Raw genomic sequence first — 61,587 nt, forward strand, 5'->3', positions numbered from 1 at the left:
GGATCATATGTGTAACAACTAAAAATATTGAAAGGAATTTCATTGAAAGGAATTTCACCGTAAATATCCCTCCCTTCAACTAAATGAATTTGGGGTGATCATTTTAAACATATTGCCACAAATATTAAACCTATTGCAATTCAAAATTACTGTCATTTGCTTGAATTTGGGACCAAAAGAAAAGTGTCATACTCAATTACCACCAAAACAATAACAAATAACAATCCCCCCCCCAAAAAAAAAAAAAAAATTGATCCTAATTGTACGTAATAACTTAAAATTCTAAAAAAAATCATTTTTATCATTTTAGTTGTGGTATACTAACAAGTTTGATTAAGTAGCCCATCTTTTGCATATTGGGTTACAGAATCAGAAATGTTGGATCAGGTCATGAACTTGTCTGTTGGGCCTTGTGTCCAATTCGTATCTCTAATTAAGCCCACAGTATACTCTCCATCTTGTTTCTGCTTTTTCTTGTTTGTTGTGTTATATAATTTCCTTCCTGTGGTATGTTATATGAAAATCATCTAAATATATATATATTCAAATATTCAAATCATCTATATATTTGAAGATGATCAAATATTCAATCCCAATAGAAAGTCCTTTGAAAAAAATCCCAATAAAAAGTGAAAACTGGTGATGATAATTAATCTATATTTCAATCTACTAACAATTAAAACATGTTGGAATTTACCTTTATTATTAAAACTCGGTCTAAAAATTTATTATATATAAGATCTATAATTTTATTAACCCAATATATATAAATGTCATACAAAAAATAAACATACGAGTAATTAAGTACATAATAATCCACACACTCATCATTTTATTCTAGATATATAATAGCAAAAATTTTACCCAAATGCATTGAGACATAAAGTCTAAAGGAAAAACTGAAATAGTAACAAACAATTAATAATAAGGAAAAATATATATAATAGTGAATTTAGAGAAGTATATCTCATAAAATATATTTATGCAATATATATTTTTTTGTGTATTTCAAAATATAATGAAATTTGTCGAGAACGTACGTCCTACGATCATGGCCCATGCAACGTGCACATGCATATTTATGTATATATTAGTGCCCTATGGATTGGCTTTGGGCCGGCCCATTGATTTCCGTTGGTGGCATCCCCAAATCCAACAATGTCCATCATTATTTCCACCTCCTCCCCAACCCCACCCACCACCTTGTCCTCCTCCACCACCGCCGCCGCCACCACCGCCACTTCCGCCACCTCCACCACCTCCACCACCACCACTTCCTCCTCCACCACCGCCACCACCTCCCCCTCCGCTCCCTTTTCCACCTCCAAACCCCTTTCCATTTCCTCCACCGCCACCACCACCTCCACCGCCGCCGCCGCCGCCGCCGCCGCCACCTCCTCTTCCTTTCTCATGTCTTCTTCCATGACCTTTATTTCCCCCATTACCACTTCCTCCACCCCTTCCCCCACCATTACCATTACCACTTCCACCGCCTCCTCCTCCACCACCACCGCTGCCACCACCACCGCCACCGCCATTTCCACCACCTTTACCTCCGTTGTTGTGGGGTATATTGTCATTATTTTTGACCAATTTAAAGCCATCTTCCTTAGAAGATGTCACATTTCTTATTTCATGTGGATTTTCAACAATTTCATGATGATCTTCGGCAACAAAAATTCTAATCCCATCAACAAAATTTGAAGGGCTCAGAACAACCGAAAGAAGAAGCAAAACATTCCAAACAAAAACAAACAACTTCATTTTTGATTTTGTTCTTAATTTGAACCAAAAATTGATTAATATAATAAGACAATGCATATAAACTCAGCTATGAAAACCCTTTTTATACACTTGGCAATGTGCCCACCTAAACAAACTTCATTCCATAAGGCTGCAAAAAGAGAAGGAAAGACAGTGAGTGAGGTGCAATGTGTCCCCATACCTTTGTAGGGCCACCTAATATAACCATAAGCACTATAACCAATTACTGAGTTTAAAATAACCAATTACATGTGCACAAATAAAAATAAGGCATGTGGACGCAAAAATTTTAACTTTTAGTTATAACAAAATAAGTGATTAAAAGTAAAAAAATTGTGACTAATTATAAATTATCATTCGTATATTGTGATTAAAAAGTCTGTGACTACAAGTAAATGTGTGTTTAGTCACAATACTTGTTGTGACTAAAACTAAATTAGTGACAACTTGTATTTGAATTCTATATTTTAATCATAAATAATTTTTTGTTGTAACTAAAGTCATGTTTGATAAAAAAAAAATTATTTTATTATTAAAAAATTGTCACTAAAAAATTATCTGAAGGTGATGTTTTTTTATAGTGTGTACAATTAAATTTTTAAATAAAATTATTTTTAGTACTGTAAAATTGTTTAATATTATTGTACATATTATAACTATAATATGAGATTTGTGATATAAAAAAATTGAGTTATAATTAAAAACAGAAAAAGGCATGTTGGGCAAATATATGATATGGTTTAATGGTCCAATATTAAACAAGTTGAAAAGAATTGGCTTGTTTTTAAATTGTTCTTCTTCCACCTATGGCAACTTGGTTTTGATTATATGATTAAGTAACGCACGCTTTCATGTGGGCTTTGTCTCTCTTACTAGCTAATTCCCTTTTTGAGCTTTATTATATTTTTTTTTATTTATATATAAGAATCATATATAATAATGATAAGAAGCAAATTGTGGTAGTAGTAGTGTTAGAATACATAATGGGCTAAGCATTATCCCTTTTGTTTCTTGGACTTTTAAGGAAAGTTAGATCTAGTCTTTGCTTTAGGGCCACTCTCCCAAGTCTCAACTATACAAAATGGGCCATTTTCCTAATCTTTACAAAAGTTCTCTTATATCATATTTTTCATGTGTAAATTAGTATATATGATGTTGATTACTAAATGATCTATTACAATCTTTGTACTAGCTACGAATTTACTATAAGTAATTAATTATATATTTGATCAAACATGGGCTAATTGAGTTGGTTGTTATGGGTCCCTTGTAAGTGTGTCACAACTTGCGTATAGATTAGATATAAAAAATGAATATATATATATAAATATATATATAAAAAAAGAGAGAGATATACATACCAAATTAAAAGGAAAACTGTTACTATAGCCCTAGATGATGCCATATGAGTCATGAGTGGGGGAAGGATATGTCTTTCTCTTTAAGAAAGAAACTAATTAAAGAAGTGAAATTTTCAAGGGCAACCCATGTGACAGACACAAATGGAGGAAAAAAGAGCATAGTTTATATTATTTATATATGTGTACACAAACATACATAAATGATACATATATACTTTACTTTTATTAAGATGGGACGTGTGATTGTGGCCTAATGTGGTTGTCATGAATATGCATATGATTCCCTAATTGTAATTGGTGACTTAGTACTAATTTTAGGTGTTTTAGGTTTGTTTGTATTGTTAATTATAAAATATAAATTGTGTTTGTACGTGTAATCCAGGTATAACGATGTTTTGTACATCAATGTTAGTAGCTAGGTTAGTCATTTCTATATGATATATTTTTTCTTGCTATTATATTTGTTTATAATTTAGAGTATTTTGTTAAAAAAAAAAAATTTTATAGAGTATTATAAGTCATATTCTTAATATGTGCGTTAGAGACTCTAATTTTGATAAATTATGTGAGGTTATATTTGGTACTTTGATTATAAAAAATAATATTTATTAATTAAAATTAATTTACAATTATATTTAGTTAATATGTAATAAAAATGGTAGTTCTCAACTTATTTCAAAAAAGAAAAGATAAGGGCTGATTAGTTTAATACCCGAATTCAATTTTATGATTTTGAAAATTGAGAAATTTTATTTATTTAAATATTACAAATATAATAATTTACAGCTTAATTCGTATAAAATTTGAAAATAATTTTATGTTTTTGAAAATTTACAAATGTTGACGCCCACATCAAATACTTAATTGGTAGAGTATTTTCAAAAATTAAATCCAAATAAGAATTTGAGTTTTAAGCTAAAAAATAAAAAACAATAATTTTATATTTTCAAATATTGAATTTAAATACTCTTCAATTAGCCGTCTCAAGGTGTTGAGAGGCCTAAGGCAAAATTTGAAACGGGGCTTTTTTTTTTTTACAAAAAATTAAAATAAATATTATTTAATTTTTTTTTATTTTTGCTTTGAGATATTATTTATTATTAAAATTTTAACACAATATAATTAACTCTTTTATCTCCATATAATAAAGAATTTTTCTCACATATAACCTAACTTAGCGTAATATTTGATTATAATTAATAACATCTTTATTGAAGTGTTATATATTTTAGAACTTTTATAAGAAAAAAAAAATTCAATAGTATGTCAAAAATTATATTAATTTTTTTTTAATATATGTTATAAGTTTTTATAAATTTAAGATGATAAATAATAATTAATAAATATACTTTTTATTTAAGTTATAATATTCTTGGTAGTTATTTTTTAAAAATATTTGATTTATTTATTAGTATTACAATAAATATTTTTATCTGTTTGATTACGCCAAGAATAATTTTTAAAATATTGTTTACCAAATATAATCTTTGCTCCTTACCAAAAATATTTATAACATATTATTATTATTATTTTAAATAATGTACTTTTTTTTTTAAAAAAAAAAAAAAAACCTAACAATTTTAGGTAATGCATTGAAACCTTACATAATCTTTACAAATTTTAATCAATACCTTTAAAAATCCCACCACACTTCAACATAAAATCCCACTCTTATCAATTGTGCTATAAGTACTTTTATGAAAAATATTGAACCAAAATTTATATATATACATCTATTATATTTTTATTTTTATATATAATATTAATTTTAATTTTTTAGGGCCTCTAAAATTGTGGGGCCTGGGGCCTAAGCCCTGGCTGCCCCAGGCCGGCCATCTCTTCAAATATTCTCTTACTCAATTATAAATTTAACTTTTTAAGACTCAAAAATACTAAATAACACTACACAATTAATCACATTTTTATAAACAAATTTTTACATACAATTTTTTTTTTGACGTAATTCCCATACGAAATTTGAGTGCTATATAAACATAATAATGCGAAAAATAACTTAAATACAATAATTTAGTTACTATATATTGCTTCAACTATTCTTTCTTTTATAGAAAAAGTACATAAAACACTATATCTTGTAAAAATTTTATTTTTTTACGTTCATTTTTTTTTTTTATATATTTTTACGGTATTCTATAAAAATAGAATAAAACAACATTAAAACAATAATAAAATAACAACAAAACAACATAAAAAATAATATCCAAATAACAAAAAATTAACAACAAAATAACAAGAGTACAACATAAAAATACACTAAAAAATCGTATTTTATATAAATAAAATTTAAAAAACCATAAAATATTAAAAATTTCGTACAACACTGTATTTTTGTAATTTTTTTTTTTTTTTTTTTTAAATTATCGCTTCTTTACATATTGTCATGCCTAGTCCTCTTTTTAATTTTTTTTTTTTTAAAAAAAGATCCTGATTCATTAAAGTAGAAAAATACAAAAGTCAGGATATGGCCAGTAAGGCAAAGAACCATTCCAAATAACTTCATTGTCTAATCCTAGTCCCGTTCCAACACATACATGAGCAATTTTGTTTTGCTCCCTAAGAATAAACATGACAGAAAGACTAGGACTGAACGACAACAAATCACAAATCGATATCACCCAAAACCGAACAATTACAACAATTACTAAAGATCTTATTTACAACACTTTTACAATCCGTCTGAAGGATGCTAACAGGAAGCTTTATTGCTTGGCCCATTGTATTTGTAAGGCTAAGAGGATAGCTTTAGATAAATGTTAATCTTCTTAATTATGATAATGAGATAATTTTTCAAGAGTTATACTATATAGTACAGTCAAACATTAATCCGAAGTGAAATGCCACCAAATTTTATAATGTGTTTTGTCTGTGGGGTTAGGAATTTGCATAGGTACTTTATTAAGTGACCATTGTGTGTGAATATATATTATATATTATGGAAGAGGTTTCAATGGTTACATTTTTATTGTAACTATCATGGTTACATTTTTTTTAAGCCATTGAATTACTATTAAATGGTTGTGATTAATTTGGAAATTAAATAAAAATAAATAATATATAACTTGTAACCTGAAAGTAACCTAATCATTTATTTCCTTATAAAACTTTAATTAAGATTAATTATATTTTAGAATTAAATTAATTATAATTTTTAATTAATTTTTTGCAATTTATTACTATATAAGGATCTTTTAGCAATTTATTTTTTTATACTTAAATTATTTAAAATTTTATAGCAAAACTTTTTATAATTTAAAATTATACACATATAATTTCATAATTTAAATTTTATTATATTTGTAATCTTAATTTTAAATTATTTCACTTAATTATTTATTTTTTTATTTAAATAAGTTGAAGGATTTTTTAGAAAAAAAAATGGCTGCACTTGTTATCGATTGATTAGCTTCAGGCCTCATACTTAGTTCATATAATTGTAACAAAATAATTAAATATCATTTAAAAATAATTAATCATTTGAAAATTTATAATAAGAAGAGCATTTTAATTTATGTTAAAAGAAGTTTAATTTTTGTAAAAAAAAAAATTATTGTAAATATTATAATTAAATAACTTAATTATTAAAATAATTCAAGTAAGGATTTAAATATAAATATAAATTGCTAAAAGAGGTCTTGTTGAATATTTAATTAATTATTTTAAGAAAATAGTTAATTATAATTAATTAATTCTAAAAAAGGAATGTCTACTATATAATTAATTATTTTAAGAAAATAGTTAATTATAATTAATTAATTCTAAAAAAGGAAAGTCTACCTATTAGTAACCTGCTATTACAGGTCAAAGAAAAATGTAACCATATGGTTACAATAAAAATGTAACCATTGAATAGTCACCCTATATATTATATATAATTCACTAATTTAGGTAGATATTTTTATAATGTTAATTATGTTCCATGCAACGAATTTTAACATACAGAGTTAGGTGTATAGAATAATAATAACAATAAAAATACTAGGTGGTTAAATAGATAGAACAGATCAAGATAAAGTAAATTTTAATAAAGTACTAAATCATGTTGACAACTTGAAAAATATATTATTTCATTTTTTGATCATCTCATCTCATGACAAGAAGATCTTAAACTATTTTCATAATAATATTCTGGGAGTAAACTACTTTTAATTAATCATTTTAATTTTTAATTAATATCATTATTCTGCTTATACCTATAATATATTGTTCTGCATATATTATAGATTGTTCAGTATATATATGGTTGATGTAAAATTCAAAAATCATAATGTTAAAATAACCTACTTAAAAGTTACATATATATGTATATTTTTTTTACACATTAAAAGTTTTTAAGAAAACATTGTAATTATAAGCTTAGAAATTTTTAAATAAAACATAAAAAAAGTACTAAAATTTGACTCAAATGGGCATTTACTCAATATGGGCTAGTGGGCTAAGTCTCAAGTCTATAAAATTTGGGCTTAGTAAATAAAGGCAGCCCAATACATATTATTACATATATTTTTTTTTAAAGAAATATATTATTACATTTACAAGCATTAAAAAAAAGAGTAATTTGCGGCAAAAACTCCCAACTATCAATTTACTTGCAAAAAACCATCCAACCTCATATTTTGGTAGGAAAACCCTTCAAAGTACTGTTCCGTTTATATTTTTAAGGTGTCGTCTATCCAGTCTCGTTAAGTCCTAATTTTGCCTACGTGACAATGACAGGTCACTAAAAATTTATCCTATGTGGCCATATTTACAAAATAAAAATAAAAACTTTAAGAGTAATTTGCGGCAAAACCCCCCAACTATCAATTTACTTGCAAAAAACTATCCAAAAAACGTTAAGGTTGGATGGTTTTTTGCAAGTAAATTGATAGTTGGGGGAGTTTTGCCGCAAATTACTCTTAAATTTTTTATTTTTATTTTAAATTTATTTTGTAAAATATGGCCACGTAGGATAATTTTTTAGTGATCTGTCATTGCCACGTGGGCAAAATTAGGATTTAACTAGGCCGGACAGACGACACCTTAAAAATGTAAACGAAACAGTACTTTGGAGGGTTTTCCCACCAAAATATGAGGTTGGATTATTTTTTACAAATAAATTGATAGTTGAGGGGATTTTACCGCAAATTACTCTAAAAAAAAATGTATATGTGTCCTTACTGATTTTTTTTTTTTTTTTTTGGAAATTTATTTATTTTTTTTTTTTTTTGAGAAATTTCACTGTTATTAAAACTGCATATCGTTTACAACAACAGAGAAAATAGGATTTGGGATTTCACCCATCCAACTGACATCTTCATCCAACTCAAGAGCATACTTAGCTAAACCATGAGCAGCTTGGTTAGCATTTCTCTTAACATGAGAAATAGTTACTCCTGAGAAAAAGGATAAAAGACAATTAACATCCATAATCAAATCATTAAAACTAGAGAGGTTCGGAGATGGGGAATTTAGAGCTGATGAAACACGTAATGCATCTGTCTCAACATGTGTAATATGTAATTGCAATTGCATAGCCCAATTGAGACAATGAAATAATGCTTTGGCCTCCATCTCATCCGACCTAAAACAACCTTGGACTGGCTTGGAAATAGCAGCAATAACACTGCCATGGTGGTCTCGAATAATAGCACCTACCCCTAATATTTTTTTCTCTTGGTTAACAGCGGCATCAACATTTATTTTCAGACCTGAAATGCCAGGAGGTGACCAAGAGGTATCAGAATTAGAACGTTGTAGTGGAGTTGATGCAGAAGTATGGCCTGGTGCAGAAGCACTGCTGCTGGTGTGGGCATTGCAGTTGTTAAACTGCTGCTGGTTTTTAGTTCGAGCCCGTTGATATTGATGCAGATGTGTACTAGCAAAGGATGCAATATCATGACTAGATTTGGACACACCACCATGAATAACCTTATTCCTTTCATGCCATATAGCCCACATTGTACATATAATTAATTCAAGATCTTGCTTAGAATGTAGAGAGGATAGATGTATCAAATAATCACCATTGTACATATTATGAGTATGTGTGTGATCAATGGTGAATTTAGTGTCTCTCCACACCTTTCTTGCTGTAGTACAGTTAAACAAGGAATGACCAACCGATTCCCAAGCATTATTACACAATGAGCAAGTTGCAGAATCTATTACCTTTCTTCGGACTAGACCAGTAGCTACAGGAAGTGCATTTTGCATCACTCTCCAAGCAAATATTTTTACCTTAGATGGTAGTTCCAAATTCCAAAACGTTTTCCACCAGGTGCTATGAGAAGAGGAGGCATGTGTTTGCTGGTTTTCTGCCAAGTTCTCAGCAAGATGAAATCCTGAATTTACAGTATAACAACCTGTAGTAGTATGGTGCCAAATCAACCGATCATTGGTTGGAAAAAAACTAAGAGGAATGGTAACAATTTTGTCAACATCTATGGATTGAAAATATTGATTAAGAAGGGAGATGTTCCATTCTCTTTGGTCTGTTATAAAGTGTGACACTGTCATTGTATCTGCCCCATTGAAGCTAACCGGTTTAAAATCTGTGAAACCTGGAATCCATCTGTCAAAACCAGCAGATACAGTAACTCCATTACCAATCTTGTATCGCAAACCTTCAATAAGTAATTCCCTTCCCCAATGTATGCCTTGCCAAGTGAGTGAGGGTGAATGACCAAGTCGTGCTTCCAAGAAATTGTTATTTGAAAAATATCGATGTTTAAGCAAGCGGCTGAGTAGTGAATTAGGCATCTCAAAGATTCTCCAAGCTTGCTTAGCTAGGAGAGCCTTGTTGAAATTAACAAAAGAGCGAAAACCCATGCCACCTTCAAATTTCGACTTGCATAACAATTTCCAACTACGCCAATGAATCTTAGATCCATCCTTAGTTGAACCCCACCAAAAGTTAGCCATCATGGACTCCAATTGGCTACAAAAAGTAGAAGGCAAACGAAAACAACTCATAGCATATGTAGGGATTGATTGTACCACTGCTTTTAAAAGAACCTCTTTCCCTCCAACTGAGAAGAGTTTGTCATTCCAAGCATGTAGTTTTTGCCATACTCGTTCTTTGACATCACTAAACATTTCTTTCTTATCACGCTCTGAATAAGCGGGAAGGCCAAGATAACGTTCATGACAATCACTAATGGGCATCCCTAGAGTATGGTGGAAAAAGTCCTTGGCAGATTGTGAAGTGTTAGGCGAGAAAGACATAACAGACTTTGTAGTATTCAGCAATTGACCAGAGGCGCTGTGATAAGTTTCCAAAACTCTTTTAAGTGCCACGGCTGTGCTGTTACTAGCTTCACAAAACAGAAGACTATCATCCGCAAAGAGAAGGTGAGAAACTGATGGCGCATGACGTGTTAAACGCAGGCCTTTTAAATGCTGGACCGATTCCTCATACTGTAAGAGTCGTGATAATCCTTCAGAGCAGATTAAAAATAAATAAGGTGACAAAGGGTCACCTTGCCGAAGACCTCGAGTAGGTTTGACATAACCAACCTCTTCACCATTTAGCATGAATGAGAAGCTTGTGGAACTTAAGCAACTCATGATCATAGCTATCCATTTAACATGAAATCCCATCTTACGCATGACTTCTTGAATGTAAAGCCACTCTACTCTGTCAAAAGCTTTACTCATATCCAATTTTAGTGCTGAGAAGCCTTTATTTCCCCTTGTCTTATGTTTCAAGTGGTGTACCAATTCGAAGGCCACAAGTATATTGTCCGTAATTAGTCGATTTGAGAGAAAAGCACTTTGCGTTTCAGAGATTACCGCTGGAAGGACATCTTTAAATCGCATAGCCAAAGCCTTAGAAACAATTTTATAAATGACATTACACAGGCTTATTGGTCTGAAGTCTCCCATACCTTGAGGAGCATTGATCTTTGGAATGAGAGTAATGAGTGAATGATTAAGTGTGTCCAAGCAGTCGCCATCATTCAAAACCCCCAATACAACTCTTGAAACTACATTCCCCACAATAGACCAATATTTATGGTAAAACATTGCTGACATACCATCACTTCCTGGGCTTTTATCCGGATTAATTGTTTTGAGAGCATTGAAAACATCATCATTGGTAAAAGGGCGGATCAAAGACTCATTCATTTCAGCTGTTACTGTTGTTGGAATGGTTGAGAGAGTGTGACTTAAAGCTTCGTGATTGATATCAGATGCAGTAAACAAGTCCCCAAAAAAAGTTGTGATTACATCTGTCATACCATTTTTTGAGGTGATCACAGACCCATTGCTGTCAAGTAGAGATTTGATTGTGTTATGCTTTTTGCGAGTTGACGCATAGGCATGAAAAAACTTGGTATTTTGATCTCCATTTTGCAACCAATCGACTCTCGAACGCTGCTGCCAATATGTTTCTTCTTGAGCTAACAAATCATCAAGAATATTTTCACTTCGTTTCAACTCTGCCATGGCTGTTAAGCTTCGATCATCACCATTATTTAAGTCAGCAACTTGCTTTTGAGCTTTAGAAATTTTCTTCTTAATGTTGCCGAACTTCTGTCTATGCCATTGTTGTAAAGAATCGGAGCACCTTTGGAGATTATGTTTGAAAAGTGCAGCAGCAGTTTCTACTGAATCTTGCTGCCAGTTTTGCTGAATTAAACTTGTAGCTTCATCTTCTTGTAACCAAATCTTCTCAAAGCGAAATCTGGTGCGTCTTATGGGCTGCTGGTTTGGTGCATTGTGTGGCAGAATGTGTACTGCAAGGGCACGATGGTCTGATCGATAATAGTCAAGGTGGTGAGTAGTGATATCTTGAAAGGTCTCATGCCATAAGGTATTAACAAAGCACCAATCTAACCGTTCCTTGATTGTATCGGGTGTGATTCTACCTTTAATCCATGTGAATGGATCTCCAACAAAAGCTTGCTCATGTAAATGACAACGATCAAGAACATTACGAAAAGCATCCATTTGAGCTTCATTACGTAAGGCTCCACCAGATTTATGGCGATTTGACAAGATTTCGTTAAAATCCCCAATTATCAACCATGGCATCAAAGGTGCAACGTCTTTCAATCTCTCTAAAAGGGTCCATGATTGGTGACGATTTTGAGCAGAAGGTGCTCCATAAAAAGCTGTAAAATGCCAAGTTGGGCCATGTCCACAAGCCATGTAACAATCGAAAATGTTTATATTATAATTTAAAAGTGTTACATCAACATCATCTTTCCATAACAACATCAAACCACCACTAAGACCAACACGTGGGACTTCAAGTCCATTATTAAAATGTAAAATACTACGTAAACGAGTAATAGAATTAGAACCTAACTTAGTCTCCATAATAAATAACACACTTGGAGAATGCTCTTTGACAAGCAACTTGAGATGACGGAGAGCTCTCGGGTTCCCCAAACCCCGAGAGTTCCAACTTATGATTTTCATGGTTGATGGCGGAGCTGAATATCAGACTCCGCATTGCTGTCATGATCACCAACAGAATCCATTTCATCAATAGAAACATGAGGGTGAGGTTCAATTTCACCAGACAAAGGTGGAACGAACACTGCTGAGGGAGAACCTCTACATCTTTTGAGTGTTTGCCTTAAGTTTGGTCCATCCGAAAGCCTTTTGCTGAAGCGATTTGGTGATAAGTTTTCTTTCCCAGTTTGCTGATTTGCATATGGTGTGACAATAGGCATTGGTATGTGACTATGTGAGGATGGTAATGGAGTGTGGAGTTGGTATGAACTTGCTGGTGGAAACGTAGGGCCTTGTGGTGGATATGTAGCATAAGTATTTGGTGCTTTATTTATGACAGCAAAAGGTGTAAATACCCCAGATAAGTCAGTAACCAATTCACTTTGTGATGGCCGTGGTATGGAGAGGTTTTTAGCACTAGACAGTGGGAGATTTGTGTTATTAGTAGCAGTAGAAACAGTTGCTGGTGTGAGAGAAATCGCTGGTGTAGAATTTAGTGCCGCTGGGACAGACCTTCCTAGACCACTACCAGTACCAATATGTTGCATTCCAATGACCATGTTGCGTTGAGTTGTAACTTCAGCAAGAACTGAGGTCGGTGATATAGTAACAGCAGGGGATAAATCAGTGGCAATAGAGGACTCTCCTATAGTGAGAGGAGTTGGATGAGGAAGTTCACGGTTCTTAAGATTTGGTATGGCCGAGATGAAAGAGTTTTTGGCCAATCGGGTGAGTAATGGCCAAGCATTACCCTTAGAGAAATCCGTTCTATAGCGATCATAGTTGGAAAGTGGTAATGAGGAACCCTTCATTGTAGGCCGGTACTCGAGATCTGGCTCAATGCCATTATCAATTTTCTCAAGGTAAGTAACACATTTGTCAAAAGGATGTCCTAATCTCCCACACTCCATACAATACTCGGGCAACCTTTCATACCGAAATTCAACCCAGAATTTCTCTCTTGCTTGCTGAAGCGTGATCATTCGCCCTCGTAATAAAGGCTTTGTTGTGTCAATTTTAACTCTGACACGCAAATAAGGACCCCACCCCTCGTTAAGAGAATCTTCATAGACATCCACATACTCGCCAATAATATTAGCAAGTGCTTTGGCAAGTTCTTTTGTCTTACTGAGAAAAGGGAGTCTATAAATTTGAACCCAAAAGGGTGTAAAGACAAGGGAATCACAGTGAACCGATTCTCCAGGCTGTGGCGAGTACAAGATAATATGGTGATTTTGAAAGTGGAAAGGTTCCCTCAGTAGAACCCTTGTTTTGTCTCCTGCACAACCAAAACTCAGCGAAAACATCTCAGATGATTCAGTAATTGTGACTGGGAACCTTCCATTCCAGTGTTGAGCCATTTGGTTCCTAAAAGTGGTGAGCCAAACCTTCTTATTTGTGAGAACTTTTGCATACAATACATGATCAGAAGGGTTACGATTCTCAATCAAAGCCAAACCAGAAAAATCAAAGACAGATTCTTCTTCCTCTGTAAGTGTCATAGGTTCTTTCATTTTATTTGTATAAGGATCCATGGAGGTGGAGGACAAATTGACGAAGGATCAAAGATGAAAAAGAACAGTTATTAATGGATAGAAGAGGGAATTTTCGGATGAACATGAAAAAACCAGAAGGAAACTGCTAAATTGAAGGAGAAAAACTGCTAACTGCTAAATTGAAAGAGAAAAAACTGTTAACTGCCACAGAGCACCAAAGTTGGGCAGACGCTCCAATTGATACTGTTTATTTTTGGAAATTTGGTTTAACTTCTTCTTACCTTTTTCATTCTTTTATCGTTAAATTGTCAAATGTCTGTGTTTTGAAAAATGACTGAAATGTTGGTTGGGAGTTACCCAATTACAAGGAAGAAAGGTTTAAACGTTTAATAATTAAAAAGGGAACCCACCAAAAATAATAGGGTTAATACTATTTTAAATTTTGTGTTTGCAAAAATTTTATAAGATAATAAATTGGACCCTATAATTATAAAATGGTACAAAATAGTATAATGAACTCAATTTTTCGATAATTTTTTTTAATATAACTAACTTGAAGATAATTTCTAATACAAACATATGCAAAAAATGTATCTAGTTTTGTCATAACAACTCTAAATTTAGTAATTATTAACTTTTATTTTGATAAAAAATCAGTTCGGGGTACTATTTTGTACCATTTTAAAAAAATACATATCTAATTTATCATTTAACAAAATAAAAAATCTAATCAATAACTTTTACAAAATATAATATCCAAAATAACATTTACACATAATAATATTAGGAATAAACAATTCATGAGTTGTGTAGGTTGAAGCTAAGCATATATATGTGTGAACAAATCCCCAACTAATTCATGCTCTAGAGTCAACTTTAAAGAGACTTTGATAGAGAGTTTTTTTTTATTTATTTGGTAGGTAGATCAATTAATTAATTAGAAAACTAATATATACAAAATCAAGACAAAATAGTTGTATTAACATTCCAAATTGAAAGATTATACATGTTAAAGTAAGTTCTCACCTTTTTTGAAGTTTTCCACTTTGTTTTTATCAAAAAATTATTAGTAAAGTATAGCTAACTCCTTTTTAAGTCAAAACAACAGATTAATAAGTGCCTAACGTCGTCTTTGAAGGATGCTAATTATTTTCTTCTTCTTTGAAAAGGGAATATTAATCTTAGTTCTGACTACTTTAATTAGACTGCTTTTGTCTTCATTTATAAACTTTTTTTTTTTCAATAAATCATAAACATTAACAAAGTGGCAAGTGAAGAATATTAATGGTTACCTTCCCCACTTAAACAAGAAAAAAACGTTACCAGTTAGTGGTCAAAAAAATCAAATCATGATCATGGAGCTGGACATATATGTATATATTATATATATATATTATTACATAAGAAAAAAAATGTTTACATATAGTCATTACAGATATTTATTGAATTTTCAAATAATAATACTATTTTCATAGAATAATTAAATATATTTGAACAATATTATTCTATTAATGATAATTTTTTTTTTTATAAAATTATCAGTTTGACACAGCTCTATTATGGGCAAAGCTTACTATTTGATAAATAATAAATTTTAAAGTGTTATAATATTATAATTACAAATATATATAAAAAAAAATATGCTATATAAAATTTTTATTTTATATATATTTTTAATTATTTTTTCTATAGTATAAATTCATTTGATAAAAATAATTATAATACTTTTAAATTATATTTTTATCACTTGTAAAAAAAAATCATAATTTATAAGAAACCATATATTGCTATGGTGTATTAATAATAAAAATAAAAATATAGAATAATTTAGAAAAATAAAAAATTTAAATATTATTTATTTTGAATATTTTTTCCTTAAAAAAATATTTTTATTTTTTGTAATATATAATAAATAATTAAATATATTTTTAGTACAAAATAATTTATTATAGATTCTTTCAATCAAAACAATTTTTTTTTTAAAAAAAAAAGTTAGATTGTACCCGTATTAATTTTTAACTGTAACTTCTTATAAATTATTCAATAAGTTATTTTTAACTAGTTACCAAACACTTTTTTATTACATTTTTTTTTTTTAAAAAAAAAATAACTTTTAGTTTTTTTAAAAATTGTGCCAATTAGGGGTCTTAAATGTAGTGTTTATTCAATTATCAAAACTCTATTATAGAAGTAAGAATTAATAATATAAAGAAATCTAAGAATAATTGACGATCATATTTTCTCCAATGTTTGCAAGAAAATATTGTTGTAAATAATGGATATGAGCATTCATTAAGTGAGAACCGTTCAATTTTTGAACATAATGAAAATGGAAAGTTCTATTTTTATTGTGCCAATATTGTCAAATATTTCAAGAAACTTGTCAAGCAAAGAAAATTGATAACAAGTGATTAAGAAAACACAAAGAGTGAAAAGAGAGTCAAACTCAAGTATATGACTTTTTACTCAATTTCCAATTTGGAACACCATGTAAATGTTACAACAAAATTAGAAACAACTTAATTATTTCCAATTATTTTAGAAATCCTATATATGATGCAATAATAATAAAGAAAAATGCTTCATCAATTTTGCTAATATGTATATAGAGAGAGGGACGGAGCTAAAATTGAAATTTAGAAAGGGGCCAAAAAGAAAAAACTAAAATTAGGAGGGGCAAATTATAATTTTTAAAGAAATTAGAAAAAAAAAAAAAAAAAATTGGGGCCGCATGGCCATCCTTGTGTATAGAGGGTCGCTTCTATATCTTTATATATTAAAAGTGTCTATCTAACGGCATTTCTTGGTTTCTTGGTTTAACAGAATATACCTTAACAATAAAGGAATATTCTGTTAAATTTAACGATGTTAATAGGTTTGATCTCCCGTTAACAAATAAACCCAATAATTAAACCAAAAAATTAAACAATCTTTTTTTTTAATTTAAAAAAATCATTTAACCACATATATCTCTAACAAATCGTATATTCACAATTCCCCTAAAAACTAACAGACCCTTCAAACAACATTGTCGATCTCGTGAATTAGGGTTTATAAAAGGAATCGATGGAGGAGATTCTGAATGAGTTAAGAATTCAAACTATTAAGAAATTATGCAGAGAAAAAAGAAAGTTAAGAGAGAATGACCTCTTTGGAATGGTGAAGGCACTCGAGGTAGTCTTCCCGGAGAAGAGTACAATCCTTGGGCTCACGGCATCGAGACATGCACTCGCTGAAGTCAACCCAAAAGTCGTAGCACCGCCCTTTGTTCCCTGTAATACCCCACCCTGATGCCATATCTATCTCTCTCGATGAAATCAACAACACCTTCTTCTTCTTCTTCTTCTCAATTGAAACAATCAGAGGGTGTTGGCATCGATTTGGTGACTGTGTCTGTCTAGGCTGGAGTTGGGTTGGGTAAGCGTGGTGCCAAATTTACCAAAAAGCCACCACTTTCAGAATTAATCAAACATGTGTTAGGCTTTGTTATCACAATGGTAATTTCTGCATAAGCTTTTTGGATGTATTTAACATATATTAATTTGTTGGTGGTTGAGAATAGCTGCATTTTGAACTTTTATAATTGTTAAAACTTTTTTATTGCAGGGTGATGTGGGATTTTTTGCTCAGCACTTAATCAAACATGTGTTAGGTTTCGCTATCGCAATAGCAATTTCTTTCATATATAGTTTTAGCATTTTTTTCTTAAAATAGATATTGTTTATTGATTGTTATGTATTGTTTATTTTCTAATTTTTATTCCATTGAAAATCAATACATGACTGCACGTATCAATCATATTTATCTTTATTGAAGCCTATATTTTTTAGTGCAAATATATATGTGATCAGTTCTACATATGTGTGATTAGCGGCTATCAATATTAGTACACCATACCTCATTGAAATTATCCTACAGTTATTATAAATATTGATTTTATAAAAAAGGCCTAAGCAATAAAAATAGAAAAATATAAAAAATAATCTAAAACTTCAAATAAAATTAACAATACGTGGCTTTGACACGTAACATCTACCTAGTAAATATACATATACATAAAAATAAAATAGAGTTTATTCACAAATATAGATTTTGTTTTTGGAATTATTAATTTCACACTTTGATCTAATTTTGATAATACTTTTTGGGTTAAATAACCTCTGATACACGTTAATTAAAATTTTCAAAAAATTGGTCGAAATATTTAAATAGCTTGTTGAATTTGCATAGAATTATCTATAGATTAAGTGATGAAAGTGCAAAATAATTTGAAAAATTAAGAGAGACTATTTTACTAACACTACAAATTAAAAAAGATTATATTTTTAGTGGCAATTGTTTAGTCACAATGTAAATTTTTTGTGACTAAAATATGATTTTTGTTCACAACAAAAAGTTACTTGTGACTAAAACATAACATTTAGATTCATATTGTCACTAATTTAGTTTTAGTCACAATAAATATTGTGACTAAAAACACATTTTAGTTACAATAAATTGTGATTTTTGTGACTAATATTTTTAGCCACGAATTTTAGTCAAAACGTAAGAATGATAATTTATAATTAGTCACAACTTTTAAACTTTTTATCACAAATTTTATTATGATTAAAGTAAAAAATTTTGTAATGTAACTATTATCTTCGGGTTAAATAATATTAGAATTTTCATGAGAAATTAATAATACTTGTACTTATATTTATTGGGAGCATTAATAGGGTATATATGGGAAGAAGTTAAGTTAAGTTGTACTTATATTTATTGGGAGCATTAAACAGACCCCCTGGCTGTTGTCCTGTGTTTATGGTCCTCCGTACTTCCATGAAAAGAAGAAATTTTGGTCTAGCTTGATGGTTAATGGTGAAAAGTTTGGTGGCCCTTGGTTAATCTTGGGTGATGTAAATTTTGTGCTGAGCAACTCAGAGCGGGTTGGGTCCAAGGGGAGGGATCAATTTATCCCCTTCATTTTGGAATTAGTTAACCGTCATGCGCTGGTTGATTTGCCTATTAAAGGGGATATCATGACTTGGGACAATCATAGAGACGGTGCTAATCACATTAAGTCAGCCCTGGACAAAGCTCTTGTTAATAATGGATGGTTGCAACTCTTTCCTAAGACGGTCGTTCGGTCGCTCACAACCTGTAATTCTGACCATCGACCCCTCTTTATTAATACCGATTTTTCTGTCCCCAACGCTAGAAGGCCTTTCCGATTTGAAGCTTGGTGGACAAGGGACCCTCGTAGCTCCTTGGTGGTGGATCAAGCGTGGGGGTCTGTTTCCCATGTTTGGGCCCCAGCTAGAGTGTTTAAGAAAGTTGGTGCGACCCGCTTGGCCCTAAGTCACTGGAACCGGGTGCAATTTGGCAAGTTGGATTCTTGCATCTCTAAGTTGGAGGGTCAATTACAAGCTATCCAAAATCTTCCTGCTGGTGACAGAAGTTGGGCTACGGAGGTTGAGGTGAGGAATGAGCTTAATGAGGCTTTAAGGCGGAAAGCAACTTACTGGCAACAGAGATCCAGGATTTCTTGGATTAGAGATGGTGATAAGTGTACTAATTTTTTCTTCATTTCCGCCACGATTCGTAATAGAAGAAACTCGGTTGATAGTATCCTGAACAAGGATGGTGTGTGGATAACTGATAGGGAAGAGATTGGTAACGAGTTTACTGGGTTTCTGGGTGACATTTTCAAAAACCCGCCTCAGGGCCCTCTGGAAAACTTAGATTACTTAATCCATGATCATCTCTCCCCTTTGGAGCAATCTGAGCTTGAGGTGATCCCAAGTCACGAGGAAATTAGACAAACGCTGTTCTCTATGGGAAGCTTGAAGGCACCGGGTCCGGATGGTATGTCAGTTCTCTTCTTCAAACACTATTGGAACTCTGTGGGACAAGACTTTTGTGATGCAGTTGTTGACTTTTTCCAGTCAGGGAGTATGCATAGAGGCTTTAATGCTACAAATATTACTCTCATTCCTAAGGTCACCAACCCTAAAAAAGTATCTCAATTCAGACCTATCTCTTTGTGCAATGTGATTTATAAGGTGATCTCGAAAATCATTGCAAATAGAATCAGAGGGTTCCTGCCCAGATTGATTTGTCCTACTCAAGCAGCTTTTGTCCCGGGCCGGAACATCCAAGATAATAATGTTTTAATCCAGGAGATCATACATTCCTTCAAGAGGAAAAAAGGGAAAGAGGGGTTTTTTGCAATCAAAATTGACCTGGTCAAGGCGTACGATAAACTAAGTTGGCAATTTATTGACCACGTTTTGCGTAGTTTCAAGGCCCCTGACAAGTTCTGCCACTGGGTACGCCAATGTATCACAACAACTTCCTTCAACCTTTTTCTCAATGGAAGGAAATTTAACAGTTTGACCCCAGAGTGTGGCATCAGGCAAGGAGACCCCCTATCTCCGTACATCTTTATCTGGGCTGCTGAAATCCTCTCGCGCATCCTTGAGCACGCCCTTGATAACGGTACCATAAGTGGTATAAAGCTAAGTAGAGAGGGCCCCAAACTCTCCCATCTCTTCTTTGCCGATGATCTGATCTTGGTTGGCAGGGCAAACCTTGAAGAAGCAAGGGGTATGTGGCATTGCCTGGAAAAGTTTTGTGACTGGTCTGGCCAGAGAATTAATAAGCTCAAAACCTCCATTTTCTTTAGCAGTAACACTAGTGATGGTATGAAACGAGGCATCAGGCAGGCTCTGGGATTGAACTGTGAAATGGGTAACATAAACTATTTGGGCCTCCCACTCTTTAGATCCCGCCAAAAGGATGCGGATTTTAACTTCATCCTTGATAACCTGGTGTCAAAACTCCATGGGTGGAAATTAAAATCGTTATCAAAGGCTGGTCGTGCTACGTTGATTAAATCGGTAGGGCTTGCTTTGCCTGTTTACACGATGCAGACGACAAAGCTTTCTAAAAAGCTTGCATCTAAGATTGATGGAATGGTGAGGGACTTTTGGTGGGGCTGTGAACAAGGTAATAGAGGCATCTATCTTAGAGCCTGGGACCAGTTGTGCCTTCCCAAGTCCCGTGGGGGCCTTGGCTTTAGAAAGACTGTGGAGATGAACCAGGCTTTGATGGCCAAGTGGGGTTGGGCCCTGCTTACTGAGGAACAGTCATTGTGCTGTAATGTTCTCAGATCTAAGTACCTTAAGGGTAAACAGTTTTTTGACTGTGAGGTTAAGAGCTCCGATTCTTGGTTTTGGAGAAATGTGGTGCGATCAAAAGAAATTTTAAGAAAAGGGGCGTGCAAGCTAATATCCGATGGGAGAGAGACAAGTATTTGGGATGACCCTTGGGTTATCCATGGTACGGATTTTTACCCTAAGTCCAATTATCGTCAACAGCGGGGCTTGGAAAAAGTGTCGGATTTACTTTTACCAGACGGAAATTGGGACACACTAAAGCTTCGCAACCTTTTTGACCAGGAAACTGTGAGTAACATCTTAAGAGGCGGTAATCCGAGTGGCCAGGGAAGGGATAGATGGGTCTGGACAAAAGAATCAAATGGTCTGTTTTCAACCAAGTCTGCCTATCTTATTCAAGCCCTTGCTCGGGCTCCTTTGTGCAACATTGCTCCGGCACTATGGAACAAACTTTGGAACTCAAAGATTTTGGAGCGACATAAGGTTCATTGGTGGAGTATCCTTTCCAATGCTCTTCCCTTAAGAGCCCCTCTTGCTAAGAGAATGGGATTTGAGGAGGTCTCCTGCCCTATTTGTGGGGAGGCTGAGGAGACCACAGAGCACTTGTTCCTGTATTGCGACTTTGCCTTTCACTTGTGGCGATCCTCTCCTTGGGGGGTTATGCCTGTTCCGGATTCGGGAGCCCGGATGTGGGACTGGGTTACCTTTCTATGGAACCTTAAATCCAGAGGAGTTGATACTGATAAGTTGTTCCTCTATGCCTCGATTGTGGTAGATACGATTTGGAGGGCACGCAACGACAAGGTGCATAATAAATCAATGGGTAACATTAAGCACTATATTGACTCCATTTCTTCTTGTTACACAGATTATGGTTCCTGCCTTCTCCCCCCTCCACAGTCTATTGAGACCCAGGCTTGGTCTTCGCCGCCAGAAGATTGGGTTAAAATCAACTGCGATGTCAAAGTCGGAGGTGAAACTATGTGTGCTGTTGCGATTGCGAGAGACCATAACGGATCAGTTTTGTGGGTGGCAGCAAAAAGGCTACACTTCTCTGACCCACTCGCTGGAGAAGCCGCGGCCTGTCTTTTAGCCATGGAGACGGCGGTTTCTTTGCATCATCCTTTTGTTTAGGTGGAGAGTGATTCAACGATTGTAATTAAGAACCTAAAAGGGGATAACCCTACTTGGGGGATTGAGAACTATGTGCGTCCCTGCAAACTCCTCTCTACTTTTATGACTAATTGTAATTTTTCTTCTATAGCTAGAAACTGTAACTTTGCGGCCCATAATGTGGCTAAATGGGCGTTTGCCAACAATGTCACGGGCATGGTAGACATATCTACTATACCTGTTAATATCTTTTGTAATGACCATGAGGTCTAACTTTAATTTTATTTATAAACGCATTTTTCAAAAAAAAATAAGTTGGGCATGAGAGAGTGGCTTCCCATGAAAATTGCATAATCTTTTGTCCTCATCTCTCCTAAATCTATATATGAGCACATATTATTGATGGGATTGGGGGCTACATATCCACTGACCCAGCTACCCACTTGGTGCTCAACAATATAAATTTATTTTTATATATATAATTACGTGCGATTATATTATTTTAGTGTCAATTTATGTTCTCATCTTATTATTATTATTATGTAAGTTAATATGTTAAGCGTTTGGTAACATTTTTTTTAATTAATTTTTTGTTTTTAAAAGTAAAAAAGTGAAAATATTTTTTAAAATCATGTTTTATAAAACTGTTTTTACTTTTTAATTTTTTAATTAAGAATCTAATTTTTTTTTTTTAAAAAAATCACTTTTAATATTTTGGACTCCGACCTCAACTTAGACCTTGGGACTCGGACTCTGGCGCCAGCCCCAGTTCTGGACTAGGACTATGGCCCCGGCCCCAGACCCGGACCTGAACCTGACTTAAATAAAATTAAAAATAAAAATAAAATTGAAAGTTAAAGAACACACTTTTATTTTTTGTTTTTAAAATTGAAAAACAAAAATGGTTATAGAACACATTTTTATTTTTTAAAAACAAACTTTTAAAAACACAAATTTTACTTTTATTTTTTGTTTTTAAAATTAAAAAAGCAAAAGTGCTATCAAACGCTCTCTAAATTGGTCAATTCTAATCTCGTGTATAATCTCAATCTTACCAAACTCTTGTTTTTGCGTATGGACAATATATATATTTTTTGAAACTTATATTTACTATATACTAATTATTTTGCAATATATATTGATCAACATAATTAGTATTTATATATTTTAACTTTATTTAATTATTTTTATATTATATTAATTTGTTTGACTCATTTAAATAATATATATAAAAATAAATAATATTAATTAATTAAATAATTTATTACAAAATATCATCAGTATAATAAACAAAATTCTTAATATTATATTTAAATTATTTATCTTATACAATTTTTTTTTCTATTTATATATATGTGAAAATAAATACTAATTTAACTATAAATTAATAATTTTAACAATATATATTTAATATTAACATATTAATTTGTATCGTTTTTCGTGTTATATGGGTTAACCATAATCCAACCTAGATAATTATTGTATTTGACCACAACTTTTAATCTATTTCTATTTTTTATGATCCTAATTTATAATAATTCATATCAAATTTGTTCCTATTGTATCTTGTCATCATCTAATTATAGATAAATAATTTGAGAGAAAAGAGATTTAATTTTTTTTTATCAAAAGCAAATTATATAAATATACATAGTACCAAATTTATATGTATATATTAATTGGGTACGTAACAATATGAATGAGAAGTACTTAATTATCTAATTTAAGTGAATATTTATAGGGAAATTTGAATTTCTATCCATATTTTATACCCAAATTAATTCTCTAAACATATACTTATAACTATTGAAAAAATAGGATTACTTTTCCCTAAACTTCTAAACCCTAAAATACCCCTCTTATTATTCTCAATCATCTCTCTCTTCCTCCTTTCTCTCTCAAATCAAACCCAAAATTAACACATACCATACCGACCGAATCACCACCCACCCACCCAAATCTCTTCCTCGTGGAATCACCCACGCGATCCCTCTCTTCCACGTCGATCGCTCTCTTCCTCCTCGAACCACTTACGCACGGCGTTCACCACCCACGCCGATCACCACCCACGTCCATCCATCTACACCCATCTCGACTGAACCACGCACGCCGATCCACCACGCACGGCAAACCACAAAAACCAGCCGAACACCACCGGAGACCCACAGCCGCACCATCTCGACCGAACCAACTTGCGAGTTGGGAAAAAAATTGGGTTGGGCCCGACGGGTCCGATGGGACGGCGCCGATGGGGACCGATGGGGGGTCCGATGCTTGCAAGCTGGGGGGTCCGACGGGTCCGATGGGGGAGTCCGATGGATCTGATGGGGGTCCGATGCATGTGCGGGTTGGGAAAAAATGAGGTCGAGTTATATGAGGGTTATTTTTGGATTTTTGATAAAAGTGTCATATATTTTTTAGTTTGAAATGTATTGGTTTAAAAATAAAATATTAGAATTTTTAAAGTATAATTTTTCAAATTTCCCCATTTATAAATGCTCCCACAATTGGGACCTTACCCACTAACTCAACCCAAACATCATTGACAATGATATACTTAACATTATATATTTGAAACTACATATTGATATATTTGTATGTATTTATAAGTTAAACGATAAGAAGAAGAAAAAAAACACACCATGAAAGTTGACTTAAAATTAATATAAATACGTATTTATATATATAATGGAAAGATTCAATATATTGATTAGGTCACAAGTGACTCTGCATGAACTAATAAGGTCGGACCTACTTACCGGTCCCATACCGGAGCCAGAAGCAGAAAGTTTTTGTAAGGACTAAAGTGCAAAATAAATAATTTCAGGGGAGCAATAAATAAATTTTTAATAAAAAATTATAATTAAAAAAATTAAAAAAAAAAATATTTGGAGGGAGCATGGCCAATGTATCACTTTATTATTAACTAATAATTTTTATTTTATATTATCCATTGAATCAAAATATTAAAAATACAGATAATTAATGTTTAATTGGTAGAGATACCTTTTAACATGTCTCGTGTTAATTGACATAAAATATGAGATCATTTCTAGTAATTTATAATTATTATTAAGAAATAAATAATGAAACTTGGATTAGAACAAATTGATTGGTTTTTCCAGAATTTTCTTGTCCCCTTTTCATTAGTTATTTTGCTTATTATTATTATTGTGAATCGTAACATGTAATAATTAAAAAGAAGTAGCTAGTTAATTGTCATTTTCATTTGATAATTATATATAGGTATATAATTGTAGTACTCATAAGAACATTAATTAAGTACACACGTGTCTCTATTATATTGATTAACACATATACTTAGATACATATCATGATCAGGATCAGGTTATATAATATAATAAAAACTATATATATCCATATAAATATAATAATTATATATAATTTATTATTATTATTATTATTATTATTATTATTATTATTATTATTATATGATGTTAATGCTTCACCAAACTGATTTCTTTTCAGTTTAGTATTTCTTTCTAGTAATTTATTGGCATACATTATTATATAAAAAAATTAATAAGGACGGTGATGAAAGCAGTTAAATTAATAGTGTGATTAAAATTGTATCAACTTCCAATTAAATATGCTAAAATTGTTAATATTAAGAAATAAGAATAATAATCTAGTTGGAAATATTGGTCTTCTTGAGAATTATTATTATTATTATTATGTTCACTGAGTCATACACGCAAAGCCTTGTATCTCACATTTTCATCACCATGACATACCATTTCAATTCACATAATATCTATTTCTATTCTATATAAAATGTGGCTATATAACAGAATTTTTGTTTTATTAAAAATTATTAGGTGACTTTTTTTAAATAAAAAAAATAACAAATTATTAGATGTTGCCACGTAAAGAGTCAGAGTCTATGTAGTTAGTTAAACCTAAATATAATTAATGTTACAATTAATAATAAATTTGTTCATATTGTTTATTTTTTTTCTTAAAAATTATTTTGAAATTTTAATATTTAGAATTAGTTAAATTTTAAATATTATTTTAAATTAAATTTGAATGTTTTAATAGTTTAACCAGATGAGCATTTTCATTAATTCTGAAGATAAATTTAGGACGAATAATAATTTTTTTAATTACTATTACAAAGTATAATAGTAATTTTTGTTTTTATTTAAATCACTATTATGCATTTAAATTTCAATAATTATCACTACATTGAATATTATTAATTTTAAAAATAATGATATTAAAAAAAACTAAAATAAAATTAACATACGTGACACGTAACATCTATCTAGTATACATAAATATATATAACTATAAAGGTGAATACTATTTTTTTATCTTATATTATAAAAGTTACCGTTGAGATTCTTTTATAAATAACAAAATAAATTTTGTATTTTTAAAAATAATAAAAAATAATATACTGAGTAATTTTTGATAATTTTTTTAATATAACAAATTTAAAGATAATTTCTAATAGTAAGAGATGTAGAAAATATAACAAATTTTATCATTACACATTTATTATTAAGTTTTATTTAAAAAAAAATCAACTATATTTTGTATCATTTCAAAAAACACATGATTTAATTTGTTATATAACAAAATAGAGGTCTAATTGGTAATTTTTGTAAAATTTTAAGTCCATGATAGTATTATAGGTGCTTCTAGAATGTACTTGTTAACGCAGATTTTTGTTAACTAAATTAATAGCTTTTTCACAATAAATTCACTATAGAAATAAATGAGTAATAAATAATAAAATAACACCAGATATTTTACGTAGTTTTGTAGTTAAAATCTACATAATTTACGAGTCCTTATTATTAGGGATATTTTTTGGTTACAGAATACAATATCATTATTTGAAATTTCTCTCTCAAATTTGCTGCTCCTTTTCTCATGAATTCTGCCCTTATTTATAGGAACATAGGTTGACATTTATTCTTTTTGGAATTGGTTCATATATAAATGTTCATGAAACGTGGACAATCCCCACGTTTCATTGAATCACACATGGGATAATATCTAATAACTACCCAATCGCTTTTTATTTTTATCCTCTTGACGGTTATTGTTGATTTGGAAGGTTGTATCTCAAATGTGAGTTCTCCTTCTTGTCCATCTTAATAGAAAAACACGCTAAGTGTTGGAAAATAATCAATCTCGTCGTATCCCTTTATTGGTATTAGTAATGTGAGACGATTGTGTATTGCTACATGTAATTTGCTCGTGCAGGAGAGTATCCTCTTCTTGTGTATGTAAATGAGTTATCGCGAGGCAGATATATGTCTCGTCAATACTAGTTTAATAGTTAATATTCTTGTCTCGTATAAGACTAAGCAGCCAACGAGTTTGAACATTATTTATCAAACTTATATTTAATTGGGACGAATTATTTAAATTGCATTTAATGATACATCATTATTATATTATCAGAGTTGATTCACATTCATTCTGTAGGACATGTGTCAGCTTCTGGTACATAGACGAATTTTGGGTATAACAGTACTGTACATGTGTTATTAATTGTTTGAAATATGTTAAATTATTTTAAATATTTTCAAATTTTACATAATCTTTTAAATAATTATAATGTTAAATATCATGTAAGAAAAATTAAAATTTAAAACTATCTGGATGTGATATTAAAATACAAAAGATAAAAATGAATATGCAACCCAAATATTTAATTTAATTAATAGTACTACTATATATATAAATATAAATCATCATGAATACAAATCTATTCTCACCAACTACTACCAATCCTTTTCATTTGTAAAAGTTCAAATTCAATCACTAGTAAATTAACAATTTAACACTATAGCTAGTATATATATATATATATATGGGTATGCTCTTAATGGGTATTACCCATGTATGTGTATTTTATTCTTGACCATTGGATCAAATATCTAATAGTTGATATTTATAATCATTAATTAAATATTAAAAAATTAATATTTCCTATTTTGTTATTTTCTATATTCTTAAAATAGATAAAACTATTAATAGAAATAAAAAATTTATAAATGGAATTGTTATTTAAAAAATAAAACACACTAAAAAAATTAACAAACTATTTTTTTTAATAAAAATCATTTTAAAGATTAAAAAGAAAAAAAGTGTATATTTATCTTTTTATAAAATTTCTTCATACTAGAATTCTAAATTGCATTACTGAAAATAAAAAAATAATAATTTTAAACTTTAAACTGTAATACACATAAAATGTATAAGATTTTTTTTTAAACCTAAAATTTTTAATTTTATAATAATTAACAATTATTTATATGTTTTTATTTTTTAAAAAAAAATACTTGAGCTTACCAAATCTATAAGAACAAAACCAATGAAGAAAATTTTAACAAAAAAAAATGAAGGAAGAAAAAAATGTCATAAACATTATTGAATAATGGCAATTGCCAGCACAAGAATTTCAGCACAAAAAATTATATTTGACCCCTAGACAAGATTATCATTTTCCAATCCTAAAAATATAAATAATGAACAACACCTCATTAGTTATTCTAGGAGAATGATTCATGGTAATATCAAAAAAATCATTGGATGGTAATAATATTTTTCTAACAATGATAGCCTAAGTAAGAACTAAGAAGTATTGTAGCGTTTTATTTTTAAGAATATGAATAATATTAAGACAATTGGATTCCACAATCAAGCTCCTATTCTTCTAATAAAAAAAACACATTAATATACATGTAAATAATTTTTAGTTTTACAATAATAAATTATTAATAAACTCATAATTTCATAAAATAATAAAATAATAATTTTAATTAATTTTAATTCCATAATTTTTTTTTAAAAAAATAATTTTTAGAAACTTGCCATAAAAAAGTTATTAGATTATTACCTTATTAATTTTTTTTAGTTCCTATCAATGGATATTACCCATTAAGAAGTATTCTATATATATATTTTAATTAATTACTCGAATACCATAATATTATTTATGTAATGATCGGTTAAATTTGGTATTTAATTACTACACTAACTAACTAATTAACTATATATATTATATGATATGCTTTATTATAAAGCTTTGTCAACATGTCACAATAGCATGATTCCATTGATTATAAAGTTTCATTTTTATTTTTTGTTTATTTCATAAGAAAAAAAAAAGATTATTATAATGGAATATGATCATGACCCAATGTTTTCTTAATTAAATTAATTAAAGCTGCCATTTATTATACAGTACTGTACACGTAGAGACTATATGTATAGTGATTTAATTATCTATTAATAATTCGAGAAAAAAAGCATTGACAAACTATATATATAAATATATATATGCATAGACGAATTAACTACCCAATCAAATAGTAACACCGTTTTATTTATAATACATGATCATATATAATTAATAATTACTTAGTAATAATTTTAGTATGTTATTTTAGTATTAATAACTATTTAAATATTATATATATAATTATTTTTGTTATTTTAACTTTTATCTGTTATTTTAATAAAAAAAAATAGTATAAGAGCTATAACAATAGCTTATATATATAGCTAAACTAAAAACGTAATTATTAGTTACTAATTCATATTAATCAATACCATTTGACATGTCACACTATAATAATAATTGATGAAATATATATAATATGGAATTCTACATATTTTAATTAAAAATAAATAATATAGAATTTCAATCAAGATATAATACAAAAAAAGGTAGAGAAAAAATATGGGAAATATATATATAAGCATGAAATTATCAAAGAGAAAATTCTCAATATAGTGTTATATTATATTATACATATATGTGAAGTAAAAACATGAAAGTGTTATTATAATTTACAATAAGCTCTTCTTTCATTCTTTCATTAATTTTTTTCCCTTTCTTTTAATTTGTTATTTTAGATCATATATTCTTTTCAAGCCAATAGTATATATGCATGCATGTTATATATAGACAATAAGAATATTTTGCTTGTTATACTAAGACAAATTAATTCATTTCTATCTTGATTTATATATAACAAGAAAATTTCGTGTAGACTAGACTATCCTATATATTCCAAATAATAAACTTTTTTTTTAATTTGTACATTACTTGATAAATTAAATTATTAAACCCACACCTAACCCAAAGAGTGATGATATTTTCAATCTGCCACTTGCCAATATGACTCCCCCTGAAAACTACTTCATACTTGAAAAAAAAACACTTATAAATTATATGTATAATACAATAAATGTGGACAAAATATATATTAGAGAAAAATGTTTCATTTTAATTTATATTGAGTGTTATATATATAATTTCTTTCTTTAAATAAACCCTACGTTTGAATTGTAAGATGTATATGGTTAGGATTAATTCAGTTTAGAAGTTTTTGACGAAAAATTAAAATCGAACTTTTTATTAGAAAAAAAAAAATTATCAATTTCATGTATTATTTTTTTTTAATCATAAATTTTAACATATATAGGGAATAATTTTAGAATCATGTGTATTAAGATCATAAGATTTTATCATTTTTTTTGTTATAAGTAAATATTTGTTCTTATAAATATTTATTATGTATACTATATATTATCAAAAAAATATTTATTATATTATATATTATATGCTTCATATAATTTCTCATTTGGTTATAAAATACCAAATTTGTATAAACCTAATTTACCATTATTGCTCGCTTATGTTTTCGATACTAACTCGTATTATTGGAATTTGTTTAAGACTTGATTAATTAAAAAATTGTGTTATTATTGTGACAGTCGGTAGTCCCGTGATCCGTAAGGGGAAATACCGGGTAAGCTGTGCAATCCCACACCGCCTGAGAAAGGTCAAGTGGAATGATTCTAAGACTGTGTACGTATGGGACTACACAGTTGAAGAGGGCTTAAATGGATTGATTGGTACTACCTATATCAACAAGGTGCATCTTGTTTTTCGGTAGCCCATCTCGAAAGAACTCCACAGTTAAGCGTGCTTGGCCTGGAGCAATTTCAATGATATGGGTGACCTTCTGGGAAGTTTTCCCAGGATGCGTGTGAGTGAGGACAAAACACGCTGGAAACACTTGTGTTGGTCTGTAGGGTCAGTCATCAATCCAGGAAACAGTCAGAGTGACGTACTCGTGTATAAGAGCCATTAGTCTATGGGTGTAAGGGTCCAATGGAAATTTGAAGCGGGGACGTTACAATTATAGTATTAACTTTTTACGTATAAAAAAAAATATATATAGTTTGAAAAATAAAATATAGTATCAAATAAAATATTTTACATTTACATATAGACTTATAGAATTGCACGTCTTTAGAACTATAAAGTATGGTAATAACATGACACATGCATTATTTTATTTTTTTCCCCATTAAATTAATTTGTTTTTTTTTTGTATTCTTTCATGTAGTACTATATATAATTAATGTCAATGTTTTAAAAGTTTATTATATATTATTAATGTAATATCCACCTAAATCAAAAGAGACATCTACAACTGCTGCCATATCATGATCATGTGGCATGAATAATACTACTTACTATTATTATTATTAATAAATATTATCAACTAGCTATCTTATATATAGAGCTGTAATTTTAACAATGTTATACATGTTAAAATATTATGAATTAATAAATGCTAAGATGAGAAATCAATATCTCGTTAAAGCAATACAATTTTCTTATATAATACAAATATTAACAACTATCAAAGGTTACGTAAATAAATACCTTTCAAAAGGAAAAGTTATGCAAATGGGCAAATAATTAACGTTTTCAGTAACTAGAAAATTTGTGAGATAATTAATTAACGATTCAAAAAAGTTATAGGATTGGTTAGTGCTTTAAAACTTTGACTTTTAAGAAGAAGTAGAGTAATTAATCAGAAATTTATTGTTAAATTGTCCATAGAAACAAGTATTGTAATCTAATTATTTTCAGTAAAATATGCATCGTTAATTAAAAGATAATGATAAGTAATACTGATGAGAACCTATTCTCTATAGTTATCGTCTCTCTTAACGTGTGGTTCTCTTACACTATAAAAAATAGTTATTTTTAGTGATAATTTTTGTGATTAAATGTGACTTTTAATCACAACAAAATATTATTTGTGACTAAAATATAATATTTAGTTACAAGTTGTCACTAATTTAGTTTTAATTACAACAAGTATTGTGACTAAAAATATATTTATTCACAACAAATTGTAATTTTTGTAACTAATACCTTTAGTCACGGATTTTTTAATCACAACATAAAAATGATGTTTTATAATTAGTCATAATTTTTTTACTTTTTGTCACAAATTTTATTGTGACTAAAAGTAAAAAATTTTGTAGTATAACTTTGTAAATAAGAATTTTGTTATATGCTAGATTTAGTTTTTGGTGCTTCAGGATATTTATGCAATCATATTACTCATAATCTTGCTAAATTGGCTCTTGATCAGGGCCGGCCAGAGGGTGGGGCAGCCGGGGCCTCAGCCCCAGGCCCCACAATTTTGGAGGCCCCGAAAAAATTAAAATTAATATATATACATATAAAAACGTATATTATATAAATATTTAACTCAATAAAATATATGAAAAACGTGTAGCACAGATGGTAAGTGGAGCCTTTAGTAGCCTTGAGGTTCTAGATTCGATCCCTTCCTCAATCACATTTTAGATGTGCTAAAATATATTTTTTATATTTATAAGGAATAAAATTTATATTTATTATCTATTTTTTTTTTTTAAAATAGATAATATTTAAACACATTTTTTTTTTCAAATGTGCTAAAATATATAGCACTTCAATAGAGATGTTCTTAGTAATTAAATATTACTTGATCTCTATTCTTTAAAATATATATAATTTAAACACATTATTATTTTTTTCTTTCAAATGTGCTAAAATCAGGACCGTCTTAAATATTTTGAAGGCCCTGATCTAATTTTAAAAATTAGGCCCCTATAAAAAAAATACAATTTTTAAATAACATTTTTAAATATTATCATACGGTTATATATTTTACAAAACACCAAAAAACTTCAATTAATTTATAAAAATTGTTATTGATTGCAATACAATAAACAAATGATAGAAAAAAAATATGAAAGGTTTGGAAAAAGAATAATAAATAACAACAATGAATTTTTATTTTATTTTTTTTGCTTAAAAGTAATAATATAATTGAAAATGAATTGTGGGAATTGACATAGAAATGATCAATGATAAGTTTTTAGCCCTTTAAAAAGTTGGATTCATTAAAAAAAATTGAAGAGCATTAAAAAAAAATATTATGCCCTTTATTTTTTTGGAGCCCTTTATTTTTTGGGGCACTGTGCAATAGCCCAGCTTGCACTCTATAAGAGCCGCCTATGGCTAAAATATATAGCAATTCAATAGAGATGTTCTTTGTAATTAAATATTACTTGATCGAGTTAGCTTATTACGTTACAAAAAATTATTTATTACATAGAGATAAAACAATTAAAATTGATTGTGTCAAAATTTAATTAAAATTTATTTTTAATTTTTATAAAAAGAAAATGCCTCATTTCAAATTTCGCCCTAGGCCTCTCATCACCTTAAGACGACCCTCTTGATGAAACAAAAGTTTGGTGGTTGATGTTATCGGATTTTATTTGTGTATGTCTCTAGACTTTTGATTGTCATTTTGGCCTTAATGAAAGTTTCATTTTATTTTATTTTATTTTATTATTATTATTATTTTTTTTTAAAAAAAGGGTAATGATATGTATGCCATATATGTAATAGATTTCAGACTCAAGGTTGTTGTTAGGTGTAAAGTCAAGATTGTGGTAATATAAACTTACATATTCATTTGAAGAAAAATGATATGTATGCCCACACAAATTTGATATACATTGATGTGGTAATAAGAAATTAAGTAATTTGTTGTTTAATTATTTAAATTTAATTTTCGATTGCAGATAAATATTTAAATTTAATTTTTGATGTAATAATACTTAAGTTATAATTTTACAACTTTCGTAGGTACTTCACCTTAAGTCATTATCCACATGTTATTTTTTTTATTGATATATTTAAGCTTAACGATCAAGTACACCTATATATTATTTTTTTAATAAATTTAATTATACTAAAATAATATTTATCCAATTACTAAAATTTTATCATTACATTAATTTATAGATAGTGTAATATATACTGTTGATACATATTATATAAGAGATTGCAACCAAATTACACCTAGCTATGTCATGAAAGCTTTTCATAATTTTTATATATATATATATATATTTATATATAATTTGAAAAATTCTACAATAAAATTCTCTTAAAAGTAGGTATGTCAAAAAGATCTATTAAGTTGGAGCGGTTGGAGCTCCTATCCGACAAATCACTTCTGATCCGAAATATTCTAATACTTATTGGATCTCGAATCAAATCTGCTCTGCCTCGCCTAATTTTTTTCTAGATTAGATCTATAATTTGATGTAGTTTCAATATATATTTTTTTTTTAAAAAAAAAAAAAACCTTAATTCAAGACTCGGACCCCGAACCTGGACCCATATCCCCTGGGACCCGGAATTTGGACCTTGACTGAACTCACTCAGGATCCACATCTAGACCCGAGACCCGAACCCAGAACTAAACTTGGGACTGGACCCAAACATAGGCCCATACTTGAGACCGGACCCAGACCCAAAACCAGACTTGGACCCGGACTCGGACCCAGACCCGAACCTAAGACCAGACCCATGAGCCGGATCTAGACCCAAACCCAGGACCCGAACTCAGACCTGTACCCAGACTCAGAATCGGACCCGGAGCCAGGACCCAAACTCGGACCTAGGACATCACTACAACAATTATGGTTATTAGAGGTGGACCACTTTGCTGGTAATAATCTCTTATTCCGCCGCTAAAGAGTAATACTAGCGGGGTCCGCCGGTAATAATCCGCTAGTAATACCTAGTCGCTAATAACTATTATTAATGGCGGACTGACACGCCCGCCGCTAATAATAGTGTCAGATCATTAAACTCACACTATTATTAGCAGCGGATCAATCCGCCAGTAATACTATTTAAATATAAATTTATAATTTTTTTCTTTTAAATAACAAATATAAAATTAATAATATATATTTAATTTTTTTACTATTTTACTCACGACCCAATATTATATAAAATATTTATCATTGAATATTTATATATACACCAACATTTAAAAAATTATACAATATAAAAAATATATACATTCAAACATTTCCATAACAGAATAAATAATAACGAGAATTTGGTTTTCTATAAGAAAGTTATCTCTCAAATTCTCTAATGCTATATACAAATATAAGATTACAAGAGGTATACAAAAATCTATAAATATACAATCTTTTTTCTTCAAATCTAGTGCAATACCTTCTTAACTAACATGTAATAAATCACATGTAGACAAAATAAATTTGAGGCAAATTACATTTAGTATGAATATTAAGTTTCTCATTTTTTTTTTTGATAAAATTTAAAAGCAAATATAAACAAATACACATATAGAAACACACACACACATATTAGAATAACACACACATATATAAATATACAAATATTCATATACCTTCCACAAATTTAATATTAGGGTAATTTTTAATCTTATGAGTTGCAAATAATTAAGAAAAATTGTGAGATAAAAGAAAAGAAAGAGAAAATTTTACTAATCTTAACTATATATACCTGAACAATGATGAAGATGAGTCCGGCAGAAGTGGTGGGAATGTCGACAACGGTGGAGGTGGTGGGCTCATCGTTGCGTGGTCGAAACGGTGGGCTAGTCGACAATGAACAAAGGGAGGTGAATAAGGGTTTTGATATTGAGGATGAAGAAGGAGAGATGAATGTTTGTGGTCAAAAATTTTGGGGATGAAGAGGGAGACGAAGAGGGAGAGATAAATAAGAATACTGATATATATATAAAACTATTAGGAGCGGAGGTCCGCTGGTAATAATAGGATCTGCGGGTAATAATTAAAAGTATAATATTTTAAATATTATTTAATGTTATTAGCGGCGGACTTCCGCCAGTAATAGTCCGCTGCTAATAAATTTAAAATTTAATACCGGAAAAATTCTCGCACAAAACAATTCCTTTAATATTATTACTTTTGTTTTTAAAAAAATCATACTATTACCGACGGATTTAGTTCGCCCCTAATAGTTCTGCCGGTATGATGGGACCTGCACCGCAGATCCCGGACACAGGAACTTGACTCCGACCCCGACCTGGACCCGGACCTGGACTCGGGCCTAGAATCGGGACTCAAACCCAAACCCGGACCCAAGACCCGAATCTGGATCTAGGACCCAGACTTGGACATGGACCGAGACCCGAGACCCCCACCTGAACCCGAACCCGAACCCGTACCTGCAAAATTTTAAAAAATTTGAAAAAAGTTAACACGTCAAAAACAGAGTTCAAATATTGTGTCGCACTCATGATTATTTTATTTTACACGTGTATGAAATATACTATTTAAATATTGCTTTCTATATTATAAACTACTTTAAATGTCTGAAAATTTTATAAGATATTTTAAATAATCTATATATATATAAAGGAGAAGTATGAGATGCTGACGTGACAGTCTAAAATCTGTCCAAATTAATATTTTATTATTATTTTGATAAGTTTTCTATAAAAATATCTATCTTAAATTAATTATTTTTTAAAAAACATATAATAATAAATATAAATTAAATTGATAATATTAAATTAAATAATTATTCAATTATTTATATATATGTATTTATAACTATATATGTGTGTGAAGTATTTTTTTTTTTACTTTGCAGAATATAGAAGAAGTGCTTTTTTTATAGAAAGAATTTATTATGAATTGAACAACAAAAAAGCAGGGGTGAGATTATGTAGAAGAAGAAACAGATGTGAGATTATGAATTAAATTTTTTCATAATGCACTATTTTTATATCCCGATCATATAAAGTTCATGTCATCATTGTATTTCTTATTGATATCCTCAAAATTTCTAAACTTAACACTCAATTTAACGTTATGTTAGTTGATCAATAAAGTGCCACATGTAAATATAGTGTTGGTCAAACTAATAATTCTTTTAGAAAAGATCATTTTAAAAAACAAAAATTAATTAAAATAAATTCATATTATCTTTACAGATTAACAATAAAGTTTAATTCTCGTATGAAAAAACAAACTCTCAATCCCAATAATCAATAGAAACAACATCAAATTTCAAGTTCTCAAAATCTATAAAAATAAATAAATAAATAAATAAAAACATATCTCACAAACACAAACTCAAAGATAAGAATCCCAATAAAATATTAAAACTCAAACATTAAAAACACACACAATAAAATTTGAACCCAAAACTTAACACACACATCAAAATAAAATTTAAACCATAAATGAGGATTTATGTGACAGTCAGTAGTCCCGTAATCCGTAAGGGGAAACACCGGGTAAGCTGTGCAATCCCACACTGCCTGGGGATGGTCAAGTGGGATGATTCTGAGACTGTGTAGGTATGGGACTACACAGTTGAGGAGAGCTTAAATGGATTGATTGGTACTACCTATATCAACAAGATACATCTTGTTTTTCAGTAGCCCATCACGAAAGAACTCCACGGTTAAGTGTGCTTGGCCTAGGGCAATTTTAGGATGGGTGACCTCCTGGGAAGTTTTCCCAGGAAGTGTGCGAGTGAGGACAAAGCATGCTGGAAACACTCGTGTTAGTCTGTAAGGTAAGTCGTCAGTCCATGAAGCAGCCAGAGTAGCGTACTCGTGTATAAGAGCTATCATTCCGTGGGTGTAAAAGCCCAATGGAGGCTTGAAGCGGGGACGTTACAATTTATGCTATTATTTTTTGAATTTCAGTATTTATTAGCAATAAATTTAATATTTTAAGTATTTATGTCACAAATTTTTTAATAGTAAAATTAAAATTTTAATATAATTTTATTAAGTAATTATTATTAATTAAAATACATAATTTATTTTTTATATATAATGTAAAATATTTTACATACCTGCCGCGGAGTGCGGGAGAGGCGGAGCTACGATAAAATATTTAGGGGGGCCAATAACAAGCAACACATGCAAAAATAAAATTTCATATTTATAAATTTTGCTGAACAATATTTTTATTTCTAGATGGTGTTAATTATATTCATTGGTGATCCAATATATTATTCTCCTAAATTTAATTTAAATTTTTTATAAGTATTATAAATTAAGATAAATATATATGAATCATTTAATTAAAATTATCATACATATTTTTTTAAGTATCTTTAATTTATTATGTTAATTTATATAGAACCACACTTATACATATTCATTTAACTAATTATATATATTATCTTTTTGAAATGTAATTAATATTTTATTAGTATCAAGAAAAATTATATTTTATTATATATATTAAAATATTATTTTTATCTTTTTAAAATACACAATTAACAATTCACTTAATTTATTTCTATTAATTTTACTATACTTACATTTGACTTTTCAACTTAGTTTTTTTATTTAATATTGATTGTTAATTATTATTATATATGACATATTTTATATGTAGAAAGCTAGAGGGCCAAGGCCTTCTAAGGATAAATACTATTTTAGACCTTCTATTTTACAAAAGTTACTAATTAGACCTTGTGTTTTGTTAAATGACAAAATGGACCCTGTATTTTCTAAAATAGTATAAATAGAACCCTGAATTGATTTTTTGTCAAAATAAAATTTAATTATAATCCGATGTAAAAGTGCTATGACAAAACTGTTTACATTTTTTGTATCTGTTCGTATTAAGCATTGTCTTCAAGTTAGTTGTATTAAAAAAAAAGTTGTCAAAAATTAAGCTCAAGGTCCTATTTTTACTATTTTAGAAAATACATGGTCCATTTTGTCATTTAACAAAACACAGGGTCCAATCTGTAACTTTTGCAAAACACAGGGTCTAAAATGGTATTTACCTTAAGGTGACGTTTAGTTGGAGGTAATGAAATGGAATGGAATGGAAAGGAAACAATTTTCATTCCATTCCTTTGTTTGGTTGCATTTTAAAGTATTGTAATGGCATTCCAATGGAATGCTCTTTCCACCATTTTGGTAGAATGGCTATTTCATTTTAAAAATAAAGGAATGACCATTCTAATGTAACAAGAAAAAATAATTAATGATTTTTTTATTAATTTTTTTATGCATTTTAAATTTTATTCCATTCCATTCACTACAAGAAAAATAGGCAATTTCGACACACCAATCTCGGCGGGCCCGCGTGTGTGTGCCGAGATTGGTCTCTATCTCGGCGGGCTCTTAAAGAACCGCCATAATTGATCACAAGAATATATTTTTTTTAAAAAAAAAATTATGAATTTTGGACCCTATCTCGACGGGCCCAAAGACTAACTAATAAAAAAGAGAAACCCTAATTAACTCTAACTTTTCAGCCGCACTTTTTCATTCACTCTCTTTCTCTCATTTTCTCTCTCGCACCAGCAGACATGGGTCTCATATGGAGTCCTCCATCTTGTTCTTCTTTTTGTTTTTCATGTGCGGTGGCGGCACCATTAGTCCCCCTCTTTCTCTCCGTGTATTGTTTCCTTATTTTCTTCTTCTTCTTCTTTTGTATTTTTTTTTTTCAGATCGACGACGTACGCCATTATTGGGGAAGAAGATGCTCCTAGGATGACGCCAGAGCTAAGGATGACCCCGAGCTTTGGACGTCGGAGGTTAAGAAATATTGCCCTCATATAAATTATAGGTTAGTCCTCTTTTCTTTGTTTGAAAGGTATAAAAGTTCTTTTTCTCTTTAGTTTTCTTATTTTGTCTCCTTTTTTTTTATTATTTTTTTTCTCTTCTAGGATGGTCACTTTCCATATCAAAGGCAATAACTTTCAATATCATTATAAGGTGTTTTTATTGATTTTATTTTTTAAATTGGGTTGTTTAGACTAATTTTTTCTTATTATTATTTATGAATAATAAAAATTTATTGATGAATATGATATTTATCTTTATTAGTATTGTATTTTTTTATTCTTCTATTGATCATTTGGATTATTTTTTCTTAATGTACATGATGTTTATTTGAGTTTGTTTATTTTGAAAGATTTTTGTTATTATTATGTATTGATACTCGTATAAAAAATTATTTTTGCTTTATATCAATTGTTATTGTGGTCTAAAATTTTGGTAAAAATATAGATGTATAATATTGGCAATAACAAGTGAATTTTGATTTCTGTAATTTTTTTTAATAAGAAATTGATCTATTACGGGGGGCCTAGCCCGCCGAGATTGCCCTTTCTCAATGTCAGCATTCAAATTCACGGCGGTTTGTGCCTGTCGAGATAGAACAATAACGGGGGCTAGGTCCGCCGAGATAGGCCTATTTTCTTGCAGTGATTCCTATTCTTATTCCCATTCTCATTCCTATTCTTATATTTTCATTACTCCAAACTAAATGCCTCCTAAATTCTAATGTACATCCGCCCTGCGGGATGTTTACTAGTTATAATATATATAAAAAATTAAATTTAATAAAACAAAGAGTAGATCGATACACTGTAAAAGCATTATATATACTCCAAATAACACCTTTTGAGTTTTGATATGGTGATTCTATTACTAACAAACAGATCACGTACGACTACTATATTAATTCACATAATTTTAAAATAGTGCCTTATCTGAAATGCCTCTCTCTCTATAAATATATATATATATATATAATAACATAAAATAATTAATTGTAGAATATTCAATATATATTTATATAGATATAGAACCACCTTATTAATTAGGGGTCCTTGACTTGAGCCTATCATTATTATTATTAGTGATCATCAGCAAAATATTTGTTTAATCAATTATTCTACACGGGGATGTTTATGAAGATTTAATTTTCTTTGAAGATATATATCGTTTATTTTATTTTTCCGTTGAAAAAAATATTATATATTAAATATGATATATTATGGTGTATTAAACTAATCTAAATATGACACATCAATTTATTTGAGAGTATTTTAAAGAAAAAAAGCTGTCTACATGGTTAATAATGGTTAATAGTATTTAAGAAAATTAGTTGATTGAGTTGGCACATTTAGATTGATTTAATATATTATACGACACTAATTTTTTACAAGTGATCTTGATTCATATATGGTGTAGTAATTTTTTCTTGAACAAATAAAAGTAGTAATTAATTGTATCAGTTTATCCGTATAGTGTTAAATTATATTTAATATTACATTTTTTTTTATGTAAAATTATATATAGTATTAATTTTTATAAGAATATAAATATATAATATTTTACTATAAATTAAAATTTCATTTATATAATTATGTAAAAATATAATATAAAATACAATTTAATATAATATAATTTAATACAATATAATATAATTTATATATATTGGATGGAGAATATATTTTTCATGAGTGTGATGTTGTATTCTGAAGTACACCACAAACATATATATATATAGATAATATGTATATATATATAACTCATTACTAACTCACAAAAATTTGATTATTTCAATTAATAAAGAAGGAAAAAAGTGCTATATCATTATCGTTATGACAAAATCAAATTTGCAGGCTATCCTAGGTATATATATATTAGCTAATTAATTAAAATACATTACCTATGTTGAAACAAATCTTTAAAGTAAATTTTTAATTTAAAAAATTTGGGGCTGACTTATAATAATTAATTTGCAGGCTAATAAAGATGGAATTAAATATAATATAATATAAAGTAATTAAGTAAGTAGGTTGAAATTAACCATGTCTTAATTAGTTAAAGTAGTTGTTCATTTATTATTGCCCATATAAGTGATCTGTCATGCTTCCCTTGCCGGCCTATTTAATTTCATTTTTCACAATTATTTCCATATATATATATATATACTAGGTGATTGTTACGTGCCAAGCCACGTAGTGTTAGTTTTATTTAATATTTTAATTTTTTATTTTAATTAATAATTAAAATAGTATAATTATTTGAACGATTTATTTTATAAAAATAAAATATGTGTCAGTATATTTAGTAAGTAAAACATAATTGTGTTATAATAATGTATGTTATTAATAGTAAAATGTACATTAATCTTCTAATTGAAAAAAGTTCTATTATCTCATTTCATATCTAATAATAGCTACACAACTATATATTTATAGACTTTCACACTCTTTGCAAATTACTAATAAGCACCAATAATATTTTCATATTCTAATATTTTTCAACTTTCTCCTCTTGGTGGTAAAATTAAAAATAAAACTAAAAATAAGCACAAACATATAAGGTAAATACTAATTACAGCCCATTTCATCTTTTTTCTTATTTATTTATTTAAGCCCAAGCCCAAAAATCTCTAAGCCAACACAATCAATCTTCTTTTATATTATCTTTTCTAGATATAATCTTCTTTTATATTATCTTTTCTAGATATTTTATCTATATTTTTCTTTTTTAAAAAATAAATAAAAAAATTATTAATATTCTCCCAAGATAGGTTTGTTAGAGAGATATGTGGCTAAGATGATTTTTTTAATTTAAAAAGAGATTATTAATATTTAAAAGATTGTTTATTTAAAAGATTGTTTAATTTTTTGGTTTAATTATTGGGTTTATTTTTTAACGGGAGATCAAACTAATCGTTAAATTTAACAGAATATTCTTTTTTTTAAGTATATTCTGTTAAACCAAGAATGTTAAACCAAGAAATGCCGTTAGATAGGCACTTTTAATATATAAAGATATCTATTCTATATAAAGTGTGTATAACTAAATTCTTGGTTTATGAAAAATTCATGGGTGACTTTTTATTTATATTTAATAAAATAATAAAATATTATTTATATATAATAAAATAATAAAATAAAAAATAAAACAAATCCCATTAATATTGAGTGATTTTTTCTTTTTAAAAAAATTATATTCAAAAATAAGAGAAGATAACTCTCACGTTAACTTCAAACAAATTGAAATTAATATAGTTAATAGTAATTATATTGAGAATTTTTTTTTTTTTTTGCGTACAAATCCGAATATAGTGATATGCACATATATATGTAGAAGATATTGCTGTTATCTAATCTCTTCTTCCCAATATTATTTAATTGAATTTATTTTATATTTATTAATAAATAAGTGGGTCGATTTCAATCTTATTTAATCGATAGATGAGTCGATTCCCAATCAAACAATCGATTCTAGGTGGGTTGCACATACTGCTTAGATCTTATTTACATAATATAATTTTTATTTACTATTTTCTTAAATCTGATCTGATGCTTTAATATTTTCTTAACACTATATGGGTTCGTTTGGAACGTCGTATTAGGTCGTATTGTATTGTATTGTATTATATTGAATTGGATTATATATCATATTTTTATATAATACTATGTTAAACTTTAATTTATACTAAAATATTATATATTTAGGTGTCCATAAAAGTTAATACCACATATAGTTTTACATAAAAAATATTGCATAAAATACAATACAATACAATACGACCTAATACGGCGTTCCAAACGAGCCCTATATGTATTGTATATTGCATATGATCTTACAGTTCTAAAAGTTAATTTGAAAATAATTAGTTAAATATAATGACGATTCAAAGTTAACTAAGAGAAGTCAGTTCAATTTCCTCTCTGGTGATCAAGATGGTGGAATGTCACTTGAATGTTATCATTGTCAAGCAACTCAGTGAGTACAATTGGTATTTCAAGCAATAATTTTAGCTTCACAGTGTAACTTTATATCTATTTGAGTGTTTTTCTTCTTCAGGGTAATTTTGATTATTAGTAATGTTCTCACATTAATTTATTTGTAAAATCTAGTGAAAGTTTTTATTTAGATTGTTTTTCATAATGAAATGCCTTTTTTTAAAAAATAATAATAATAATAATGTAACGCCCGCATTTTAATAATAATAAATCCAAAATCAAAATTTAATAATTAATATATTAATAATCATATGGATCGGGATCCCGAGTATCAAAATACTAGATAAAAGTATTTTACTAATATGTACATATATATTTTTTTTTTTTTTAAATTTAGCGGACAAGCATCCTCAAAATACAGACTCCAAAATACTAATAAACCGAAACCCTCCAGGTTGCACTGCCGCGATATGTACAATCATGCCGAGTTCCACCTCACTGTTCCTCCAGCTTTGCTTTTCCTTTACCTACACAAGGTAGCAAACTGATGAGTCAACAGACTCAGTAAGATATGCAAGACATATAAAAGTAGCACGCTGCCAGCTTTATGATCAAGCTGCCCTGAGCTTAACAACGAAGCTCACCAAATGATTAAGAACGTTCTTAAGGGTAGTACGACTACTATACCAAATGCACTAAAGTACCAACTCTGTACTTGTGTTGGTAGAGCCCTAACTGTACTCCCAAGAATTACTAAGTGTTGTACCACGAACACGACGTACCCTGGGTACTCGTGTTGGTAACACCGTAATTACATTAACATCCAAAACAAGCATAAACATTCATATATATATTCTTACGCTATCTTACCTCGTTCCGTGCTCAAGTGTGCCGGTCAGCCTGAGTGGAAGTGCAGCTCGACGTTTAACAGGGCCCTTGATTCAAAGGAGAAGAAACCTTCCTAAATTTCACTAGTTTCAATAGAAAACACCCACCTCCTTGCTGGGTTTAGAGAAATCGAAAGAAAGAGAGAAGGAGAGAACTTGGTGATGAAGACTATGGTTCTTTCTTGAAGGTCAAAGATTAACTAAGCCTTTGACTAAAGAAAACCCCTTAAATTATACACTTCTCAGCCAAAAAGATAAATCAAATAAGACAAAAGAAGTCTTGATAAAAGACCTTTCTATCCCTCCATTTAATAAAAATAATTAAAACATCCCAAGGGTAAATTAGTCATTTTCCAAACCCCGAAAATACCAACTCCGCTAAAACTTAACAATGATATCTCGAAAAATATTCTAAACCATATGAAATGCAACTCTCTATAGACCCAACGTCGCTTCCACAGCTTCCGAACACAATCACAGAAATTAAGAAATTACATAAATAACATAATAAATATATGTGAACTCAAATAAATTCCCATAATCGTATTAATTATTAATAATAATATAATCTCATACATGAACCCTAATTATTTAATAATTTAAGGTATTAATCATATGCGGTCTTTACAATTATTCCCCCGTTAAAAGGATTTCGCCCCCGAAATCTACCTAAACAATTCAGGATGCTGAGTTCTCATATCAGATTCAAGTTCCCAAGTGGCTTCTTCCACTTTACTATTCCTCCAGAGTACCTTGACTAATGATATAGTTTTGGTTCGGAGAACCTTTTCCTTTCTATCCAGAATTTGCACTGGTTGTTCGTCATATGATAAGTCAGGTTGCAACTCCAATGTTTCATAACTCAGAACATGCATTGGATCAGACACATACTTCCTTAGCATGGAAACATGAAATACATTATGCACTGTTGATAATGTTGGAGGTAAGGCTAACCTATAAGCAACTTGTCCAACTTTTTCCAGAATTTCAAAAGGTCCAATAAACCTAGGGCTCAGTTTACCTTTCTTTCCAAAACGTCTGACTCCCTTCATCGGGGATACACGCAAAAAGACATGATCACCAGGTTGGAATGTAACATCCCGTCGCTTGGGGTCTGCATAACTTTTCTGTAATATCCAGATTAAAATAGTATTTAATTTTTTTTCTCTCCTTGGGATATTAATTGTGTGAGGATAATTATCTTATATATTTGTGTTGTTAGTGAGTTGAGATTGTTGCTTAGATTATTGTACCAATTTTCTAGAGAGAGTTAAAGTTATATTAACTACGAAAGTAAAATATTATGGTATTTTTACAAGGTAGGTAATCATTTAATTAAAGCCCAATATGAAAGTTTATTAGGGATTTATAAATTATTTAGTGGATTTTAATTAATGGTATAAGTGATATCAAATAACATTATTATAGAATTAATGTTAAAAATTCGTAGGTTTGGATAAATTCCTTGAGGATTAAAAACTGTTTTACTAAAACGATCATATCTGGAGTTCTAGAGCTCGGATTGAGGTGATTTCAGTGGCGTTGGAAAGATAATTCAAAGATCTATCAATTATGTAGAAATAGATTTATCGTAATTTTAACTTTATTGGGGTCAAAATTAGGTTACAAAGTGACGACCTGTTAAGTTTAGTATAGAAACCCTAAGCTTTAAAATTTAAATTTAAAACTTATATCTAACAAATAAGATTTTTATTTAATTATTCTATTTAGAGTTAAATTAGCATCAGATTATAGGGGTTATTTTATTATTTTCTTTTATAGATTTAATTAGATTATAAAACCTAAATCTATCACATTCTTGATACGTAATATGCAGAGTCTCTAACCCTAAGAAAAATAAAACTCAATCTCAATCTCTTTCTTTCAGCCTGAATACAATTCTTAGAGAGGACACTCATAAAATCCTATATCCTACAAGTTATCCATCTCGCTACCTATCAAAGATTTATAATTTTCCTTCTTGTTTCATTCTCTTCGCCAAACAACACTCATGATTTTCATCAACATAACATTGAGATCATCATCACCATTCTAATAATTTGAGATTTCAAGATCTAGCACTGATCAAGAAGAGTCATCAAGAGGTAAGAGAGTTCTTCCACTTATTGTTGTGAACTTTTAGGTTAAACTATGAAATCTCGTTTTTATTTTTTTCTGAAAATTATTGTCTTAGTAAAATAGTCATATCTCTCTCAATATTGATCCGTTTCCAGCGATTTTTATATCGTTAGAAAGCTTATTCGATGATCTAAAATTTTTATCAAGAAACTATTCACCAGTTCGGTGATATTCTATGTCGAAAATTATCATCTTTCTGATGTTGTTGTAAATCGTTTTTTTCATATTCCCAGAAAAAGTACTTTCACTTAAAATACTACAACTCTCTCAATTCTTGTCCATTTTTAATGATCTATATATGGTTTCAAAGCTTATTCAATTTTCCATAAGTTTCATGAAGAAACATTTCGTGAATTCGGAGTTATACTATGTCGAAAAGTTAGTTTCCTTCTGTATCATGTAATTCGTTTCTTGAATCTTGTTCTTCCAAAACTGTTTTGGTAAAATTTTAATATCTCTTTGAATATAATTCCAATTTCAGAGATTTTAGTATCATTGGAAAGGGAATTTAATTTCCTAAAACTTTCATGAAGATGTTATCTTCTAGTTCTGAACCTTTCAATACAAAAAGTTTGTATTTTTGCTAAGTCTTATAATTCGTTACTCCATATTTCTTCTCAGAAATAGTTTCAGTAAAACAATCATAACTCTCTCAGTTTTAATCCATTTTTAATGATCTTTATATCGTTGGAAAGATAATGGAATTTCCTATAATTTTTATGAAGACAACTTTTACTGAATTAGTGTAGTTGTTGGTCAAAAATAGTAATCTTTCTGCTGTACTGTAAGAGTACGAATTTTAATATTAGGGCCTTGACCCATGTCTTATTATAGGTAGTAGTGACGAGATAACAACTCTTAAGCAGCGGGATTTGAGGTAAGGAAATTAGATAGTTTTTTTATGTGTTTATCTGCATAAATTTAAATTCTTTATATATTGAAATATGATTTATGATTTGTTATTATGAATATGTATATGGTACTGAGAATGTGTGGTATGGACACAATATGAGTTTGTGAATTGATACATAGATTATGGTTGTATGACTTGTATATGTTGTATGTTGTATTTGTATGTTTCAGGTTGTATGTTGTATGATATATTTGTATGTTGTATGTTGTATGTTGTATGTTGTATGCTAACGTCTCAGGTAAAGTGGGGGACCATGGTGTGGTATGATACGGGATAAGGCCGTTGAATGTAGAGATACCCTACCCTGCATTTTACTGAGTCGTGTATGAGATTGTTATGGTGGGTATGATACAGTGATGTTCTTGTTGAATATAGAGATACCCTATCCTATAACAATGGTAGGGCTGCATAGGCCCATGTTATTATATGGGCGATTAGGCCCAGGGATATTGTAGGGTCGGGCTAGGCCGGGTTATGTAAGTAATGGCTATGATATGCCAATATTGTGATAATGTTATTATTATTTATAGTATTGATATGATTATGTTATGAGTATGATATTGGAGTTATGATCTCTGTATATGTGTACGGTGTGAACAAATAGTATAGACTTGTATGATAAAGGTTTCCATATGTACAGTTATTTGGTTATAGTTATAAAAGAGCATGTATGATATTGCTAAAACTTAATAAATACATTAATGGTATGTGTGATATTATATGGTATTGTTTGATAAGCATTTCCTTGCGAGCTTTTAGCTCACCCCCTTACTTTCCCCTACGGGTATTAGACGGGGAAGTATGTATAGTGAGCGGGGTCGGTTTGGTACGTATACTGTGAGCGGCTACGGGCGGACAAACGATCTAGAATGCCGGTGGTGCCTTAGTTTTATTTTAAGCAGTTGATAAATCTAACACAGTGGAAATGCATTATTTAAAATTATTTACTTACTGTATCTTGTTTTACAAATGAAGGATCCTTCTCTGTTGCATTTTGATTTTTTTTAAAATCCGCTGTTGTATTTAAATTATTTTTTTTATCTTTTCAAATTATGCATGAAAATAGTATTTTTGTAAAATAAGGCAAAATACTGGGGCGTTACAGTTGGTATCAGAGTCGATCGTCCGTTAGCCCGAAGGATACTCACGGTATACATACAGAAGACTGAAAAAGATCCCTCTCACTATTATGTAAGTGTTAGTTTTAATTTTCTTGGTATTGCCATTAATAGTCTTATATGTGATACATATAATTAGAGCCTCATCTTAGGTGGTGCTTAGAGACATCAATAGTACCCTCTATCTCTTATGATTGATTACACTTTTTAGGAAGAAGATGTATAGGTTTATATTTCTTTATTGTCTTGAATTGAACTAGGAAGGACCGTGTTCCTTTCTTGAAAATTTAGAATAAATTATAATAGGAGTTCATAAGACTTTATTTGATAAATAGAATATTACTAGTTAAGCTTGACAACATTAAGTTTAGATATGTACATAGAATCTTCTCTTCCAATAATTGAACTCTTTTGTTTCTTTTAAATCAACATTTCTTGTAAGAGCTCACACATGAAACTAGAAGATCAGTTAGAATTAATGTGAAAGGAACGACCAATAGAGGTGGGGGCTAAGGATGTGTGTTCCGCTGACCCACAGATGGTTGATGTTCCAGAGAACCCAATAATAGTTAAGGCTAACGATCTAATAGAGGTATTGGAAGGACTACGAGCATGACTAAGACAATTTGTTGAAGAGTTTTCACAGGCTCAGCAAAATATCACCAACACTAGTAGTGGAACTTGAAGCACATAATGAAATGTACCAATAGCCAACTAAGTACCGACGCATATATTTTCACCTATCTATGAATGGTTGAAGAAGCGGTCTCTACACCTAGCCATGAATGGAAGCCCAACATATAGGAAGTAGGGATGACTTAGAATAGTAGACGCTATACCAGACTGGGACAGTATAATTTACGAAACTTACTTATTAAGAAGGATGAAATAATAGATCTTTAAGGAGAAGGTACTATCTTGTTGGATATTCTATAAGTTACACACTCTTAAGTTAGATGGTAAGAAGTATGAGTACTGTATGCAAAGACATTGGAGATAAGTATGTTATAGAAATGAGTCAGGAGAGGACGATGCCATCATATAGAAAGGAGTGCGGTGTGCTGAATAGAATCCAAAATGAGAAGTTAGAAAGAGACATGATAAAATTACTAGAGGTAATAACTTATGAAGGTATCTTAAACACTAAGAGATAAGCAGAGCATCAACAAATATTAGATTACCGAAGGAAAGTTGTAAACTTTAAACTCAAGGTCATCTACTTGGTGGAGGAGATAACAGAGAAAAATGTGTATGGTTTCGACAGAGACATTTTCAAAGGAGAAAGACAAAAAAAAAGTCCAGGCACGGCTAACAATTTGGGTACAACATGAATGAGAGACAACTAAGAGGGTGACTACTCGGAATTGATCACAACTACACAACTAAGAGATTGTGGATGCAGCTTTGTGGCAGGTGTACAACAAACAACTATAGAGAGTAGATCGCAAATTCAAAACTTGAGAAAAAGGAGGAATTAGCATTCAAGGGTGACATCCCTAGATTCCAAATACTCACTGATACAACAACAATGGTGTGGAGTATAGCTCAATGAGAAAATGTTAGGAAAGCCTCACTTAGAGACAGGAGAAAAGTGAGACACAATTAGGACCAAAGTAACATATATTGAAGAATGTCATGGCATGTCAAGGACTATACAAGTTTTTGATAAGTGTTGGGATTATAAAATACACTCATGCAACATAAAGGAATTCAAGGCACAACGTAAGCAAAGGATACTACAATCCAATTACGACTTATATTATGGGCAATAGTATAAGTATGTTGGAGTGTCATCTAATGAGAAACTAAGAGGAAAACTCACAAAGTTCAGCCCTGCTGAAAAGAGATGGTGTTTCTAGGTCCTATAATGCCCGAGAAGAAAATGACTATGGATTTTTCAAAAGCTAAAATTGTTAAGAGCAAAAAAAAAAAATAAATAATAATATTAGATATTTTTCTCAATCTAAAAAGCCAGTAATAGAGATCTTTGGAAGGACTCTCTCAAGCTGACAATAACTAACTTATTGCACACTACTAAGTCTTGTCCAATTGAAAGTGCAAAAGTTAGAAGAAGAGAAAAAACAAGATAGGTATTGATAATTTGGTGGCGTTTGGATGTAAAATGAGACGCTTGAACGAATTATTGACTTGTGCTTAAAGGTAGTATGGGAAGTAAGAATAAAAAATTCCTGACTAAGGAATTATAAATAGTGAGTCTCCAGTAATAAATCAAATACAAGTAGGGGTATAGGAGGTATAATAGTGATGGACAGAGTAAGGTCTGTTCGGCATAGTTTGCAAATTATATATATATGGTATCCTTACCCTGATAACTTGGATGATCAATACATTATGAGATTGGTATGGTTGACTTATTGTTAAAAGTCAACAAATAATAAATAGTTGGGCTACGATAAGCTATGGTAGGATTGAACTTATTTTAAAGGGGTTATTAGTGTGCTTTCTATGTTTTAAATACATATATGTTATAGTCTTAAGTAAATGATCAGTATTGGAATGTATGTTTAAGAGATTTGGAAGATTTAGAGGTACAATTAAGAAGTTGAGATATATTTTTTTTTTTTTGGTGAATTAAAGAAGGCTACAATATACAGGGCATGAATATGGCTGGAATAATCAATGCTATGATAAGTATGAAATTATGTGATACCTTAGATGGCTAGTATATTAGAAGAAGCAATCATTGAACATAACTATCAGAATCTATCGGCATTACAGATTCAAAGTTCACCACTATAGCAAGATAATACCAAAGTAGATAAAAGTTAGTATAGAAAACTAGCTAATCTCATAATCAAGTCAACTTGATTGAAGGGGGTAATGGAGGACCAAACACCATAGGAGAGATTAGCAAAGAAAATACAATATAGTGATACAAGAAAGAGACTACAAAAGGAACCGACAGTGGTTACCTAGGAAAATGGGAAGGCGTGACAAGTGCAATGAATACATGGATAAAGGATATCAAGAGGTGAATGTTAGACAAAAAGGTGGTCGAAATGGATAATTAAATATTTATATATAGAAGACCTTTTAAAGAGCTTAAATGTTTATTTCCAAGTGTCATGGAACAAGTGTCTATCGATGAGTGGGTAACACCTATGAAATTGAAAGAATGACATTGTAGCCTTATAGTAGAAAATCAAGTAGAGAAGTAAGATTTTTATAGGAAATAACATTCAACTAAAGAATGGGAATGATTAAAGACAAGTTTGCATAAGGTCTTCTACCCTACTCTTTGTGTTTGTTATTTTGTATTGTATAATGTGTTCTCAAGTGACATGTAAGGATGTTCATTTAGAGAATAATTAGTGTTACTTTAAATGGCATGTAAGGATGCTCATAGAAGAATAAATAGTTTCACTCTTAATGGCATGTAAGGATGGTCATAAGAGAAAGAAAAACTTTTCATATATTACGAGCATGTGATTGCAAAACTTAGTATTTAAAGCATGTATATGTAAGTTATTATGATGGAGTACATTTTGGTATTTAAGTAATGTACAGAGAAATAATAATACTTAATTAAGTTGTGTATATTTTATGTGTTATGGATTGACTGATAAGACATAGGTTAAATGCATGTTTATTGGGTCCATATATATTGTAGATAAGGAGGTAATGCAGTAAGTGGTGAAAGACATCAAGACTCAACACCCCGAGTGTTGGGTAGTTAAATTTCGAGGACGAAATTTCTTTTAAGGAGGGTAGAATGTAATATCCAGATTAAAATAGTATTTAATTTTTTTTTTCTCTCCTTGGGATATTAATTGTGTGAGGATAATTATCTTATATATTTGTGTTGTTAGTGAGTTGAGATTGTTGCTTAGATTATTGTACCAATTTTCTAGAGAGAGTTAAAGTTATATTAACTACGAAAGTAAAATATTATGGTATTTTTACAAGGTAGGTAATCATTTAATTAAAGCCCAATATGAAAGTTTATTAGGGATTTATAAATTATTTAGTGGATTTTAATTAATGGTATAAGTGATATCAAATAACATTATTATAGAATTAATGTTAAAAATTCGTAGGTTTGGATAAATTCGCAGGATTAAAAACTGTTTTACTAAAACGATCATATCTGGAGTTCTAGAGCTCGGATTGAGGTGATTTCAGTGGCGTTGGAAAGATAATTCAAAGATCTATCAATTATGTAGAAATAGATTTATCGTAATTTTAACTTTATTGGGGTCAAAATTAGGTTACAAAGTGACGACCTGTTAAGTTTAGTATAGAAACCCTAAGCTTTAAAATTTAAATTTAAAACTTATATCTAACAAATAAGATTTTTATTTAATTATTCTATTTAGAGTTAAATTAGCATCAGATTATAGGGGTTATTTTATTATTTTCTTTTATAGATTTAATTAGATTATAAAACCTAAATCTATCACATTCTTGATACGTAATATGCAGAGTCTCTAACCCTAAGAAAAATAAAACTCAATCTCAATCTCTTTCTTTCAGCCTGAATACAATTCTTAGAGAGGACACTCATAAAATCCTATATCCTACAAGTTATCCATCTCGCTACCTATCAAAGATTTATAATTTTCCTTCTTGTTTCATTCTCTTCGCCAAACAACACTCATGATTTTCATCAACATAACATTGAGATCATCATCACCATTCTAATAATTTGAGATTTCAAGATCTAGCACTGATCAAGAAGAGTCATCAAGAGGTAAGAGAGTTCTTCCACTTATTGTTGTGAACTTTTAGGTTAAACTATGAAATCTCGTTTTTATTTTTTTCTGAAAATTATTGTCTTAGTAAAATAGTCATATCTCTCTCAATATTGATCCGTTTCCAGCGATTTTTATATCGTTAGAAAGCTTATTCGATGATCTAAAATTTTTATCAAGAAACTATTCACCAGTTCGGTGATATTCTATGTCGAAAATTATCATCTTTCTGATGTTGTTGTAAATCGTTTTTTTCATATTCCCAGAAAAAGTACTTTCACTTAAAATACTACAACTCTCTCAATTCTTGTCCATTTTTAATGATCTATATATGGTTTCAAAGCTTATTCAATTTTCCATAAGTTTCATGAAGAAACATTTCGTGAATTCGGAGTTATACTATGTCGAAAAGTTAGTTTCCTTCTGTATCATGTAATTCGTTTCTTGAATCTTGTTCTTCCAAAACTGTTTTGGTAAAATTTTAATATCTCTTTGAATATAATTCCAATTTCAGAGATTTTAGTATCATTGGAAAGGGAATTTAATTTCCTAAAACTTTCATGAAGATGTTATCTTCTAGTTCTGAACCTTTCAATACAAAAAGTTTGTATTTTTGCTAAGTCTTATAATTCGTTACTCCATATTTCTTCTCAGAAATAGTTTCAGTAAAACAATCATAACTCTCTCAGTTTTAATCCATTTTTAATGATCTTTATATCGTTGGAAAGATAATGGAATTTCCTATAATTTTTATGAAGACAACTTTTACTGAATTAGTGTAGTTGTTGGTCAAAAATAGTAATCTTTCTGCTGTACTGTAAGAGTACGAATTTTAATATTAGGGCCTTGACCCATGTCTTATTATAGGTAGTAGTGACGAGATAACAACTCTTAAGCAGCGGGATTTGAGGTAAGGAAATTAGATAGTTTTTATGTGTTTATCTGCATAAATTTAAATTCTTTATATATTGAAATATGATTTATGATTTGTTATTATGAATATGTATATGGTACTGAGAATGTGTGGTATGGACACAATATGAGTTTGTGAATTGATACATAGATTATGGTTGTATGACTTGTATATGTTGTATGTTGTATTTGTATGTTTCAGGTTGTATGTTGTATGATATATTTGTATGTTGTATGTTGTATGTTGTATGTTGTATGCTAACGTCTCAGGTAAAGTGGGGGACCATGGTGTGGTATGATACGGGATAAGGCCGTTGAATGTAGAGATACCCTACCCTGCATTTTACTGAGTCGTGTATGAGATTGTTATGGTGGGTATGATACAGTGATGTTACTGTTGAATATAGAGATACCCTATCCTATAACAATGGTAGGGCTGCATAGGCCCATGTTATTATATGGGCAGATTAGGCCCAGGATATTGTAGGGTCAGGCTAGGCCCGGGTTATGTAAGTAATGGCTATGATATGCCAATATTGTGATAATGTTATTATTATTTATAGTATTGATATGATTATGTTATGAGTATGATATTGGAGTTATGATCTCTGTATATGTGTACGGTGTGAACAAATAGTATAGACTTGTATGATAAAGGTTTCCATATGTACAGTTATTTGGTTATAGTTATAAAAGAGCATGTATGATATTGCTAAAACTTAATAAATACATTAATGGTATGTGTGATATTATATGGTATTGTTTGATAAGCATTTCCTTACTGAGCTTTTAGCTCACCCCCTTACTTTCCCCCTACAGGTATTAGACAGGGAAGTATGTATAGTGAGCAGGGTCAGTTCTGGTACGTATACTGTGAGCGGCTACGGGCGGACAAACGATCTAGAATGCCGGTGGTGCCTTAGTTTTATTTTAAGCAGTTGATAAATCTAACACAGTGGAAATGCATTATTTAAAATTATTTACTTACTGTATCTTGTTTTACAAATGAAGGATCCTTCTCTGTTGCATTTTGATTTTTTTTAAAATCCACTGTTGTATTTAAATTATTTTTTTTATCTTTTCAAATTATGCATGAAAATAGTATTTTTGTAAAATAAGGCAAAATACTGGAGCGTTACATTTTCTGCCTGCTTTGAGAAGCAAGCATTCGGGCTTTGATCTTGTCTATTGCTTCATTTGTCTTCTGGACTAATTCAGGGCCTAAGTATTTCCTTTCTCCTGTTTCGTCCCAATGAATTGGGGAACGACATTTTCTTCCATAGAGCAGCTCATAGGGAGCCATTCCTATGGTACTTTGATAGCTATTATTATAGGAGAATTCAATCAGAGGCAAATACTTACTCCATGACCCTCCAAAATCCATAACACAAGCTCGTAACAAGTCTTCAAGTATCTGGATGGTTCGTTCAGATTGCCCATCTGTTTGAGGATGAAAGGCTGTGCTGAATCTCAAATTAGTTCCCATAGCCTTTTGCAAACTCATCCAAAACTTTGAGGTAAATTTAGGATCCCTATCTGAAACAATTGACTTCGGTACTCCATGAAGACGGACGATTTCTTTCACATATAAGTCAGCATACTGATCCACTGTATAGGTTACCTTAACAGGTAAGAAATGTGCTGACTTTGTAAAACGATCCACCACAACCCAAACTGAATCGTACATTCCTGTGGTCCTAGGCAAGCCAACCACAAAGTCCATTGCAATGTCTTCCCACTTCCATTCTGGAAGTGTTAATGGCTGAAGTAACCCCGCCGGTCGTTGATGCTCAGCTTTGATTTGCTGACAGGTTAAGCATTTAGTGACGTAGTCCACTACATCCCTCTTCATCCCATACCACCAGAAATAGGGCTTCAAGTCTTGATACATTTTGGTGGTTCCTGGATGTAATGAGTAAGGGGTAGTATGAGCTTCTTCTAAATTTCCTTTTTAAGCTCATTGAAATCAGGGACACACACCCGTGCTTTAAACAACAGCATTCCATTGTCAGAAATGGAGAAGTCCTTAGCTTTGCCTGCTAAGACATCTTCTCGAATCTTAGTCAATTCTGAATCTTCTAACTGAGCCATTCTGATTCTTTCCAACAAATCTGACTGAAGTGTCAGATTAAATAATTTCTCAGTCACCAACTCAATGTTTGCCCTAGACATTTCCGAGGCTAGCTGAGAGGAAATCATAACCATGTTAGATATCTGATCAGGTCCTTTTCTGCTTAAAGCATCAGCCACAACATTTGCCTTTCCAGGATGATACAGGATTTCACAGTCATAGTCTTTTACCAATTCTAACCACCTTCTCTGTCTCATATTCAAATCCTTCTGAGTGAAGAAATACTTGAGACTCTTGTGGTCAGTATAGATCTCACACCTTTCACCATACAAGTAATGTCGCCAAATTTTCAAGGCGAACACCACTGCTGCAAGTTCTAGGTCGTGAGTTGGGTAGCGCTGTTCATAATCTTTCAATTGTCGAGAAGCATAAGCTATGACTTTATCTGCTTGCATTAACACACAGCCTAAACCCTGCCTTGATGCATCACAATACACCACAAACTTTTCTTGATCAGAAGGCAAGGCTAGAACAGGAGCTGTAATCAATCGTTGCTTCAGCCCTTGAAAACTCTTTTCACACTTATCTGACCATATAAATCGCTGATTCTTCCTAGTTAACTCGGATAACGGCATCGCAATTTTGGAAAATCCTTCCACAAAACGCCGATAATAACCCGCTAAACCGAGAAAACTTCGAATTTCAGTGACTGTTTTAGGTCTAGGCCAATTCTTCACCGCTTCAATCTTTCCTGGATCAACCATAATTCCATCTTTTCCAACAATATGTCCCAGAAAAGACACTTGTGACAGCCAAAACTCACACTTTTTGAACTTTGCATAGAGTTTATGATCTCTAAGTCGCTGCAGAACCATTCGAAGATGTTGCTCATGCTCTGCTTCTGACCGAGAGTACACAAGAATATCATCGATAAATACAATTACAAAATTATCGAGGAAATCCTTGAATACCCTATTCATGAGATCCATAAAAGCTGCCGGTGCATTTGTTAACCTAAAAGACATAACCAGGAATTCATAGTGACCATACCTGGTTCGGAAAGCTGTCTTCGGGATATCCTCTTCTCGAATTCTCAATTGATGATACCCAGACCTCAAGTCAATTTTAGAGAATACAGTCTTGCCCTGAAGTTGGTCAAACAAATCATCAATTCTGGGCAGAGGATATTTATTCTTAATGGTTAACTTATTCAGCTCCCGATAATCGATACACATTCGAAGAGTTCCATCTTTCTTTTTCACAAACAGCACAGGGGCTCCCCAAGGTGACACACTAGGCCGAGTGAACCCTAGATCCAACATCCCTTGGAGTTGTATCTTCAGTTCTTTTAATTCAGCAGGTGCCATTCGATAGGGTGCCTTTGAAACAGGTTCTGCTCCAGGAATTAAATCAATAATGAAATCTATCTCCCGCTGAGGTGGTAATCCCGGCAATTCCTCTGGAAACACATCCAGGAATTCCTTAACCACATTAACCTCTTCTGGGCCAAATAACACAGGTTTACTGGAATCCACTACCACTGCGAGAAATCCAACACATCCATCTCGTAATAAATCCCTAGCTTTCAATGCTGAGATTCTAGGGACACGAGAACCTTGAACCGAACCAACAAAAACAAAAGGTTCCTCATTTTCCGGTTCAAAAGTCACCATTTTCCGTTTACAATCAATACTAGCAGAGTATTTAGACAAAAAGTCCATACCAAGTATAATGTCAAATTCGGCCAATGGCAACTCCACGAGATCAACACTTAATTCTCTATTTTCAATTCTAATTATTACTGATCTAATCCACTTTCTTGAGATAACTAATTCCCCATTAGGCAACAGGGTTCCAAACCCCGTCTCGAGAATCTCACTAGGTCTATCAAATTGATCAAGAAGTCTTGATGATACATAAGACCGAGTAGCACCCGAATCAAATAAAACAGTGTAAGCAAAACCATTGATTAGAAGCTGACCTGTAACTACTGAAGGACTGGCAGCAGCATCTGCCTGGGTTATAGCAAAGACACGAGCAGGTGCAGGTACAGGTTTGACCTCGGGCTTCGGTTCCTCTTTCTTCAACTGAGGACAGTCTTTCCTGAGATGTCCCACCGAACCACACTGAAAACAGGCTCTCCGGTTACAAACCCCGGGATGATGCTTCTTACAACGCGGGCACTCAGGATAAGAATAAGTCTGACGTCCTCCTCTATTCTGGTTTCCTCGAAACCTTTTCCCTTGCCCTGAACTTCCCGATGATGGAAAAGTTCTTTTCTTCTGTTCAAAGGTAGAACCCCCACTCTCTTTCTCAGGACCCGACATAGGGAGAGTAGTAGCCCTACCAACACCAGAAGACTCTCGGGTTTCTTGTAAAAATTTAACTGCTCCTTCAGCTCGAAGAGCCTTATCAACCATTTCTGCATAGGTTGTGGTATCACTTGTTGTAATAACCAGGTCATGTCTGATTTTGGCATTCAGCCCAGCCAAATACTTTTCTTTCTTGCTGAAATCTGTTGGTACAATTCCGGAGGCCAACTTGGCCAAGCGGTCAAACTTGGTGGTATACTCGGTCACTGACATACTCTCACCTTGTACCAACTCAATAAATTCCTTCCGCTTTGCACTGCGGACCGCCTCGTTGTAATACTTGGCATTAAACAATTCTCGAAACTCTTCCCAGGTCATTCTAGTTACATCTCTGGTGAGGGATACCATTTCCCACCAGATCAGGGCATCCTCTTGAAATTGGAACGTGGCACACGCCACCCTATCATTTCCAGCTACTCCCATAAAATTCAGTATTTTCTCAATAACGGTCAACCACTGCTCAGCTTTTACCACATCAGGGCCTCCCAGAAATACTGGAGGCGCTTGCTTTCTGAACCTCTCATACAAAGGCTCCATGCGGTTACCAGCACCATGTTGCTCGGGCACGGCACCGCAGGGAGCCAGCAGAACTGCAACGGCCGGTTGCAGGGGAGGCTCAACAGGGGCATCCCGTTGCCTGAGTCGCCGGATCTCTTCTTCTTGTTGCTCAATTCTAGTTTGCATTTCAGCAAACCTTTGTTCCCAATCAACAGGGGCCTGAGGTGGATTCTCCTGTCCATTTCTCGGGACTCGACCGCGGCCTCTACCGCGCCCACGGGGGTTTTGGGGATTTCTACCACCCCGACCACCTCCGGTCTCAACCAATTCACCCTGCCTTCTAACGTTTCGCTGGTCGTCCATTATTTAGGACTTAGCCTGCGAACCCACAAGGCACGTAGGTCAGACAGTGGTCAAAATACTTTCAAGACCGCAATTAAAATTTAAAACACCTTATTCAATCATATATATACAACACAACGTATCTTAAATTAGTTTGCAAAAAGAAATAAAGCTTACGGAACCGTGAGTTGAACTCGACACTGGCCTTGATTGTACATATCTTGACGGTCTTCAGTGGACAACCCAGTGGCTCTGATACCAAACTGTAACGCCCGCATTTTAATAATAATAAATCCAAAATCAAAATTTAATAATTAATATATTAATAATCATATGGATCGGGATCCCGAGTATCAAAATACTAGATAAAAGTATTTTACTAATATGTACATATATATTTTTTTTTTTTTAAAATTTAGCGGACAAGCATCCTCAAAATACAGACTCCAAAATACTAATAAACCGAAACCTCGGGTTGCACTTTAGCGATATGTACAATCATGCCGAGTTCCACCTCACTGTTCCTCCAGCTTTGCTTTTCCTTTACCTACACAAGGTAGCAAACTGATGAGTCAACAGACTCAGTAAGATATGCAAGACATATAAAAGTAGCACGCTGCCAGCTTTATGATCAAGCTGCCCTGAGCTTAACAACGAAGCTCACCAAATGATTAAGAACGTTCTTAAGGGTAGTACGACTACTATACCAAATGCACTAAAGTACCAACTCTGTACTTGTGTTGGTAGAGCCCTAACTGTACTCCCAAGAATTACTAAGTGTTGTACCACGAACACGACGTACCCTGGGTACTCGTGTTGGTAACACCGTAATTACATTAACATCCAAAACAAGCATAAACATTCATATATATATTCTTACGCTATCTTACCTCGTTCCGTGCTCAAGTGTGCCGGTCAGCCTGAGTGGAAGTGCAGCTCGACGTTTAACAGGGCCCTTGATTCAAAGGAGTAGAAACCTTGCCAAAATTCACTAGTTACAACAGAGAACACCCACCTCCTTGCTGGGTTTAGAGAAATCGAAAGAAAGAGAGAAGGAGAGAACTTGGTGATGAAGACTATGGTTCTTTCTTGAAGGTCAAAGATTAACTAAGCCTTTGACTAAAGAAAACCCCTTAAATTACACATTTCTCAGCCAAAAAGATAAATCAAATAAGACAAAAGAAGTCTTGATAAAAGACCTTTCTATCCCTCCATTTAATAAAAATAATTAAAACATCCCAAGGGTAAATTAGTCATTTTCCAAACCCCGAAAATACCAACTCCGCTAAAACTTAACAATGATATCTCGAAAAATATTCTAAACCATATGAAATGCAACTCTCTATAGACCCAACGTCGCTTCCACAGCTTCCGAACACAATCACAGAAATTAAGAAATTACATAAATAACATAATAAATATATGTGAACTCAAATAAATTCCCATAATCGTATTAATTATTAATAATAATATAATCTCATACATGAACCCTAATTATTTAATAATTTAAGGTATTAATCATATGCGGTCTTTACAATTTGGTGATTGTGACTGTCAGTAG

The 61,587-nt window shown here is 31.0% G+C and overlaps 2 protein-coding genes across 2 annotated transcripts; both read right to left on the reverse strand.

Moving 5' to 3' along the window:
- Positions 1-1,098: 1,098 nt before the first annotated feature.
- On the reverse strand, positions 1,099-1,764 carry LOC115713815 (putative glycine-rich cell wall structural protein 1). Its single transcript, XM_061114028.1, has one exon. It carries the CDS (start codon positions 1,762-1,764, stop codon positions 1,099-1,101), a length of 666 nt encoding a protein of 221 aa, XP_060970011.1.
- A 15,398-nt stretch (positions 1,765-17,162) lies between these two features.
- On the reverse strand, positions 17,163-17,516 carry LOC133036569 (NADH dehydrogenase [ubiquinone] iron-sulfur protein 5-B). Its single transcript, XM_061113084.1, has one exon. The coding sequence runs from the start codon at positions 17,378-17,380 to the stop codon at positions 17,216-17,218; it is 165 nt and encodes a 54-aa protein (XP_060969067.1). The 5' UTR covers positions 17,381-17,516; the 3' UTR covers positions 17,163-17,215.
- Positions 17,517-61,587: the final 44,071 nt, after the last annotated feature.

Source organism: Cannabis sativa, chromosome 4, assembly GCF_029168945.1.
Source record: "Cannabis sativa cultivar Pink pepper isolate KNU-18-1 chromosome 4, ASM2916894v1, whole genome shotgun sequence".
NCBI lineage: Eukaryota > Viridiplantae > Streptophyta > Magnoliopsida > Rosales > Cannabaceae > Cannabis > Cannabis sativa.

What these genes read in the sequence shown, in the direction of transcription:
- LOC115713815 (XM_061114028.1), bottom strand. Translation starts at nt 1,764, where the DNA reads ATGAAGTTGTTTGTTTTTGTTTGGAATGTTTTGCTTCTTCTTTCGGTT.
- LOC133036569 (XM_061113084.1), bottom strand. Translation starts at nt 17,380, where the DNA reads ATGGCATCAGGGTGGGGTATTACAGGGAACAAAGGGCGGTGCTACGAC.